The sequence below is a fragment of the Hordeum vulgare genome, chromosome 1H (assembly GCF_904849725.1).
Source record: "Hordeum vulgare subsp. vulgare chromosome 1H, MorexV3_pseudomolecules_assembly, whole genome shotgun sequence".
Classification (NCBI taxonomy): domain Eukaryota; kingdom Viridiplantae; phylum Streptophyta; class Magnoliopsida; order Poales; family Poaceae; genus Hordeum; species Hordeum vulgare.
Genome location: NC_058518.1, coordinates 509,147,377 through 509,219,465, shown reverse-complemented (window position 1 = coordinate 509,219,465; position 72,089 = coordinate 509,147,377). Strand labels below are relative to the sequence as shown.

Genomic DNA, 72,089 nt, shown 5'->3' with positions numbered 1-72,089 from the left:
ATCAATCAAAAACCCTCCAACGGTTTGAAATGTTGTCTCCACACAGATGTCTTTACTAGAAAAATCATGGAGTACTGAACTAGTGAATAAAAGAACTGCTTAGAGTAAGAACCTGGATGTCGCGTGCTTTGTATTCTTGGTGCAGGTCCTTGAGAGCTTGAAGAACGCTAGAGTCGATGTATGTAACAGTTGCATGCCAAACAAATTCCATCATTTAATCCATTCATCTAGGTAATCTGATGAGTACAATTGAGATTCTTTTTCAGACGGAAATGAAATAATTAGTTGTGGGCAGCAGTGTTGTCTGCGCCATATAAACATTGCAACAGAAAATAAAGGGCTTACGAGACATCTCGAGGATCACAAAGTACACTCTTCCAACATCAGGTCCCCGGTTTGAATTTGGAATTTTGAGCTCATACTCACGCAACCTGATAAATAATTTTGGTTAAACTGACATCAGACTAGCAAAGAATCTTCATGAAACAAAGAGCTTAAATAGTTGAAGAGATTAATCTATCCTTTATGTAACTTATGTTAGCAAAGTAGATTGGGGCATCAACACGGACAACAACAATCCCGTTGTATGTATATGCCTGAGGGTACTGCAATGTATTCCTGTACACAGTGGTGCCAGGCAAACGGCCCAAAACAGCTGCAGAGGGGCCATAAAACATATTAAATATATGCTACAGATCAGACTCTCAAACCAAGCAATAAAACCTTGCTTGTCATATCAAGCAAATAGTTCAGAATGTTGTCGAATGGAGAAGAGAATAGAAACAATAGAACCAGGAAGCAATCATCTGGCTTGGTCCTTGAATAACAAAGAGTGCCTTAAAGCAACGAGGAAGCAATGCCAGTTTAACATTTTCTCTGATTAGATTAATTGTATTTTACTTTCACCAGAATAAATGTAGTTGATTACCTTCCTACTAGCCCTTGATTCTGTCAAACCTCCCTCTTCCATTGGTACTACTACCAAAATTAGTGTACTAATTACCAAATAGTCAAGATTGGCGAATGAGTTTCAGACATATAATCCCAGTGAGTGAGCTAGTACATCACCACAAGTCATCATCCACCACCAAACCAATCACATGACCATAGATTTCAGTTGGTTGCACATCACTACACGGTCTAATTACTGCAGTAAAAAGATGGAGGGGGCGGCAAACCTTGTGCAGGTCGCGCGCCTACTTCTTGGAGGTCTGCGCCAGCGAGTCCCATTCCTTGCTGAGCTGAATCTGCGCCCACACCACCACACGCAAAGGCAAATCAACAGAAGCTTGGTCAGGCAACCATTAACAGGAGCGGAGCCGCGGACGAGAGCGGAAAGACAAGGGAAATGAAACGCGCTCACATTGTCCTCGAGCACAACACGGAGACTGGCGTTGGTCTCTTGGAGCGCGCGGTCGAGCAACACGACGCGGTCCCGCAGCTCAGCGTTCTCCTGGTCCCTGACGGCGGTCCAGCTGCTCGTAGGGGTCACGCGGTAGCACCGCCAGCACGCCGTCCAGCAGTGCGAACTCCGACGTCCCCTGCCCCATAATTCACAATCTTCGTGAGGGCAGAGTTGAGCACACGCTTCTCCTTCTTGACCTGAGAGGCTAGGCCAGAAATCTGACAGGAAAAGAGAAAACAATGTTGACACGAACTTTACATTACACAGGCAAAGTTCACGTTTATTAAGATAATAGTACAACTACTCAACACATAACCTGTACATAGTTGAAGAGAATAGTAGTCCAATGAAATGCAAACTACAGTTATATTTACTGACTTCTGATCGAAATTCAGATGCATGTGCTCTTGGAAGCTGATCAAGAATTTCCTTGAGACCTAAGAGGGAGAATTTTATCATATGCAAGATTCAAGGCAAGATATTTCCACACCAAATTTGAAGTTATTAAACAAAGCTGATGAAAAACAAATAGAAACAAAAATGATAATTGGGTTAAACAAGGAACTACATGCCTGAGTGTATTCCATCCTTTCTGGAATCTTTTTTTTGCTATTGCGGCTCGATCCTGGAACCCATATGCAATAATTTTAACCATGAGTAACATAGAAATTACAATTCCTAGGTTAAAAACAAATGTCTTGGTGTTATCTACACATAAAGAAAGTTACCATCACATTTTGGCTTTCATTTGACATAAGGTTGACTGTTTGCCGCATGTGATTCACTTCAGCCTGGATGCGAGAAAGTAGGGTCTACAATACAGAAAGTTGTGTTAGACAAACCACCTATTATTATTTTTTGTTTCTAGGGAAAATCAACCTGTTGTTCAAAACTGCAGGTACTATAAACTAACTTTATAAAACTGTGATCATCTATGTTCTAAAAACAGAAGGAACTGCATTATAACATGCTGATGCAGATTATAAAACATATTGCTCAACAGGTCAGAGTTAATCAAGAAGTAGTAAGATATGACAAGTTATAAGATGGTTGATGTAGCTTCCAAACATTAAGCTAGCAAAATAACTTGTCAATTCACAATGCAGACAGTTAGTTGGTAGAGTAAGTTTAAATTGAAGGCTGTGACAAAGGTACACATCAATTATAACAAGATACAGGCAAAGATGGAGATGTAAGTTTATTTGGAACATGTGAAACAGGGCAAAAACACTACCTAAACGAAGCATACAAGTGTTCTAGTAATTTTGAAAAGACACACCAATTTTGAAAAGACACTCAAAGGAAGTGAATAAATACAGTATTTGTTCATCTCCCAGTCATCCCCAACATCAACCATTGTAAGAACAAATATAGAAACAACTTTTCAAGGGTTCATTCATACATCATCAGCTTCCCAAATTATCAATTGTTTGAATGGCAGTAATACCAATGATGATATAGATGACAATCAATCAATTCAACGTAAGTTGGAGATCTGCCGAACACAGAGTTGACGGAGTTGGTCTCGCCGGTGAGCTACCCCTGCTCGACCCAGAGGTTCGACGAGACGAGCCTGAGGACGCGCATGTCGGCGGGGACCTTGTCCCCTACGTGGACCATGACGACGTCCCCCAGGACGAGGTCGCGCGCGGGGAGGGCGGGCGCCCACTCGGCGTCGCGGAGCACGGCGGCGTGGTCGGACTGGATCTGGCGCAGCGCCTCGAGCGCCTTCTCGGCGTTGGTCTCCTGCCAGACCCCGACGGCGGCGTTGACGACGAGGATGAGGAAGATGACGAGCGGCTCGACGAAGCCCGAGAGCGTGAGCGCGCCGGGACGAGGAGAGCGCGAGTGTGAACGAGACGGCGCCGGTGGCGAGATGGATGCGCACCAGCGTGTCCTCGAACTGCTGCACCACGAGCTGCAGCACCGAGTGCCCCGGGTGGTCGAGCAGCTCGTTGGGCCCGTGCGCGCGCCGCCGCGCCGCCGCCTCCGACGAGGACAGCCTGCGGTCCCTGTCCTCAAACGAGGTGGTGGGGATCGGGAGGGGGGCGGGGACGGGGAGGAGGTGGCGGCGGCGGCGAGGAGATGGGGACTAAGGAGGAAGGGTGGGATGGGGGGATCTGACCTAGGGTTTGGGTTGCTTTTTTTAGTTTTTTTTCTGTACTTAGATGGATGGATGGATGGATGTGGGATGAAGAGATGGATGGATGGATGGATGGGCGCCATGTCATCGATCCGTGGGAAGGGTTTTGATTGGTTCGGAAAATCAGTGATTTAAAATACTCCCTTCGTCCCAAAATAACTGTCTCAACTTTGTACAAGCTCTAGTACAAACTTGTACTAAGCTTGAGACACTTATTTTGGGACGGAGGGAGTAGTTTGCAAATACTAAAAATAGAGGAATCTATGTTTTGGGCACATAGATGATGTGGAAAAAATTCAACTTCGATGTGGCCATTAGCTATGTGAAGCACTCATCTCAACTCCTTTTGATAGCAGCTTCGATGATGCCAAGATTCCAAGAAGCAAAACACACACAGGCCAACCTCGTGCTCCATCCAAAAGACAGTGGCACGGGTGGCTGCGGCGTGGTGCACCAACTGTTTTCATCGTCGTCACCCGTCCGTTGGATCAACGCGAGGCGGCAGCCGGAGACCAGCACAATGCCCAGTCTCACCTGCAGCGGCGGACGAGCGTGTCACTGCTTTTGCGCTCATAAAACGGCAAGTGAAGAGAACTTTGGAGCGGTACAGATGAAATTTTTGATGCGGTCAAGCTTTATTCAGTTTGTTAGCAGGAAAGGAATACGATGATGGATTTGCAACCTGGAGGTAGAGCTGAAAGCATGTATATGTAGAGAGAGAGCGAGGAGGTACCAGGATGGAGTGGCAGTAGGTGGTTTTGAGGATCTCCTTGATGTCCTCCCGAGCGCTCTTGAGCTGCGCGGCATCCGACGCCGCCATGCATCGGACCACCCGCAGCCGCGGCACCACCCTGGCGGCGCCACCACGCGCTCTCCTCGCAGCCTTCCTTGCGCAGTTGAATAGAACCAAGTCATCGATCCAGGAGAGCTCTATTCCATCCAATAGGAAAGCTTTAAATAATTTGTGTTTCTTTAGACTATTACTTTTGTCAAAATAAACATGATCAAACTTAGTAATTTTTTTCACAAACTTTCCACGCCTTCTAGAGACTATAAACCAATACAACACCAAATTTCATAAACATGAGAGCTTGTTACATTTTCAAATAATATGAATGGTCGACATACCCGCCGTTTTGACCACATTTTGAAGTGGACGTGAAATATTCAAAAAAAATCAAAAAAATAGAAAACCTTCACATTGTGTCATTATATGTGACAAAGTTACTAGGTAAAATAATAACCTTGTAATATGGCAAATATTTTTTAAAAATGTTCTCGGAAATGAGCTATCATGTGTGAAGATTAATGGCTTTCAAGCCAAATGATCAATCTTATGGTCACATTCATGGCATAGTTTGTTTAAAAGATCTAATATTGTGCACAAGGGTGCATATTGAAATGGCAAACAATGTTACTTAAGGAAGTTTTCATTTTCCTTGCATGAAAAAATCATTTTCCATTTTTAAGTGCCCAAAATGAGTTTTTTTGTGAAGGACCTACCATATATTTGTAACAAAATTGTACCAAATCATTTTTCTAACATACTAGGACATATTTAATGTACAATTGACCAAATGGTTGGGTGTTAATGGATTTTATCGACCTCTCGTGAAAAAGACAAAGTTTTGTTGATAAGCTGAAAGCGGGTCAAATTTGAACTGCAGCTACATTATAGTTTGCTCTTTATTTTTCTTAAAAATCATTTTAGGTACACAATTATCTATTTAATCATAGAAACACCAAAATATTGTCAAGGTTCAACCACTAGGTAGGAACGGTCATACCCGATGTTTTGACCGCGTTTTGAAATGGCCATGAAAAATTCAAAACAAATTCAAGAAAATGGAAAACCATTGCATTGTGTCATTATATGTGACAACGTTACTAGGAAAAATAATAAACAAGTAATGCGACAATTATTTTAAATAAAGTGTTCCTAGAAATGGGCTATCATGTGTGAAGATTCATGGCTTTCAAGTCAAATGATCAATCTTATGACCACATTCATGACATAGTTTGTTGAAATGATATAATATTATGCACAAGGGTGCATATTGGAATGGCAAACAATGTTGATTAAGGAAGTTTTCATTTTCCTTGTATGAAAAATTCATTTTCGATTTTTCAAGTGACCAAAATGAGTTTTTTTGTGAAGGACCTACCATATATTTGTTTCAAAATTAGACCAAATTATTTTTATAAAATACTAGTCCATATTTAATGTACAATTGACAAAATGGTTAGGTGTTAAAATCTTTTATCCACCTCTCGTGAAAAAGACAAATTTATGTCGATTGAGCTGGAAGCGGGTTAAATTTGAACTGCAGCTGCATTATAGTTTGCTCTTTATTTTTCCCAAAAATCATTTATAGGTATATAAGTATCTATTTAATTAGAAATACATGGCGTGGTGCCTTGACGTCGAGGTTTGGATGGTGGTCGAGGGCCCAAACTTCAAAGCGCGTGAACTTGCATGCCAGCCGCATGGTCACCGCCTGACCGTTGTGTTGCCACGCGTTCTAGGTGGAATAGGCATGTCTGGTGGGTTGATCAATCCCTCGGTAGGTGTTAGCAATAAGAATACAATAGAAGAATCTCACGAGGAGACTGAACTAAGCTCAAACATAAATTAGCAGCCAAGTGTTTGATTAGCGGTGCGGGTAATTCACATAGACAATGGGACTAAATTCTGGCTGAGTATGATCATCTAATAAGGAGACTCTCTTGGCAAATTTTTAGCTCAAATGGATGAAACTAGGTGGCACTTGCTTTGCAAACTAACACATTGTGCAGAAATATGAATGTTGAAGATGGGATCAAATGAATGAATGGATTGAGCTGAAATTTGGTGTATGATGTTAATTTGGGTGTATGAAGGCACTGTATAAAAATTATAACATTTGGACATGCAAAAGTGACACTTCCTTTACAATGTGCCAATCTGGACAGAAAATGGTAATTGAAACTGGGTTCACATAGATGATTGGATTGAGCTGAAATTTGGAGGAGGATGATAATTTGGGCACATTAAGGTACTGTAAAAATTTCATAAAATTTGGATAAAGAAAAATTATACTTCCTTCACAATGCTCTCTACTGAACAGAATATTGGGAAAAATATTAAGGGAAACTGGCTGAATTAAATGAGTTAAAATTTGGTGGAGTGAGGTTATATGGTCAGTATCATCCCGTGGTAAATTTTCATCAACTATAAAGCAATATAAAGTCTAGTTGCTTCACAAAATGAAAATATTACCAAAAACAAAGATTGGATGATGAGCTCACGTGGATTGTTAGATGTGGTTAAAATTTTATGGAGAGCTATGTTTTGGGCACATAGATGATGTGGAAAAAATTCAACTCATCAGGATATTCTTATCTAGTACTTCCTTCACAAAGCTATTAGCTGAACACAAACTTTGGAAATTTGCTGAGAAAGATTTACTAGGCAAATCGTTACGAAAGTTTTCATGAGGCAATGATTTGGATAGGAAAGAGTGCCCAAACAATATGAGGGTAATCAAAGAAATAGAAATAGCACTTCCTACACAAAGTGCTATTCTGAACAGAATAGGAAAATGAATATTTTTGAATTATTTTTGAACTATGGAAGGGAGGGTTTTCACATATTTGAGAAATATATAGTCCAAAGTATTTATGAGAATTTTTCGAGAATTTTCGGAATGATAGAATAGTAGGTTGCTTCACAAACTAGGATCAGGTGGGATAGAATGGACCCACGAGTGACATGTCAACATAGTTAGAACATGTTACGACATTTTTACAATCGTCGTAAAAGTTATGACGATCTCATCTTATGCGGTTACGACGTTTTGACTCACATCGTCGTAATTTATATGTAGATTTGATCCCCTCAAACGGTTTACGATGATCTCGGATGAAATCGTCATAGATTTATGACGAATTCGTCAACGACATTTAAAAAAACATCACATATGAGCATATTTCTTGTAGTGCACATCACAAAATTTCAACAATTTGTGACTTCATTTGGTATATTTCGTGCATTTACTTATTTTTTTGAGCTAGTTGACCCTGAAATTGAAAAGAACTACAAATGAACTCTGAAAATGTTGAAAGTTGGCATGCTATCATCATTTCACCCACATAGCATGTGTTAAAAAGTTGAGAGGGCTACGACAAAAACTGGAAGCAGTTCGTGTACAAAACTAACAATCTCTCTCGAAGTAGCACGGTTTCGAACGAGAACTCATCTCTTACAAAGGGATTTCATTTTTTTGAACTTATTTGAACTCCATACTTTTTGTGTGTTCAAAATGCACCATTCAAAGGCACATCACAAAATTTCAACAATTTCTGACTTCATTTGCTATATTTCGTGCATTTACTAATTTTTTTCAGCTAGTTGACCCTGAAATTGAAAAGCACTACAAATGAACTCTGAAAATGTTGAAAGTTGGCATGCTATCATCATTTCACCCACATAGCATGTGTTAAAAAGTTGAGGGGGCTACGACAAAAACTGCATGCAGTTCGTGTACAAAACTAACAATCTCTCTCGAAGTAGGAGGGTTTCGAACGAGAACTCATCTCTTACAAAGGGATTTCATTTTTTTTGAACTTATTTGAACTCCATACATTTTGTGTGTTCAAAATGCACCATTCAAAGGCACATCACAAAATTTCAACAATTTCTGACTTCATTTGGTATATTTCGTGCATTTACTTTTTTTTTGAGCTAGTTGACCCTGAAATTGAAAAGCACTACAAATGAACTCTGAAAATGTTGAAAGTTGGCATGCTACCATCATTTCACCCACATAGTATCTGTTAAAAACTTGAGAGGGCTACGACAAAAACTGGATGCAGTTCGTGTACAAAACTAACAATCTCTCTCGAAGTAGCAGGGTTTCGAACGAGAACTTATCTCTTACAAAGGGATTTCATTTTTTTTGAACTTATTTGAACTCCATACTTTTTGTGTGCTCGAAATGCACCCTTCAAAGGCAAATCACAAAATTTCAACAATTTCTGACTTCATGTGGTATATTTCGTGCATTTACTTATTTTTTAAGCTAGTTGACCCTGAAATTGAAAAGCACTACAAATGAACTCTGAAAATGTTGAAAGTTGGCATGCTATCATAATTTGACCCACATAGCATGTGTTAAAAAGTTGAGAGGGCTACGACAAAAACTCGATGCAGTTCGTGTACAAAACTGACAATCTCTCTCGAAGTAGCACGGTTTCGAACGAGAACTCATCTCTTACAAAGGGATTTCATTTTTTTGAACTTATTTGAACTCCATACTTTTTGTGTGTTCAAAATGCACCATTCAAAGGCACATCACAAAATTTCAACAATTTCTGACTTCATTTGGTATATTTCGTGCATTTACTTTTTTTTTGAGCTAGTTGACCCTGAAATTGAAAAGCACTACAAATGAACTCTGAAAATGATGAAAGTTGGCATGCTATTATCATTTCACCCAAATAGCATGTGTTAAAAAGTTGAGAGGGCAACGACAAAAACTGGATGCAGTTCGTGTACAAAACAGACAATCTCTCTCGAAGTAGCACGGTTTCGAACGAGAACTCATCTCTTACAAAGGGATTTCATTTTTTTGAACTTATTTGAACTCCATACTTTTTGTGTGTTCAAAATGCACCATTCAAAGGCACATCACAAAATTTCAACAATTTCTGACTTCATTTGGTATATTTCGTGCATTTACTATTTTTTTTGAGCTAGTTGACCCTGAAATTGAAAAGCACTACAAATGAACTCTGAAAATGTTGACAGTTGGCATGCTATCATCATTTCACACACATAGCATGTGTTAAAAAGTTGAGGGGGCTACGACAAAAACTGGATGCAGTTCGTGTACAGAACTAACAATCTCTCTCGAAGTAGGAGGGTTTCGAACGAGAACTTATCTCTTACAAAGGGATTTCATTTTTTTTGAACTTATTTGAACTCCATACATTTTGTGTGTTCAAAATGCACCATTCAAAGGCACATCACAAAATTTCAACAATTTCTGACTTCATTTGGTATATTTCGTGCATTTACTTATTTTTTTTGAGCTAGTTGACCCTGAAATTGAAAAGCACTACAAATGAACTCTGAAAATGTTGAAAGTTGGCATGCTATCATCATTTCACCCACATAGCATGTGTTAAAAAGTTGAGAGGGCTACGACAAAAACTGGATGCAGTTCGTGTACAAAACTGACAATCTCTTTCGAAGTAGCACGGTTTCGAACGAGAACTCATCTCTTACAAAGGGATTTCATTTTTTTGAACTTATTTGAATTCCATACTTTTTGTGTGTTCAAAATGCACCATTCAAAGGCACATCACCAAATTTCAACAATTTCTGACTTAATTTGGTATATTTCGTGCATTTACTTATTGTTTTTGAGCTAGTTGACCCTGAAATTGAAAAGCACTACAAATGAACTCTGAAAATGTTGAAAGTTGTCATGGTATCATCATTTCACCCACATAGCATGTGTTAAAAAGTTGAGAGGGCTACGACAAATACTGGATGCAGTTCGTGTACAAAACTGACAATCTCTCTCGAAGTAGCACGGTTTCGACCGAGAACTCATCTCTTACAAAGGGATTTCATTTTTTTGAACTTATTTGAACTCCATACTTTTTGTGTGTTAACAATGCACCATTCCAAGGCACATCACAAAATTTCAACAATTTCTGACTTAATTTGGTATATTTCGTGCATTTACTTATTTTTTTTGAGCTAGTTGACCCTGAAATTGAAAAACACTACAAATGAACTCTGAAAATGTTGAAAGTTGGCATGCTATCTTCATTTCACCCACATAGCATGTGTTAAAAACTTGAGAGGGCTACGACAAAAACTGGATGCAGTTCGTGTACAAAACTAACAGGCTCTCTCGAAGTAGGAGGGTTTCGAACGAGAACTCATCTCTTATAAAGGGATTTCATTTTTTTGAACTTATTTGAACTCCATACTTTTTGTGTGCTCGAAATGCACCATTCAAAGGCACATCACAAAATTTCAACAATTTCTGACTTAATTTGGTATATTTCATGCATTTACTTATTTTTTTTGAGCTAGTTGACCCTGAAATTGAAAAGCACTACAAATGAAGTCTGAAAATGTTGAAAGTTGGCATGCTATCATCATTTCACCCACATAGCATGTGTTAAAAAGTTGAGAGGGCTACGACAAAAACTGGATGCAGTTCGTGTACAAAACAGACAATCTCTCTCGAAGTAGCACGGTTTCGAACGAGAACTCTTCTCTTACAAAGGGATTTCATTTTTCTGAACTTATTTGAACTCCATACTTTTTGTGTGTTCAAAATGCACCATTCAAAGGCACATCACAAAATTTCAACAATTTCTAACTTCATTTGGTATATTTCGTGCATTTACTTATTTTTTTGAGCTAGTTGACCCTGAAATTGAAAAGCACTACAAATGAATTCTGAAAATGTTGAAAGTTGGCATGCTATCATAATTTCACCCACATAGCATGTGTTAAAAAGTTGAGAGGGCTACGACAAAAACTGGATGCAGTTCGTGTACAAAACTAACAATCTCTCTCGAAGTAGCACGGTTTCGAACGAGAACTCATCTCTTACAAAGGGATTTCATTTTTTTGAACTTATTTGAACTCCATACTTTTTGTGTGTTCAAAATGCACCATTCAAAGGCACATCACAAAATTTCAACAATTTCTGACTTCATTTGGTATATTTCGTGCATTTACTATTTTTTTTTTTGAGCTAGTTGACCCTGAAATTGAAAAGCACTACAAATGAACTCTGAAAATGTTGAAAGTTGGCATGCTATCATCATTTCACCCACATAGCATGTGTTAAAAAGTTGAGGGGGCTACGACAAAAACTGGATGCAGTTCGTGTACAAAACTAACAATCTCTCTCGAAGTAGGAGGGTTTCGAACGAGAACTTATCTCTTACAAAGGGATTTCATTTTTTTGAACTTATTTGAACTCCATACTTTTTGTGTGTTCAAAATGCACCATTCAAAGGCACATCACAAAATTTCAACAATTTCTGACTTCATTTGGTATATTTCGTGCATTTACTATTTTTTTTGAGCTAGTTGACCCTGAAATTGAAAAGCACTACAAATGAACTCTGAAAATGTTGACAGTTGGCATGCTATCATCATTTCACACACATAGCATGTGTTAAAAAGTTGAGGGGGCTACGACAAAAACTGGATGCAGTTCGTGTACAGAACTAACAATCTCTCTCGAAGTAGGAGGGTTTCGAACGAGAACTTATCTCTTACAAAGGGATTTCATTTTTTTTGAACTTATTTGAACTCCATACATTTTGTGTGTTCAAAATGCACCATTCAAAGGCACATCACAAAATTTCAACAATTTCTGACTTCATTTGGTATATTTCGTGCATTTACTTATTTTTTTGAGCTAGTTGACCCTGAAATTGAAAAGCACTACAAATGAACTCTGAAAATGTTGAAAGTTGGCATGCTATCATCATTTCACCCACATAGCATGTGTTAAAAAGTTGAGAGGGCTACGACAAAAACTGGATGCAGTTCGTGTTCAAAACTGACAATCTCTTTCGAAGTAGCACGGTTTCGAACGAGAACTCATCTCTTACAAAGGGATTTCATTTTTTTGAACTTATTTGAACTCCATACTTTTTGTGTGTTCAAAATGCACCATTCAAAGGCACATCACCAAATTTCAACAATTTCTGACTTAATTTGGTATATTTCGTGCATTTACTTATTGTTTTTGAGCTAGTTGACCCTGAAATTGAAAAGCACTACAAATGAACTCTGAAAATGTTGAAAGTTGTCATGGTATAATCATTTCACCCACATAGCATGTGTTAAAAAGTTGAGAGGGCTACGACAAATACTGGATGCAGTTCGTGTACAAAACTGACAATCTCTCTCGAAGTAGCACGGTTTCGACCGAGAACTCATCTCTTACAAAGGGATTTCATTTTTTTGAACTTATTTGAACTCCATACTTTTTGTGTGTTAACAATGCACCATTCCAAGGCACATCACAAAATTTCAACAATTTCTGACTTAATTTGGTATATTTCGTGCATTTACTTATTTTTTTTGAGCTAGTTGACCCTGAAATTGAAAAACACTACAAATGAACTCTGAAAATGTTGAAAGTTGGCATGCTATCTTCATTTCACCCACATAGCATGTGTTAAAAACTTGAGAGGGCTACGACAAAAACTGGATGCAGTTCGTGTACAAAACTAACAGGCTCTCTCGAAGTAGGAGGGTTTCGAACGAGAACTCATCTCTTATAAAGGGATTTCATTTTTTTTGAACTTATTTGAACTCCATACTTTTTGTGTGCTCGAAATGCACCATTCAAAGGCACATCACAAAATTTCAACAATTTCTGACTTAATTTGGTATATTTCATGCATTTACTTATTTTTTTTGAGCTAGTTGACCCTGAAATTGAAAAGCACTACAAATGAAGTCTGAAAATGTTGAAAGTTGGCATGCTATCATCATTTCACCCACATAGCATGTGTTAAAAAGTTGAGAGGGCTACGACAAAAACTGGATGCAGTTCGTGTACAAAACAGACAATCTCTCTCGAAGTAGCACGGTTTCGAACGAGAACTCTTCTCTTACAAAGGGATTTCATTTTTCTGAACTTATTTGAACTCCATACTTTTTGTGTGTTCAAAATGCACCATTCAAAGGCACATCACAAAATTTCAACAATTTCTAACTTCATTTGGTATATTTCGTGCATTTACTTATTTTTTTGAGCTAGTTGACCCTGAAATTGAAAAGCACTACAAATGAATTCTGAAAATGTTGAAAGTTGGCATGCTATCATAATTTCACCCACATAGCATGTGTTAAAAAGTTGAGAGGGCTACGACAAAAACTGGATGCAGTTCGTGTACAAAACTAACAATCTCTCTCGAAGTAGCACGGTTTCGAACGAGAACTCATCTCTTACAAAGGGATTTCATTTTTTTGAACTTATTTGAACTCCATACTTTTTGTGTGTTCAAAATGCACCATTCAAAGGCACATCACAAAATTTCAACAATTTCTGACTTCATTTGGTATATTTCGTGCATTTACTATTTTTTTTTTGAGCTAGTTGACCCTGAAATTGAAAAGCACTACAAATGAACTCTGAAAATGTTGAAAGTTGGCATGCTATCATCATTTCACCCACATAGCATGTGTTAAAAAGTTGAGGGGGCTACGACAAAAACTGGATGCAGTTCGTGTACAAAACTAACAATCTCTCTCGAAGTAGGAGGGTTTCGAACGAGAACTCATCTCTTACAAAGGGATTTCATTTTTTTTTGAACTTATTTGAACTCCATACTTTTTGTGTGTTCAAAATGCACCATTCAAAGGCACATCACAAAATTTCAACAATTTCTGACTTCATTTGGTATATTTCGTGCATTTACTTATTTTTTTTTGAGCTAGTTGACCCTGAAATTGAAAAGCACTACAAATGAACTCTGAAAATGTTGAAAGTTGGCATGCTACCATAATTTCACCCACATAGCATGTGTTAAAAAGTTGAGAGGGCTACGACAAAAACTGGATGTAGTTCGTGTACAAAACTGACAAGCTCTCTCGAAGTAGGAGGGTTTCGAACGAGAACTCATCTCTTACAAAGGGATTTCATTTTTTAACTTATTTGAACTCCATACTTTTTGTGTGTTCAAAATGCACCATTCAAAGGCACATCACAAATGGATTTCTTCTTCTCTCATATATGGTGGACACTAGCTCACCTGATTTTTCAACCGTCGATGATGGTCGCTACTCCTACTTCCCCTAGTGCATAACCAATATCTAGCACAAGGAGAAGAAGGAGAAGCGACCCCCACAACAAAAGTGGTTTCGCGGCACGCCACGTGGTTCCGCTGCACGCCACGTGGAACTAATGGTCTTTCATTTTTAAATGATTGTTTTAATCAAAAACAGATCTGTTACAAAAGGGATTTCATTTTTTGAACTTATTTGAACTGAAGACTTTTTGTATATATATGTGGTCAAAATGCATGATACCATGAAATTAGAAAGGGCTAAACCATTCAAAAGTAGCAAATGAAGTTAGAAAGGGCTAAACCATTCAAATTTGGAAACTATAATGGCACAAACAGAAACTAGACATATATAAATTGGTCCAAGAAGTACATGATACTAGCCCAAACAGTACATAATAATAGCTACCATAGATATATATACAAGTGTTCGACGTTCAGAACACTACTCGTCTGAATCATCTAAATCAGAATGTCCACGTTCCTCGAGGTGACGCTGGCCATAGTTGACGACTCGAATCTTGCGGTACAACTCGTATGAAACGTATGCATCTTTTGCTGCATACTCAATGTTGATATCATCAAGTGGGCCCTTCTCCCAAAGTTTGTGCTGACACTTTGGGAAACTGGTCTTCATATCACCATATGACTCGTCGATCAAGGCAACTGCCATATGAGCCATCGAAGTCCTGTCATGTCGAAGCCTGAATATCGTTTGGAGATCAACGAGGCAACCAGCTGGTATCTCAATACCGAAGCTGTGCCTCATCTTCAGCTTGTCATTCCTTATGTCAACGGAAGCAAAAGTGATGCCGCTGCGAAGGAACTCCATGAGTTCTGGACAATGCTTGTCACTCCTGCAACAGAAACAAATTAAAATGGAACAAATGTTACATACTGCTGCAATAAGGAAACATGTTTCACTAGAACTAAAGAGAAACTTATCTTTAGGATTCAAATAGAACATATGCAATGGAACCTAGAGAGATCACTATAGCTATCCAATGGAACCTAGAGAGATCACTAGCTATATGCAATTTTCATGACTATGACATATCATATTGCTATCCAATGGAACCTAGAGAGATCACTAGCTATATTCAATTTTCATAACCTTGGATCAAAGAACACCGCATAAAATTGTGTCACTACAACTATGATTTCAATGGAACATATTGAACCAATCAGATTTTTCAGATTATGGAACACTATTCCAATCAGTTTGTGTTCCCTTCAACTAATCAAAATTGTTTCACTACAACTATTTGAAGCGAACCAACTATGATTCCAATGGAACATATTAAACACTAGTTCATTCTAATACGAATTTTCAGATTATGGAGCACTATTCCAATCAGATTGTGTTCCCCTTCAACTAATCAAAATTGTTTCACTACAACTATTTGAAGGGAACCAACTATGGTTCCAATGGAACATATTAAACACTAGTTGATTCTAATACGATTTTTCAGATTATGGAACACTATTCCAATTAGATTGTGCTCCCCTTCAAGTAATCAAAATTGTTTCACTACAACTATTTGAAGGGAGCCAACTATGATTCCAATGGAACATATTAAACACTAGTTGATTCTAATATGATTTTTCAGATTATGGAACACTATTCCAATTAGATTGTGCTCCCCTTCAACTAATCAAAATTGTTTCACTACAACTATTTGAAGGGAACCAACTATGATTGAAACAAATAAACTTACAATGTCATTATCTTGGATCAAAGAAAGCCTCAAAACTTACCTCACCCATTGGAAGATCAAGACATGGCCTGCAAAGCATATTTGGATGACGGCAACACCGCTTTGATCAGACGTGTACTCCAGATCAAGCCCGAAGAACTTCTCATGATCCTCTGCGTGGTCAAACCATCGTTCCTTCAACTGTTGAAGAAAAAACGGCACCTCCCTGCTCAGGTTCGTGTACACGACACGGAGCTTGGTCGTGCCATGCGCGACCACCTCATGAAAGCTAGTTGGCATGGTGGAAGAAGAGAAGGGAAGAAGAGAGGAGAAGAACAGAGAGGGCGACGCGAGAGAGAAGAAGAACAGAGAAATGGTGACTGTACGCTTCGGTTCGTGCTTTTCATCGCCCGAAAAGACGCGGGATGCAAACCGTTTGGGCCTTTAATCCCGGGTTGAGCCACCAACCGGGACTAAAGAGGTATACTTACGAGTACAAAAATAAGAATGGTGATCTACGCATAAATGGATGTGAACTAGTAATGATTAAGGAGTGATCCTGAACGCCTACTTACGAGTCAAACATAACCCCACCGTGTTCTCTCTCGGTTCAGAACTCATGAGTAGAGACAGTCACGGTTACGCACATGGTTTATGTATTTTATTTGAGTTTAATTCAAGTTTGCTATGACCGGGTGTTAAACAAATTTCCAAGTTGCCACATAACTGCAGGCACGAATTTTCAAAAGATTTAACCCTTAAGGGGTGCTTCAACTCATCCATCACAAACTAACCACAAGCTCTGTGGAGAACCTCAACCATGGAATAACCAGTAGTCTCCTCGAAATCCCGATGGAAAACCTCAACCTCGAGATAGCCCAAAGTATCCTCGGAATCCTAGTGCGCAAGACGTTCAAGAAAGGTTAAAAAATCCAGCAAGACCGCCCGACTTGTCGACAAACCCAATAGGAGCCGCGTATCTTGTTCTCAGAACATGGTAGATAAGCAATGCATACAGTGGCCTCATAGAACTCCCACGAGTTTATTACTAGCTAGGCGAAAGCTTATAGATAGAATTTTAGCAGTAGCGTGGTATAATCTAGTAGTGGTTGCCCCGGGTGGCCTCGCACAGTGCTCTATTTTGGACCAACACTCATGTAGAGCACTAGACGGGGGGTTGATTAAATATACACGGGATGATCAATGCCCTATGCAAATTTTTGTTAGTTGTTATTAAGAAAAAAATACCAATGTTGGGCCTTGGCGGAATAGTTTTTTTCCCTAAACGAAAATCAAGGGGGTCCCTATAACAACCCTAAGCATGTTAGTTGCATTCAATATGGAACATAACACCGATACACAAGTAACTAGGGCGATAAAGGTGGAACAAAACACCGAGCAAAATACCAAGCCTTCCACCCTTTACCAAGGATATATGTGCATAAAATTAAATAGCAATAATATTGTGATACCTCAAGACATCCATGTTGCCACATGGAAACAATCTGCACCTGCAACTAACAACGTTATAAGAAGGACTGAGCAAGCGGTAACATAACCAAACAATGGTTTGCTGGGATGTGAAGGGGATAGAGGCTTTTCATGGCAATGTTGGGAGGCTTTACATGCAAGTGGTAGGTAGCGAGACATAATGATAGAAGAGATACAATTAGCATGGCAATGATAGTAGTGGTATCCAAGAAAATGGTCATCTTGCGTGAGGTCTCTCTTGGAAGAAGAATGAATCCTTGAAGTACACGAACATGCATAGTCGAACGAATCCTCACACTCCAAATCGGTTTGGGACTCTATCGATAAGAAACAATCCAGAAACAACAATCAACACACGATAAATACCATAACATATACATGACATGATGCACAATCAAATATGATTAATGTCCGTACAACTATGCATGACATGGCAAAGCACAATAATCATCTTCTACACATTAAGTGAAGCTCAATATGCAACTAGTTGCATATTGACGAAGTTCCATATTTTAATTACTTAGTTCACTCTCGTTGATATACACGACAATATTAAATGTTATTAACATGGCAAGAGGTAAAGCATAATGAAACTATACTATCTATGCATTTTAATGAGGTCCAAAACAACTTATAGTATTTCCGAAATGACCCCATATGTTAATTTTGAAATTGGTCCAGGTCTGAACTGAACATATTTTATATTTATTAAACAGGTAAACAAAATACACCATGAGATTCTACTAGTCGTTCTAGGCGATTTACATATATAGATGATTTAAAATGGAGCTACGGTCTAAATGCATGCAAACAACACCCACAACCATTTTAAATCATGGATACAACAATATATTATGTAACTACATGAAATTTGAAGCAAGTTTCATATATGACATGTTCAAAACGGAGCAACGGTTCAACAACTACAACCAACACAAGTTCTAGCTATATTTGTCCAAAACAACAACATGACATTTTGCACAAAGCAAAACAACAAGTTACAGGAATCGAAAATGCACAAACAAGACATGGGGCAGTAATTTACATGATGCACAACAATTCATCTCACAGGAGCTAATTGAATAGAAGCATGGTTTACTAGGAAATGAGCTCACAACATGGCTACTTGAACACAGTTTTAGACTTAGTGAAAGTAAAAGTTTTTAACAAAGTAGTTTTATTATGAAGGCATATTGACAGCAAGAAGAACATATGCTACAGAGCATATAATGGCATGAAAATCTACAACATGGTAGTAGGCATGATGCACTAGAAATAACTCCAAAGGAACAGCATCAAACCATGCTCAGAATCATGGCTAGCATCTACCCAACATGGCAATCTAAACTTAGCAGTTTCTCCGACTTAGAAAAATTAGCATGGTGCAAGGAACAAGAGTTTTATCAGATTGCCATGTTTGATAGCAAAATTAACTAGGATTCAGAACCTATACTTGAAAACTAATGGCACAAACTAAAAGAAGATAACATGCTTGACAATTCCCTCCATTAGACTAATCACATAGGAGTTGTAGATTAAGGACAATTGACATGGAAACATAGCAAAAAAATATAGCAGATCCCAGAGATAGAATTATTTGGACCCTCAAACAGCAACATTTTTATGGCAGGTTCGTAAGATCAAAACTATAGCTAAATACGAAATTCATGGCATGGAAAACCTACTAACAACAATTAGACATGGCATACTCCAAATCTCTCCATTGTCACACATTCAAAAGAAGCATGGTTTGCTTAATTCGAACTTCGCAAAATGGAGCTTAACGTTAACATATTAGCAGTTTTAACATGATAGCACGTCTAGAGCAACATATTTACATGATAGAGATAATTTACATGGCAATCAGAGGCATAGAATCAAATTAGACATCACACAGAACAAATCTCATGAAGGTGCCACATGCAAAAGACCTACGGATTAGATGGAACCATCCTCGCAAGTTTGCAGGTTTTAACAGTTTTTGTTGATTACCATGATGAATCCTATTGCCCAAGGAATTGCTACTGTCATGTAGAGTGCATCGAGTAGAAGAATTTACAAGTTTAGATCACTGCAATCCGATGCACGGTTTATGAGATATGCATCACACAAAATGCAATGCTCCCGATAAAACATGCAGTTCCAGACTTAGCCGTTTCAGCACTGTTTGTCACATAGCATAATTATCGAACAGTTCACACGATAACCAAAAACGTTCGTTCACTATTCAGATTTAAACGATGAACGGGCGGGGCTTAACGGTTTGCTCACCTCGGGCCACATGAGTCGGTTGGACTGGAGATGGACCAGCGGAGGTGGGCCGAGGCGATGTCAAGTTGGGCCATCGAGGCTGGGGGCCACGCGTAGAGGAGGCCAGTGCCTTGTCTCTTTGATCCATCCCGAGTGGGACGAGCGAGTGGCGGCGCAGGGCAACGACAGCTGGCCGACGGCGGGGATGCGGCGGGGCGGAGCAAAGCGGCGACACGGATGCGGCGGCATGCTATGAATGCGGCGGTGCGGCGCGGTTGCGGCGAGGCTCGTGGTGGCTCGCTGGCGGCAGCGCAGCCATGCGCGCCTCGAGGCCGGCGAGTGCAGGGGCAAGGTGGATCCGTCTGGAGGGAGCTCTAACTCCGGCATTACTGGTAATGCCGATCTTCACTGTACTTTATGTGGTAGTATAAGTCGGTTGCCGTTGCAGTATCTTCATCGTCCGCACTTGCTTTAGTCCGAGTGTCAGGGCACGTCCGACTGATCGAAGGTGGTCCGAATGACTTTGAACATCCGAGTGAGAACCTGGTGCCCGACTGAGCCCGAGATTGTGCCGATAGCTTTGAGGACATTGATGTCCATGTGAAGCCTTGGGTTGGCCCTAAGATTTAGGTCGGTGGCCCTGGCCCTAATATACAACCCCATAAGTCGGTTCCATCTTTCTTGCCGGCATATTCGGAAAAAATTACTCACCAGTTTAAGCACCCGGTGGCTGCTCTCTCCAACACCTAAAGTTGTTGGGCGTCATCGACCCATGTGGCACAAGCGTGGATGGTCAAGCACCCATGGCGCCTGCTTAATAGGAATGACATATGCACCTTGTTTTTCAGAAGCCCATCCAAAACGAACCTCAAAATTAAACGTGCATGACTTGAAGCAATTTGAGGATGAGTGGCTGACTCAAAAGTTAATCCCGGATGAGCACGTATGAAAAAAAGTGTTTGAAAAAGATTAGTATTTTTCTACGAGGCCTGTCTAATTCCTAGATGACACACTACTAGTTTGGAAGATAGGTTTCCAATAATCAACCCTTTTCTGCACAAATCACTACCACCCAAGGGCAATGCGTTGCCAAATACTACCAGGTTGCATTACCTGTAAGGACGTGATTGATTGCAATTAGTACATCCGTCACAGTTTAAAAGACACGCACGTGTATCTAGGTCGTCAATTTAACTTATATAAAATCTATTGTTTAATATAAAAATTATATTATTAGAAAATAGAACATCTAAAGCTTTTGATGATATATTTTTTTATAATATATGCTTATCATTAAGTTGGTCAAATTGACGACCAAGATACACGTGCCACACTTATATACTGAGATGGAGAGAGTATGTCCGGAAACGTTTCCATTGGGTTGATGTGGACGCCGGTTATTTTCAGTGGGGGTGAACATGACATTTGGGCTTAATAGGAATGACATACTTCTCATAGCAATAAGATGCATCTTCTTTTTCGAAAGTCCATCCAAAAGGAACCTGAAAACTAAACGTGCATGGCATTGGTGCAGTCGGTCAGAGATTGGTGGATCAGCCGGTCCAACATCGACATGCCAAACCGAAAGGCACGGGCCTTCCTTACCATGTTTATATCTTGGGTCGTCTAGAATGAACGAAACGCTAGGGTCTTTCGCAACAAGTTCGCGTCGTCAACAACCTTGTTCAACAACATCAAGATAGAAGCTTGGCTTTGGGTCGTCGCTGGCGCAAAAAAATTAGGCCACATCATTCCGGAAGAGTAACATCTTTATACTTGGCATGTTTGTAACAAAATAATATCCCCTCTCTTATTCAATATATGCAGCAAATCTTTTGCCCGTCTTTAAAAAATAAATTAGACGTACATGACTTGAAGTAATTTGAGGATGACTGGTTGACTCACAAGTTAACCCTGGATGCACATCGTGTGGAAAAAAAGTGACCGAAAAAGACTAATATTTTCCTTGGAGGTGTGTCAAAATCCTAGATGGCTTTGGTTCGGGCCTGACCAGCCCATTAGTCCCGGTTCTTCACGAACCGGGACCCATGGGGGCATTAGTCCCGGTTCATGAGCCCAGGGGGCCGGCCGGGGCCTCGTGGGCATTGGTCCCGGTTCGTGTGGACCCATTTGTCCCGGTTCTAGGCACGAACCGGGACCAATGGGCCGCGCTCCTGGCCCACATCCATTGGTACCGGTTCATGCCTTGAACCGATTTTGAAGGGGGGCTTTAGCCCCGGTTTATGCCACGAACCGGGACAAATAATTTGCCTATAAATCCTTCATTATTTCTGAAACAAATAAAGTCTATCTATTCTAGATACAATTTTAATTTAAAATACGTGTATGTGAAAAAAAGACTTTCGGTTCATTTAGATTTCATATTTAAGCTCATATATACACATCCTATCTAGTAATTATTGTGTGTGCCTAGTAAACATGCCACGCAGGCAACCCAATTCCTATGACAATATCATTTGGTCGTAATTGACCAGAAATATTTTCACAAACACTCCTACACATTCTAATGACCATTTTGTGCAATGGGGTTCTGACCTTTTGACATGGATGGTCATAAAATTCTAGGGTTTGGACCCTCCCACACCATTTTGCAAATTTTGGTCATAGACCTATGACCAATTTAACCACGGTCATTATTTTTGGTCAAAAACAGACATATTTCTTGTAGTGCAATTGGGTGTTCTAGCTTACGTCCTATGCACATGAGGTGTTCGATGAAATGCCCGAGCCACACTAGTTAAGTTTTATCCTCTCGAAGCTCGACCTCGAAGCTCCATTTTTCCCGAGATTTGTCTAGATTTAGCGGTCCGTCACGCCCCGTCCCCGTTTTCACCGCTGGGGCACGTCCATGTGTACGTCTGCAATGTCATGTGCAGGCTCCTCCGCAGACAGTGAGGTAAGTCGATTTGGTTTTTCGGTTGACATTGGATTTGGGGATTTCTCATCTGGGGTTTCGCGGGATGGGCGTAATATGCGCCTTTTTGGCTCGTAGGTTGATGGTTGTGGGATTGTGCAGTTCCAATCCGAATTTTTCATTCCCAATCCAAGTTTCTACGGCCTTGAGGAGCGCTCGAATCACCGTTGTCCGGGGCATGGGCTAATTCCTGCTCGCCGTGTTTATTGGGGTGGAGCAAGCACGGGAAGAAGGTTTTTGGGTTGTCCACTCGATGTAATTCCTCAAAACATCATTTGGTACTCTGTTTTCATCGATTTATTGCAAAGTTATGAATTTCACCTAATTATGTGAACTCTGATTTAACAGCTTCCTGATGAGTGTGATTGGGTTGTTTGGATTGACCCCCCTCCCACTGAGCTAGTGGGGCAAGCTTTTGAGGAGCTTCATGTTGGCCGTGAACGTAGTTGGATCAAAGCTAGTAGGATGGAGAAGAAGGTTATGGATCCGAACAATGAAAACAAGAAAATGCAATTGAAGTTGCAGAAAAGGAATGAGCTCATGGAAACAATGGGTTTTCTCTTTGTTCTTGGCATCATCATTGGGGCTAGTTTAGTTTCTATTTGATCTAAGCAAACCAATTAAGTGGCAGTGTGTGTGTTATGTTTCTGCTAGTGTGTTGTACCCTAGATGTAATTCTATCATTTGTGCACTGTTGTGAACTTGAACAAATGTAATGTTGTGCCCTAGATGTAATGGATATCATGTGTTGTGTTAAAATTGTCACCACTTCCAACTTGGAACCTTTTCAGAGTTCATTTCAAATGCTTTTCAATTTTATGGTCTTATAGCTCAAAATAATCAGTAAATGCATGAAAAATAACAAATGATGTCAGAAAGGGTTGTAAATTGTTGATGTGGCTTTGAATGGTGCATTTTGAACACAGAAAAACTATGGAGTTCAAATAAGTTCAAAAAATGAAATCCCTTTGTAACAGACGAGTTTCCGTATGAAACCCTGATACTTCGAAAGAGATTGTCCGTTTTGTACACGAAGTGCATCCAATTTTTGCCGTAACCCTCTCAACTTTCTCGTACATGCTATGTGGGTGAAATGATGATACCATGCCAAATTGGAACCTTTCAGAGTTCATTTCAAATGCTTTTCAATTTCATGGTCTTATAGCTCAAAATAATCAGTAAATACATGAAAAATAACAAATGAAGTCAGAAAGGGTTGTAAATTGATGATGTGGCTTTTAATGGTGTATTTTGAACACAGAAAAACTATGGAGTTCAATAAGTTCAAAAAAATGAAATCCCTTTGTAACAGACGAGTTTCCGTATGAAACCTTGATATTTCGAAAGAGATTATCCGCTTTGTACACGAAGTGCATCCAGTTTTTTCCGTAACCCTCTCAACTTTCTCGCACATGCTATGTGGGTGAAATGATGATACCATGCCAACTTGGAACCTTTTCAGATTTCATTTCAAATGCTTTCCAATTTCATGGTCTTATAGCTCAAAATAATCAAGAAATGCATGAAAAATAACAAATGAAGTCAGAAAGGGATGTAAATTGATGATGTGGCTTTGAATGATGCATTTTGAACACAGAAAAACTATGGAGTTCAAATAAGTTCAAAAAAATGAAATCCCTTTGTAACAGACGAGTTTCTGAATGAAACCCTCATACTTCAAAAGAGGTTGTCCGTTTTGTACACGAAGTGCATACAGTTTTTGTCGTAACCCTCTCAACTTTCTCGCACATGCTATGTGGTGAAATGATGATACCATTCTAACTTGGAACCTTTTCAGAGTTCATTTCAAATGCTTTTCAATTTCATGGTCTTATAGCTCAAAATAATCAGTAAATGCATGAATTTTGTTACAAACTTTAATAGCAAAAAGAATTATCATAAAAGAAAATAAATAAGTAATTAGAATTTTGTTCAAAACATTAAAAGCAAAAAGAATTATCATAAAAGAAAATAAATAAGTAATTAGAATTTTGTTACAAACTTTAATAGCAAAAAGAATTATCGTCAAAGAAAACAAATAAGTAATTAGAAACAAAAAAGAAAGCAAAAAAACTAGGAAAAATTAAAATAAAGGAATCAACTAAAAAGCTTTTATAAAATTAAAAAGCTTTTATAAATAAGTCTTATTGAAACTAAAATTATATAGAATTTTGTTACAAGCTTTAATAGCAAAAAGAATTATCATAAAAGAAAATATATAAGTAATTAGAATTTTGTTCAAAACATTAAAAGCAAAAAAGAATTATCATAAAATAAAATAAATAAGTAATTAGAATTTTGTTACAAACTTTAATAGAAAAAAGAATTATCGTAAAAGAAAATAAATAAGTAATTAGAAACAAAAAGAAAGCAAAAAAACAGGAAAAAAATAAAAAAATGTGTCACCTACAAGGCCACCACTGCCTGCATACGACTAGAAACCCATTACTAGGGCCAGGATGCAGGCCCGTAGTAGGCCCAATAGGCCCACAAGCACAGAGAGTGATTTTAGGCCCGTAAGCCTGCAGTAGAGAGGAGCTCGAAGTGGTTGGTTCGGCATGGCTTATAAACCACTTCGAGCCCCTCTCGGCTAGCGAGGTGGGACTAAACATAGCACCGCACCGCGCAAGGCCTTTTGTCCCGGTTTGTGGCACCAAGCGGGACTAAAGGGAGGCATTGGTACCGGTTGGTGCCACCAACCGTGACCAAAGGCCTCTGCTTCCCGCCCTTTGGGCTGCTGAAAAGAGGCATTTGGTCCCGGTTTGTGCCATCAACCGGTACCAATGCATCTGCTTCCCGCCCGTCGGGCTGCTGAAAAGAGACCTTTGGTCCCGGTTGGTGCCACCAACCGGGACTAAAGGTGGGGCTATATAAGCGACAGTTTAGAAATTTTGATCTCTCCCCCTCTCTCCATTCGATCCCGACGCCGCTAGGCTGCCCCGACTCCGTCTCGCCGTCGCCGTGTCCGCCTCGTCGTCGCCGTCGTCGCCCCGACGCCGTCCCGCGCCGCCCCGACGCCATCGCCGCCCACCGCCCCGCGCCTCGTGCCCCGCGATGCCGCCAGCCCCTGCCCGTCGCCGCCCCGCCCCGGCCCGTGCCGCCCCTCACCGTCGACCGTCACCGCGCCGCGCCGCACCTCGCCGTCGCCGTCCCCGACACCGTTGCCGTGAGCAAAGATTTTTTTTCTGTTAAAAGATTTTTTTGGTGATATTATTGTTGAATATGCATGTTTGTATGTTCATATATATGCAAAGATCGAATATGTCAAAAGGTGAATATGCATGTTTGTATGTTCATATATACGCAAAGATCGAATATGTTCATATTATTGGTGATTTTTTTGGTGATATTATTGTTGAATATGCATTTTTTGGTGATATTATTGTTGAATATGATATTTTTTTGGTGATATTATTGTTGAAGTAGTTCCCGCATCGACGTCGACTTGTTGTTATATATAATCGTGACATACTTTACTTAACTATGTATGATGATGATTAATTAGTAGGACTTGTTGTTATATATGATGATGCATGATGCGAGCATGAAGAGTTATTATATATAGATGTTCAATTCTTTCGATATATATAGTGTGTCACGATTATATTGTTGTTTACACACATTTACCACATTAAAACAGGAAATGTCTAACGATGGATATTGCGAGTGTGAATATTGCGGCGACTCTCGAGGTATGTGCGACATGCCTCACCTACGAGACGATAGGTTCTTCAGCATGAAGCTTGACGAGAACGGCGATATGTACCTCCCTTGACATGTAAGAAGATATGTGTTGGAGAGGCTCGGTTTCGAAGACCGCGAGAGAATTGAGACGAGGAGCGCTAAGCTGAGGACTATACATGGTCACACATTTGTTATCCAAGTATTTAATTCAGTTTTTCAAACAGAATTTGGGTGCCCAAAGTGGGAAGATCTTTGCAAGGCATACGGATTTCAGAAGGGAATGGAAATCACCTTCGATCTTTGTCCTGAAGATAATATGCCAGACAACATCGACATTTGGGTGGTTGTCGATGATATGCTTCCCGTTTTACCTCCATGTGAGTTTCTCAACCATATTTGTCAAGTAATTTGCATTTATATTTAGAAATAGTTGGTGTAGTCAACCTGTTTTTCCTCTCGCAATTTACATGTCATGTGGTGTTCATCGTTTATTAAAACTTTGGCCATACGTTGCAGGTTTCTAGTTATTGGGTCATAGTTATAATTATATCATGTTACATGTTGTACAAACAACAACAACCCAAATTGTCCTTTGAATGATCGTAGCACATGTGGTCGTTTTGAATGGTTTATATAATGCACACATCTTGTGGACAATTACAAAATTTCTAAGTATTTTTAAAACATTAAATTATTACAAAATTTGGCTGGTTGTCGATGATATGCTTCATGTTTTACCTCCATGTGAAGTAATTTGCATTTATATTTAGAAATAGTTCGTGTTCATCTATATAATAAATTTGTTAAATTATAATTTACAGCTTATTTCGTTGCTTCGACTGAATTACGAAAATTAATTGACACGACACACTACACGTATGGATCACATCTAACTTGGGAGGAGAAGGACCATCTTCTCCACTTTCTTGTTGCTGGTGTTCTGGCTTCTATGGATACCTTCCCGTATCATTTTGGAATTGACCAAAATTATTTATTTTACATGCCACTAGTGCATAGGTTGAGTCCAGATGACATTCGCCGAAATGTCTTGGTAAGAGTTTCCTAATTAAGTACGCTCCACTATTGCATAAATGGTGTTGATTACATTGCTAACTAGGTTACTATTATGTTCTTCAACAGCAACTGCCACATGATGTAGCGCTTCCGCTAATGGACCGAGAAGGTCAAATGAGAATTAGAAGCCCGCTGAGGGCTGAGTTCTATGCTCCATACTTGATTAACTTCAAATCAAGAACAAAAAGACTTCAAATTGAAGCATGGAGAGAAACAAAGAAGGTTCGCAAGCCACAAGCTGGAGACCGTTGGATCTCTGTGATTCATCATGGAGCCATAGGTGTTATTCTATTTTGTGACATTATATCTAAGAGTGAGGACTAGGTCTTATGAGAGACAAGTTATTCTAGTTTATATTATTATTTGACATGATCGATTAATTAGGATGTTTTTCTGTTTTATTATGATGTTTTTCTGTTTTATTTTATGTGTATCATATGATAACTTGGTATATGATTAAGTTGATGATGAGTTGTTAGATGATCGATTAGAATACTATTGCCATTCGACGAAAATGATATGAAATGATATAGTGTAAAAAAGAAAGCACGACGGATGACCAAGCACGGAGATATATAAGAGAGGACACTTTTCTCTATTAGCTAGCTACTAACAACCTAAATTAACCCCTAAACCAGCCCCTTTAAAAAAAACCTCAGCTCCAGCCAGGTGCTGACGCGTGGATGCCTTTTGGTCCCGGTTGGTGTCATCAACCGGGACTAAAGGCCCCCTGCCTGGCCTGGCCGCAGCGGCCACGTGGAGGCCCATCTGTCCCGGTTCGTGTAAGAACCGAGACTAAAGGCGAAGGGCATTAGTAACGACCTTTTTGTCCCGGTTTCGAAACCGGGACAGAAAGTCCTTATAAACCGGGACAAAAGGCCCTTTTTCTACTAGTGATATACATACGTATGTAGTTCACTAGTGAAACCTCTACAAAGACTTATATTTAGGAACAGAAGGAGTAGTTTGTAGCCGGGTCGTCCTCCTTTTCTTCCTTGGCCCGTAGGTTTATCGATGTGTGTCGTAAGTGTAACCTGTAGCTTGAGGTTTTGTGCACTTAGGGCAACTCCAATGGGCTGACCCAAACAGACAGCGATTTCGTTCGCTTTTTATTCGTTTGGGTCGGCCAGGCAGACACAAACGTCCGCTTCCGTAAATGGATCGGCTCATGCGTCCAACGCTGATCGGACCCATTTTTTGCCGGTAAGAAAAAAACATTAAACATAATTAAAGATTAAAAGCCCGCCACGAAGGACGACGATAGTCCACGCGTCGCGTCCGCATTATATTAAATTATAAAAACCTAAAACTGCGTCCATGCAGCCCTAGGCAGCGGCGGCTTCGTCGCCGGGGCCGGTGAGGTCGACCACCATTGGCGCAGGGCCGGCCCAGGGGAATGCCAAGTTCCAGAGCGCAACTGCCTACGCCTCCGTCGACTACCCCGCCGGCGCGGGCTGTGGTGGTGGCGGTGGCAGCACAGCAGCGTGAGCACACTCCTCCTCCTCCGCCTCCCGTCACTCCTCCTCCTCCTCCTTCTCCAGCTCCATGAGCCGCAGGCCTTCGGCACGCTCGGCCTGCAGGTGCACCGACCTCCAGTGCTCGAGGTAGGCCTGCTCCTGCAGCGGGGTAGCGCCCAGCCAGATGGGCACGCACTGACGAACTCCTCGATGACGCCGGTCCACCGGTAGACCTGCCGTGGCAGCGCGGTCTCGGGCTCCGGTGGAGGTGGCAGGACGCAGTCGCCGGCGGCCGACAGTGCCACGGCCTCCACGAGCTGCCACTGATACGCCTCCTCCTCTTCGACGGCGCGCCGAGCTTCTTCCTCGCTGTCGCGGAGGACACCAGCGAGCGCCGCCTGGTAGGCGGCCTCAACCTCCTGGTCCTCGTCGCTGACGACATGCGGCGACGGCGGCGGAGGGCCTCCTGGCTGCACTTGGCGCACGCCACGGAGGCGCTGCTCCTCGTGCTCCCCGCGAACCACACCTCCGAGTTAGGGGAGTCGGTCGCGTATGTGGGGTCTCGCCGCTGCTCCGCCGTCAGCAGACGCCGCCGCTTCGTCACCTCCTCCAGATGTACCCAAGTCGACCGCGGACGGCCGGCACCGGAATCCTCTCCGGATCCAGGTGCTAGCCGTGCGGCAGCGTGACGTCGGGGGTAAGGGAGTGCGACGCAGTGCTCCCAGTGCCATCGCGCTTGGTGCACCGGGACGCTCACGCGCTGGCGAGGCCGGGAAGAAGACGATAGGGATGTGGCACGGGGGAAGAGCGAGGCCTTGCCCTTGTTTGAGAAGCCGTCGGCCATGGTGGGCTAGGGTTTCGGTCGCCGAGGAGGTGGCGAGGTGGGGACGGGGTGGGTTCTAGAAGCGGATGACGGAACCCACCGCACGCTCCGAATAAAAAAGGCCGGCCGCGGGCCGCCGATGCGTGGCCCGAGGATGGCAGCCGTCATAAATTAGGTTGACCGCGATGGTTGGGAGCAAACACCGAGGGGGCGCGCGTGTCCGCTTTGACGCATTTCAGTCCCAAATTTGGGCCGGAAATGGGTCGGCGCGGACGCGTTTTGGCAATGGATCGACGCGTTGTGCCAATTTTTTTGTCCGCGCTGACCCAAACGGACGACGGCGGACGAAATGGGTCGCCCATTGAAGTTGCTCTTAAAATCATTGCTTTTAAAATACTAAGCTAATCACATCTGTATCAACTGAAAAGAGCCAACCCACTTCATGGTGTATTTAAGCACACATCCATTACCGAGTGCATTCATGCCTACCTTGGCACTAAGATCCACTATTCTCTTCCAGTTTGCACATACTCCACAATATCCAAATAGTGATAATTCCCACCACCTTCTCCCCAAGCACGATCAGATCTATTCCACTGTTAGTAGGAGCCTCTCCTACAATCTTTATAAAACTCAAAGTAAACAAAAAAAATACCACAGATTCTCATCACAACAATGCCTTCGTCCAACCATACTAACTCATGTGGCACCACTGTAAACCGCACCAATAAATACCACTCAAAATTACTATCTCAAAGTGTGCTCTATACACTGACAAAAACCAACACACCGGTGCCATATATTCAATATGTCATAAACAAGACACAAAAATACAAGACCACTCCAGCGGATGAAAGTTTCACGGTTTCCTATTTCACAGTTGAGTGGACTATCCCGCAAAAAAAATATATAGTGAGTGGCCTAGTTTTGGACGGTTTCGGAGTTGAAGGGTGAAACTGTGCGCAGTCAATACTACTCCATCCGTTTCTAAATATAAGACCTTTTAGAGATTTCACTATATACTACATACGAATGTATGTAGTCATATTTTAGAGTGTAGGTTCACTCATTTTACTTCGTATGTAGTCTATAGTCAAATCTCTAAAAGATGTTATATTTCAGAACAGTGGAAGTAGTTGAGAGACCAGGAATAATATAGTTTTCTTCTATGTTAAAATGCAGGGGCCAATTATTTGTTCATCAATATGTGTTTTGAGTCTAAGTTTCGCGTGTGTAGCTAGCAGTTGGCATGTATAGCCACTAGTGTCACGGACATTCACAAGTTGGCTAGCGCAACAAGCCCACCATCATCTGTCCAATCCGCCCACACATCCATGACCACCAGGTGTGGATATTTCCATGAACGATATTCATACTGGCTAGTGCCATAGAAAACAATAAAAGTATCGCCAGTTGTTGGTTGGCCTCTAGCTTTAGTTTTTCCACACAAGTTGACAAAATTTTGACAATAGCATGTCGTACTAGTAAACAAGGTTGCATTCAACAATAGGGAGGGTTCAAGGACAAATTTGATTTTTTTAATGGGAAAACTTTGTTGCTTTATTATTCGTAAAGTCTAGCAATTTCAATATCGGACATACACTCTGATGGTACATGTAACCACGACGTGCATAATTTTATGCCACAACACACTTTAGGTAAGATATGTGTCGCTTAATATACCGTTCGCCCCTCCAATTAACTTCACCTAAAACCTTTCTCTAGACCCTAGCAAGTCCTTGATCTCCTTGACGAGTGGCCCGCAAACCGACGTGTTCATTTCCTCCTCCGTTAAGGATCTCACCGCAATTTAATCATTCATCTCCAGCGCCACCATAGACAAGCCATGTTCAAGCGATAACAAAATAGCCCTCCTGCATGGCAACAATTGAACCAACTCCAGATCAGAGACTGATGGGAAAAACTAACAAGATCCTACCACAAACTTGCCATGGTAATCTCGAAGGATCGCTCCACCTGTTCCAACCATGGAACTCTTCTAATTGCACCATCATCGTTCACCTTAATTCACCCCTCCTCCGTCGCATGCTAGTGCCCCCGAGGTTAGCTGGGGCGGCTTGTCCAGCCTTTTTGATGCTCAACACCACTCCTCCTGCAGCCCCCGAACCTGGTCAACGACCTACACATGATCCTCTATACCCTTGCCATCTCTTGCATTGTTTCGAGCAAGCCACACTTGATAGATGGCCATTATAACCATTGCTCTCTTCGTCTCGCTCATTTCAGTTAGATGGTCCAAAAACAAATTTCACATTCAGTATGCACTATGTTTTTATAAGATTGAATTATTTGGAGTTTTTAAAAGATGGAATTATTTGAATATTATTGGGCAAGCGAATATTATTTGACGTTTTTTCAAAGGTGCTTGCTGCTTCTGCTGGTATCATTAAGAATTATCATGATCTTGGACACCGACTGAAAAAATCAGAAAAACCTAGGTTACCATGTGTTCCATCCACATCAGCATAGATGAGAACTACATGCAACAGGAAATGAGACGACGTGATTGTGTCCGAATGAGCCCTACGAGGCAATTGGGCGCCCATGACAGATAGTTGCAACCCAACCAACGATTGCTATACAAGATAATTGCATAACTGAGAAGATATGCAAGATTACAAGTGGACAACTAGCTAGGCACACAGAACAGATGGTTGCAAGCGACGTTTTCAATACAAGACAAGAATGAGCTATTGGTGCAAGCACCCACAACCCACATGTAGTGATAGCTAGTGCATGGACCCGCGTCTAGTCTTTTCCACACGTGTTGACAAATGTATGGAGTTCTCTGTGCTTTTTTAATCCAGTGACAGTCCTCTACCTGGCAGGTAGCCCATGCATGGTTTTGTGCCTGTGAGTTTGGGACGCATGGAATTCTTCGGTATAAGGTAGGAGAAATGGCGGGTGTTGCTTGGCTTATTCATTGCTTTTGTGTGGGCGGGGTCCGGAGATGCTGCCATTAGTGAACATTTATCCGGCTGTCTCTTAAATTTAGGGGCAAGGGAGGGGTACCCAAGCATGGGTCTTCAGGTACAAGTTGTAGATGATGGACTCGACCAGTCCAAGTCCAAGTTAGGCGTATATGCATGCTGCTATTGGCATTGCATATATACCCCAATTTTGGTTGCAATATCGTACGTCTTGTTGTGGCTGCCGTCACTTGCCCAATGAAAAAAAAAATTGTAGCACCTCCATCTTACCATTGGTGTCGGCTATAAATTCCAGCCCGCCTGTGATCATTCCCAACTCATCAGCTCGATCATCGTCTCCTCAAGGCCCAAGCTAGCTAGCTCCACTATGCAGACCACCGAGCGCATGGCGCTCACCAGTCACCTCCTGGCCGTCCTCCTCGGCATCGCAGTGCCGCTGCTCTTCTCCCCCCGTGCAGGTAATTGTGGAGCCGATCACGGATCTAATTTCTTTTTCCTCACCCACACATAGCTTTGATCTTATATGATTTTGCTATCTAATGGTGTACTTGTATGTGCGTGTGCTGCTGTTGATTATATGCATTCTAACTATGCAGATGCCGCTTATTGTGTTTTGTATCCTCTTAATTAATGCTTTATTTTGATTTAACAAAATACATTCTTCATCTAAAAAAATAACAAAGACGTACGTTATCCAACAACTTAAATGGTTTTTTCTGAAACATATATAGGCCACGATTTATATTAATTGTGATGTTTCTTATGGTACGCGCACGTATACTGCAGAGGGTGGCGAGGTAGGCGTGTGCTATGGGAGGATGGCGGGTAACCTGCCTGACCCGACGTCTGTGGTTCAACTTATCAAGAGAAACGGCATCACGATGGTGAGGATCTACGACACCAACCCAACGGTGCTGGCCGCCCTGGCCAACACCGACATCAAGGTGACGGTGGAGCTGACCAACGAGGAGCTGCCGCTGGTGGCGGCGGACGAAAATGACTTCGCGTTCCGGTGGGTGCAGAGCAACGTGAAGGCCTACTATCCGGCCACGCTGATCAATGGCGTGACGATCGGGAACGAGGTCTTCAAAGAGGCTCCTCAGCTTAACTCTCAGCTAGTCCCGGCCATGAAGAAAGTGCATGCGGCGTTGGATCGCCTGGGCCTGGCGGACGCCGTGAAGGTGACCACGCCCATCGCATTCGACGCGCTCATGACGTCCTTCCCTCCCTCCAAGGGCGCGTTCCGGGACGACATCGCGCTGTCGGTGATGAGCCCCATGGTCGACTTCCTGAAACAGACCAGGTCGTACCTCATGGTGAATATATACCCGTACCTCGCGTACCTGAGTACCCCGGACATGTCTATCGACTATCTCTTGTTCCGCCCCAATGCCGGCGTGCATGACCGGAATAGCGGGCAAACGTACTACAGCCTCTTGGACGCCCAGCTTGACGCCGTGTACTATGCCATGGATAAGCTGCCGTCCTCCAGCCTGCGGGGGATGAGGAAGCTCACATCACTCGATGAAGATGTGCTGGTGACCTGTGGTGAGATTCACCACCCAAGCAAAGGCCACCGTGGCGTGGGAACCCTAGCCAACGCCCAAGCCTTCACCGATGGACTCTTGAGCAAAGTGCTTGGCGGCGGTAACTCGGACCCGCTCGCCACGAGTGCTGTCGGCACCCCGCACCGTCCCAACGCTGATCTCAGCGTCTACATCTTCGAACTATTCAACGAGAACAACAAGCCTGAAGACGAGCAGGACTTCGGCTTGTTCTACCCCAACGAGCAGCCCGTGTACCCGGTCGACTTCGTCCATGGCGGCGCCGGCACCGGTGAAAGCTACTGCGTGGCCAAGGCCACGGCCGGGGACGCAGCCTTGCAGGCTGCGCTGGACTACGCGTGCGGCCATGGGGCGGACTGCGGCGCCATCCAGCCAGGGAAGCCCTGTTACGAGCCCAACACCAAGCTCGCGCACGCGTCCTACGCCTTCAACGACTACTACCAGAAGAACGGCCGGGCCAGCAGCGCCTGCGACTTCGGCGGTGCCGGCACCATTGTCAACCAGGCACCATCAGGTGAGTCCTTGGCTTGGATACGACGACTATATATCCACCCTACAGCCTACACTGGCGTGGCGGCCAGCCATGACGATTCCATCTATATAGGCCGCTGCGACGCGAGCTCGAGCTGGTGCGTGGCGAACTCGGCGGTGGGTGCCGAGCGGCTGCAGAGGGCGCTGGACTACGCATGTGGCCACGGCGCGGACTGCACGGACATCCAACCTGGAGCACGGTGCTTCAATCCTGACACCAAGGTCGCGCATGCGTCCTTCGCGTTCAACGACTATTACCAGCGCCATGGTCGGGCCGCCGGAACGTGCGATTTCGCCGGTGCCGGTACCATTGTCCGGCAGGCACCAAGTAAGTTCTCTGATCTAGATTTCTGATTCTAGTTTTCAAGAATAGAAAATATACGCTTATGTTTGTTATAATGGTGATTTTATACGTGTTTGTTTGTTGCACTGTTTACAGAGATAGGCAACTGCGTGCTGCCGTCAAGGGCCTGAAATGAAGAAACTGTAGCCAAGGGGAAGCTAGCTTTAGTACCACGAGACTACAGATTATCCTCTGCTGCCAGCAAAGTCTAGTTTTCAAATGTAAAGCTAGATAAATAAATCCATGGTTTTCATCACGTGCTTATATATCTAGCTATTACCCCCTCTATCAACTAGTATATGTTAGATTGATCTCTTCTCCAATGGGCCCAACGACCCATTGGACCTTGACTCACGCCCTGATCGGGGGCGTCCAGCCCAAGTAAGGCTGGTGGGCCCCTGTCGCACGGTGCTATATGTAGAGGAGGTGGCGACCATGGCACGGGTTACGAGGTTCGCCGGCGCCACTGATTCCCCACTCCTAACCCTAATCCGATCCAGAGGGATGCACTGAAGCGATGGGAAGTCCACAGCCTCTGCAGCCACATCTCTCTCTCCTTCCCCACCGTCGTCACCACCTCACGACGGTCTCTGGAGGGAGCTCATCGAGTTCATCACAAGGTAATAATCTACTACATCATCCCGAACACATCTAGCCTAAGATCCACGGGATCTATCAATGGTATCAGAGCCACGAGGCTTTTTGATGTGTTTTCGGATGAAGAAGTACAAGTAAAGATTTCCCCCTCCCCGATATGAACCCGAGAAGGGCAAAGATCAAAGAAAAGAAAGCTTCACCGGAGTTCTCTCGGGCAAAGAAGCGATGCCGCAAGGTCGCGCCTGTTCCTCTCGATCCCCACACGCATCGGCATGCCGAGGTGTGGGGAAGAAGAACCTACCCCCTCGGGGGCTAAGTACGGATCAAGATCCAAAAGGAAAAACAAAGAAATAAATCGGATCCGATCCGAATAAGGCAACAAAAGGGGAGGAAGGGAACATGCAAACCAAGAAGCAAATCGGATCGGTTCTGAAAAGACAAAAAAGGGGAGGGACCATCGGCAGAAAGTATTAACGGGACAAGGGAGACCCCGCTCCTCCGCTTGACGGCGACGCGTTCACCGTCAAGGGTTCGTGCACACCGGCAAGAGGGAGAGGGAGGCCTCCCTGCCTCGACGAGGTCAACGGCGGGGCTACAGAGAGGCATCTTCGGTGGGGCATCGATGCCGCCGCGTGAGAGAAGCCCTCAGCCGCCGCGCTAGGAACGTCCAGGTGGGGCATGTAAGCCACCACGGGAGAGGAAATGGGCTCCGCCACCCGCAGGTTACCGCCGACGGCTGCTGTCCTACCCCGTCGCTCGAGGGCGGCGGGAGCAGCGCCACGGCTCCGACCGGAGCACGACAAGGCTCGGGGATAAGCAGCACAGGGGTTGCGGGAGCTTCGGCGGGGCATGAGAGCCACCGCTCGAAGGGAAGCGCCCGCAGTCGCTCTGCCACCCACGAGGAGCCCCTGCTCCGACGGCCTGAGGTACGCCGCGGGGATCCAGATCTGGCGAGAGGGAGAGCCGCCGCTCGAGAGAGGAAGAAGGACCGAGCGGCGCTGCAGAGGGAAAGAAAATGAAACACTAGGTTTCGGCTCGGTGACGAGAGGGATATTATCCAGCGATAATATATAGCGCCCGGCCGTCGGATTATATCCGATGGTCCACGGCAATGACCTAAGGCAGTTCGGGCCACCAGGCCGACTCGAGCAGATGGGCCACCCAAGGGCCGCACTGCCCCAGGCCGAGGCAGGCTGCCAGAAGGCGCTCGGGCCGAAAGGCGAAAGGCTACAGGCCGGCCCAAGCCGGCCACTTTCTTTTATTTTCAAGCAAGTTTGTTTTCTGTCTATTTTAGACAGATTCAAAAGTTGTTTCTAGGCATTTTTTCCTACGAAAATATGTTTAGAAAATGGCAAAGAAAAATGTTCAAAGTTTCTGTAATTTTATACAAAATTGCAATATTATTTTTCTGAAAAGGAAAATAGAAGTTTCTGAAAATAAAATAATTTTTCAAAATAGGCAAAGTTCATGAATTTTATAATGAATTAATAAAGTTCATGATTTTATTATTAATTATGACATAATATTTTTCTGTAATAGTAACATGATTTTTCTGAAAAGAAAAATAAAATGGTTCTGAAAATAAAAGAAAGATTTTCAGAAAAAGAAAAGTTCATGGATTTTATAAAAGGGATTATAAAGTTCATGAATTTTTTAATTTTAACAGAATATTTTTCTGTAAAGGTACATGAATTTTTATATTCACGTTTTTCCTCTGCAAAGTAAAAGGTTTAGTCCTCCAATTAAATTGAACCAACGGGAAAAATTAATTGGAAGAACAGTTATTAGCAAAGTTTTTCCCTTGTGGGTGAAATAAGATTCAAACAGTTTCCGCTATGACAATAGAATGATGTTTGTTTTAAAGTTAAATATGGCATTGTTATTTTCTGACCAACGTTGATGATAACAATACTATAATTGTATGAGTCATCTTATGTTTAAAGCTTAAATCTCTGATAAATTTTGTATCAAAGTGATCAATTTTTCGGAGCACAGATAGAGAAATGCATATTTCTATTTCTGCTGCAATATGGTTAATGATGATGATTATTTCTTAGCAAAGTTGTTCAATAAGAATACTATCATCACATTGTTCATGAGTTATATGCATTATTTCCATTTCTGTCCAACGGTGATATGGAATTAATGTAGAAGGATGATGTTTTATTCTAATGCTACCACCACGGTGATTTAGAATATTCCAGAAAGTTTAAAAAGGTTTAATGTGCATGATTTTAATCAGACCAACGTAGGGTTATTTTTATGCTCATTACCATTGTTTATTGGCTAAGTTTTCTCAGACTAAAAGTTATTCAAGCTTTCACTCATGAAAGCGAATGTTTTGGGTACTAGTGACCGAAAGATGGAAAAGAAAGGTCATAACTTGAGGGAATAAATTCTCTGTAAAGAATGGCTTCACAAGAAAAGAACTCTTGGATATTAATTCAAGAAAAGAAAAGAGATAGATCATTGAGAGTCTTGATTGACGAATGTCTTTCATGTACTCTCTATGATGAAGTCTCCTTTTTTTCAGTCAACATGATTGAAATGAAACAAGCCACATGCATGTTGAATTTGACCAACGTCGGATCAAACATGTGTCTCAAAGATAATTCAGATTTATTTCTGAATTTGATGCAGTCAAAAGAGCCAATTATGGCATTTATGTCCCTTAAAGGGAATTACCCGCATGCCGCATGGCGGGAAAAGTCTGGGAAGAATGCCTCCGTAACTGGGTAAAGTTGACATTGTATTATGTCAACAATCCGTGTATGGCGGGAGAAATTTTGGCAAAGGCGTTATCCTGTATGACAGGAGAAAGTTATGATGACTCATGTGCGGTTAATGTGTCCCACTATGGGAGAAAAGTATGTGTAGCTATTAAGCTTTCCTAGTATCGACCATACACCTTATGTGTAACGGTCATTATGCAATCACTAAATCCAGAAAGGATAAAAGTAACAGACGAACCTAAAGACAAGAATGATATGCAAGGGTGACTTGCAAAAGAGACAATGATAAAGAACTCTGTTGAGTTTCTGAAATGAAATGAGGAAAAAGTACTCCCATACTAGTTAACTTATAACTTCATTTTACATGAAGTGATAAGATGAATGAGCTAGATAATCGAAGTTTCCTCATTTCACAAGAGCTATGAATGGGTTTCAAAATTGTGGCAGAAAAGTTCTTGCCACATTTCGAGGGGGAGAAAGAGACATGAAATACATTGTAGTGTATTTCATGACTCCTTTGTACTTTAGATGATGTGATGCACATTATGCATCTAAAGTGATCCACTAATGAAGAATGTGATTGTCAAGGGGAGTACGACAGTTATCTGAATACCGTCATTATGATACCCCTAAAGAAAAGAAACAGTTGTATTTTCGGATCTTTTATAGTTCTGAAAGCAGACTAAGGAATACAACAGTGGTGCTTAAAGTGCCATAAAGAAGAAAGTTTAAAGATACGCTATTTCTTCAGTGAAGATGGAGTAATCTGGGGGAGGATGTTGTATGACCTATACAACACATGTTGTTAGCTCTACAAGGGATCTTGTGATACAGGTCCCTGTAAAACCTATTGCCTTTGGGAATGGGTGACTATAGAATTAATTACCTCTTGGCAATGACAGAGCAACGACAACCCCATATGAAAGAAGTGCCAGTACCTGAGATTTTGATGGTCTCTAGGAATGTGAAAATCAGATACCTGTGACTACTATAAAGTCTATGTTAGTGAAATTCCATCATTTGAATTTCACTAACATAGACTTTATGAAGGGTCTACAAGGCAAATGTGACTCCAAAGGAAATATGTAAAGGTGTAAAACATGACTTAAATCGGAAGATTTGTGCAAAGAAAATGAGAGGACAATTGCATTCATGCAAAGTTGTAGAATGGGAAATTCGTTTCCCAATTCCTGTGCATCTGGATGACGTCCTACTTGCTAGTGGTGATGTCAATTCTAGTGCAGGAGGAGAGAAGAAGTTCTTGTCCTTAGAGTTCAAAAGAATAAAAGGGGGTATTAGGAATGTCGCATGAAAATGCTAAGAAAGATTTCTAAAGTATGCATACGAGAAAACCTACGCCTGTTCTTATAGTCAAGGGTAATGGAATTGGAAACTATAGTGTTTCAAAAGTTAATAAGAAAAGATTGTAAACTAATATGGTACCATATGCTTCAGTTGTTGGAAGCACAAGATGTTACCCTGACACAGTTCACGTATATATCCGGGTTGTTTTGGCAATGTCCAGTCCATAGATAAATCAATGAAATGGAGTCAAAGATATCGGCCTCATGCTAAAAGAAATAAGTGCTCTCAAAAGATTATGAGTACAAAGGCACGACTTGTGAAATGTATTGTGAAATCCACAATTGTCGCTAACTTTCATACTCGGTGTTTTGTGTGGAAAATCTCCAAATGAGTAAAATGATTGTCATCAATGTGATGCAATGATATGTTATAGCTTGATATGAGGCTGAGGGACAGGCAACATGGTTAAGGCTACCTGTACCCGGAGTGGATAATGGTTGACAACGACGATTACCATTTTAAGTTCTTTCGCTCCTGTCACAACGAGTCAAGTGTTGATGCCAAACACACTGACAAAGAGTTACGTGTTGTGAAGGAGAAAGTCCGGAATTATGGAAAAAATGCTTGAAGCATAGAAGCAACAAACAAGTGTTTGTAGATCTGCTTATCAAAGGCTTACCGCCCAGTGTGTTCGGAGAACACACAGTCGACATGGGTTTTATGGTATAGTCTAATATTTCCGGACAATAAAGGGCCCAAGGTTAAAGTATTTGTCTCAAAATAGAGAGGTACATTGTGGTTGTCTGATTCCATCGGCAATTGAGCTGTGACGATGAAACATGCCCTATGTATTGATCTGTTACGAAACGAGTAAAGTTAAAAGTATATGATGAGATCAAGGGGGAGAATGTTAGATTGATCTCTTCCTCAATGGGCCCAACGGCCCATTGGACCTTGACTCACGCCCTGATCGGGGGCGTCCAGCCCAAGTAAGGCTGGTGGGCCCCTGTCGCGCAGTGCTATATATAGAGGAGGTGGGGACCATGGCACGTGTTACGAGGTTCGCCGTCGCCACTGGTTCCCCACTCCTAACCCTAATCTGATCCAGAGGGATGCACTGAAGCGATGGGAAGTCCACAGCCTCTGCAGCCACATCTCTCTCTCCTTCCCCACCGTCGTCATCACCTCACGACGGTCTCTGGAGGGAGCTTATCGAGTTCATCACAAGGTAATAATCTACTACATCATCCCGAACACATCTAGCCTAAGATCCACGGAATCTATCAGTATAAGAGTGCCTTCTTGTTTTTGAGAAAAGAATAAGTTGTGGAGATGCGACATGAAAAGAATAAGATTCACTCAAAACAAGCTTTCGCCCCTTTATAAGTAAAGCGAAAAAAGGACACACCGATACAAATTCTCACGATACAAGTTATTGAGGAAACCTTCAAAAGTTGATCAAAAAGAAAATTCACCAAACTAGTCGAAAACACTAACGCCGCCAACTAGTTGCCGAGAAGAAGCACAACAGACCTGCCAGCATGTGTGAGGAGGACCCGAAAGCGTATGCATGTGTGAGGAGATCTTGTGTTTCATGTTGCCGAGAAGTATACAGATCACATTGAAAGAAGTTTTGGTGGAAGCGTATGCACCTTTGGAGGGACGTGTTCATGTCAAATATTCAGGGAATTAGGTTACAGAATCGCAGGTTGTTGCGATAGACTTCGCCCCTACTCCAGTCTATACAAGATAAGGGAAAATCTATGCTAACAATCTGCCTAGTTTGTTTACAACGCACGCACACATAGACTCGTGACCAGGCCTGCTCGTGACACCATGTCACGTTACACAAAACTACAAGCCTATTCTTTAAAATCCTCCCTCAATCTTAACGTATCAAGTTCTAGATTGCGTTTGAAGGGTTGAAGCTGTTTTGCTTGCAATAGTTTGGTGAATCCACCAGCAACTTGGTCTTCTGTTGGAATGAACTGAATACCCAATAATTTTTTTTAACTTTTCTCGAACAAAGTGATAGTCAATTTCTATGTGCTTTGTTCTTACATGAAACACAAGATTTGTTGAGAGATATTTTGCTCCAAGATTGTCACACCATAAGCAAGATATATTTGACCTTCTAATTCCCAATTTATTGAGCAAAGTTTCTATCCACATTACCTCAGCAGTTGCATTTGCCAGAGACTAATATTCTACCTCGGTGCTAGAGCGTGACATAGTTGCGTGTTTCTTTGCATTCCAGGATAGAAGGTTATCCAAGGAAAACTGCAAAGCCTCCAGTAGACCTTCTGCTATCTAGACATCGAGCCCAATCTGCATCAGAAAATGCACTCGCTGTCGTGGAAGAAGGCTTACATATTATCAAACATGTTCCAACACTTCCTTGGATGTATCTTCATATCCTTTTACTTATGTCCAATGTAAAGAAGTAGGAGGATCCTTGTTAACAACAAACGATATGTCAGGTCTTGTCAATGTTAGATGTTGAAGTGCACCAGCTATACTTCTATATTTGGTCTCTTCTTCTGGGCCTAACAATTCTTCCTCATGTAGTGATAGTTTGATAGTGGTAGACATAGCAGTGCTAGATGGTTTACAATCCTTCATGCCTACATGTTTGATTATGTCTCTGACATATTTTTCTTGAGTCAACATAATACCACCATGAATATTTCTTACTTCAGTACCGAGGAAATAGTGTAATCCCTGTAGATCTTTAAGAGCAAATTCATTTTTCAGATTCCTGAGTAATGCTGATGTGGCTTCTTGTGCTGAATTGGCAACAATAATTATGTCATCAACATAAATTAACATAAATATGGTCACCTTCCCTTTCTTTAAGAAGAACAAGGAGGTGTCTCCTTTTGAAGCTTTGAAGCCAAGTTGTTGTGCCACTTGTTGCTGAACCAGGTGCCTGCTTGGAGTGCCACTTGCTTGGTCCGGCTCGGCGAGGGAGGTGGTGCAGCGTGTTGCCTGGCTCGCATCCAACGGGCTCGACAGGACACCTAACCATCTTTTATACTCGACAACTGCTAATCGGATGCCATGGAAATGAGGGAGAAAATGGTGAAATGAGGAGATGGGGATCGGAGGAGTGGTGCGATTCTTGCCGATATCTGGCCTCCTTTAATAGTGGTCGGGTACGAAGAGCTTCCCTCTGTTTAATGCTAGCCAACTCGTGAACGGAAGTGTGGTCGGAGTAGGTTTCGTGGTACATGCACGGGTTTAATGGAGGCATTTGAATTTAGCGAGGAGGTGTGTTCTCCCGGGTGCAGCAAGCGGTGCCGCTTTAGTGTCGATGCGAGTGAGAGGTCACGTCCGCTCTGGGCCGACTTCAATGTGGAGCGCCCACTCTATAGCAGCATGAATGCGGGCAGCTGACGCTAGGCGGGAAGCGTTCGGTTCGAGGGAGGAGGGTTTGGGGTGGCCAGGATGATCAGAAGCGGGCGTGGCTGTCCGGACGCCGGTAAAGCCCCGACACGCTTGTCTCTGACTTGTGGGACTAAGTGTGTACGGACCGTCCTGCGGACCGTTGCAGGACCGTATTCGATGGTTTACTATGTTCGGACTGTGCAGTCCGAACGGTTATGGGCTGTTTGAGGGTCGTTCGAGGGTCATCGTTGGAGATGCCCTTAGGCGCCAAGCATTTAGGCTCGCTTGGAACAAACAAGGAAACATATGAGTTTGTATAAAATTAAATGTGGATTTTTACTTTGGTGTCATTTGAAATAATATTTTTTTATTCTACATTCTTTTGATTATTATGAGATGGACTATTCCATAAGAATTTTGAAGGAAACCAAATATGAGGTCTTACCCCTGAAAGTACAGAGGTGAACATGGTTCCATGTACACCCACGTGAATAGTAGATTCGAAAAGGAAACTAGAAAAGAAAAATCAGAAATTCTAAAAATTTGGGATATCAAACTTGCTCAACATTCTACTCGCGTATGAAATTTCATGACTGAATTACTCCAGAGCATTTTGTACTGAAGAAAATAAAATTCGGCCATACAACTGCTTCAAACGGTGTTATCAAATATTGCCTAGATTTTACCTTTTTTTTTTTTTGCCCAGAATGCTATGAGTGTCATTTTTGTGAAACTTTACATGCGAGTAGAATTGTCGACCATGTATTCTACAATCTTTCTTTAGATTTTTCTGATTTTTTGAGTTTTTTACTTTATTATTAATAATAGGTGCACGTGGAATGTCCCTAAAATTCATGTCCACTTCTCATACTCCCTCCATTTTTATATACAAGGCCACAATCAAAATTATAATTTACATACTATATATAAGGCCACTAACACTAATGGATGCAATATTAATGGTCTTTGCCTCGTAATACTAGCAAAGGAGGACATTAATTATTTCTTGCATGCATGCAGGAGTGAGATCATTGGCTTGATATACATGAGAGAGAAAAATACACATTAATTTACACGGTAAACAAGGAGAAAAGTTGTCTTACAACATTGACTTAAAAGACATTAACTTTTGCATTGGTACCTGTAATGTGGGTTTGTGGCCTTGTATATAAAAATGAAGGGAGTACTTTTCTTTCTACTTGTGTATACAATTTCTATGTTTTCCTCGCGACATCCAAGAGATAGTTCTGCAGTGTTTTGTGATCGTAATTTCTTAAAGAATCCATGATGAATGCTATTAACCAGGTCGGTGGATGAAACTTAGCTACGGGTTGCGCAACCCTCATTGGAGATCATAAAGATCGACCTCCCCGGTGGGCAACGCGGTGAGGAAGCAGTTGTGAAGCTAGATCACGAACTTGAAACAGATATCATGTAAGAGGATTAGAGGGTGGAGAATTGGCGGTGCATGTTGTATAGTGCGTCAAGGGCGATATATATTGGTACAAGATTTGAAAGGCAAGAAGCCTACTAGAGATAAGATGAAAACAATTTGTATATAATCCCGCACAATCACTAATTACCAAATATATCTGTAACAAAAACTTCTCACAGAGTCGACACCTTTTATTTGTCAACACAAGAACATGTTAATTGTGCTAACTTGACGCGTTGCCCAAGTTGCCGCTAGCCTTCTTGGCATAGAACGCCGGCTTAGATGGGGCGGAGAGAGACACCGTATCGCTTCCAAGCATCATGACCACAGCCGACATAAGAGGCCTATCAGCCGGATTTTCTTGAACACACAAAAGCCCTATATGGATGCATCTTAGCACGCCGTTCTCTGAGAAGCTGGTGTTCATGCACGGATCCATCATGTCCAACACCGTTCTGGCCATCCAACGCTCCCATATCTGCACCACTTTTTAGTAACCATGAGCTTAAAAGTCTAAGTGCAGATTTGCACCCGGTTTTTCTCAAATTAACCGGATAACTCATTTCTTAATAGTGAAATGGATAAATATTATCCTCGTTAGAAAAAAATTGCGGCTTACTAAGTGGCTAACATGTTGTTCTCTAGTTACAATGGTGATTAGATATTCGGTATTCAAAAAAAAATGGTGATTAGATATTCAAGCAGCAAGCACATACCGCATTCAGAAGATCTGGGGATTCCTCAGAATTACTGTACTCATTGTTCTTCCTTCCCGTCACAATCTCAAGAACCATGACGCCGAAGCTGAATGAATCAGATTTCACGGAATAGTTCCCACGCATCACGTACTCTGGGGCCATATATCCACTGTAAGAACATGATGAGGTACGTCATATTTAATCACTTACCACTAGATGATTAAGCAACATACCACTTGGATTAGCCTGATATAAGTGTTATGGTACTTACTATGTGCCGACGACACGGTTCGTTATTCCATGGGTCTGGTCTTGCCCAAAAATTCTCGCAATTCCAAAATCCGATATCTTCGGATTCATATCTTTGTCAAGCAAGATGTTGCTAGCTTTGAGATCACGGTGGACCACTCTGAGCTGGGAGTCTTCATGGAGGTATTGCAGTCCTCGAGCAATTCCATTAATGATCTTGTACCTCATTTCCCAATCCAGTTCTACATGTTTCTCTGCATCTGCTTTTTATTAGGATATAGAATATATTAATATCTAATATGTAGAGATATGGAGACCATAATTGACTTGAGCATGCTTCAATTATAAGTACCGAAAAGGACACACGCAATAATAAAAGTACCGAAAAGGAAGAGGTCGAGGCTTCGGTTAGGAACGAACTCGTAGACAAGCAGCCTCTCTTGTTGCTCCAAGCAGACGCCAAGAAGTGTTACAAGGTTCTTGTGCCTAAGCTTTGCAACCAAGGAGAGTTCATTTTTGAGCTCCTCTACTCCTTGGGTTGAGCTCTTCGATAGTCTCTTCACTGCTATTTCGTCTCCGTCTGGAAGAATACCCTAAAAGATCGAACCAAAGTTAAGCTCAATTAACAAAATCTTACTATGGTTGGCAATTTCAGTAGAGATATTCCTGTTTAGCACCTTGTACACCGCACCAAATCCGCCATCACCAAGCTTGTTGCTATCTGCAAAATCCCCGGTCGCAACCCGCAAGGTTGAAATGTCAATCAACATTGAGTCTACACCATCATCGTCCTCCTCGTCGGCGAAATAACTGGGATCTGTTAAAGGGCCGATAACAATGTCACAAGGAGTACATAACCTATGTCGATCGTTTTGGGTCCTGTCAAAGCTTTCCCGTGGTAAATTGGTGAATTTTGCACATACCTGACTGTTTTGCTTTTGCTAGTGGCCGCTTCCTTCTCCAGAAAAAGAAGCAAGCCACAAGGTTTATGGCAGCTAGAGTAGGCAGCAGAATAATAAGAACCATGCCAGGGACACTGTATTTTCTCCCTGTGAATTGAGCAATGTACAACAAAAATGTCAGCTCAAATGGAAAATGTGTTAGAAAGAGGATTCTTTTTCTTCATATTTCCCTCTAAATTTGGATTGCTATCTCATTTGGTTTGCAAATTGGAACCATTTTTACCCTAGGCCCTCTAACTTGACAGTATTTTCCACGTGGCCCCTTTTGTTAGACGGTAGGTACAGAAAAGTTTTTAGCCTACTATAAAAATACATCTAGTTAATCTGAAACCCCCCCCCCCCCCCCCCTCTCAAAAGTACACCCAAATAAATACGGTTTTATCACGGTATCTTTCAGCGGTGTTTTTGGCTTCATGGCCAAAATTTGCCGAATTGTTTTTCAGTTTTTAATGTGAATCTCCATAGAAGGCTGATGGATCTGTTGCCAAAATTTGGCACCAACATTAGCAATCCCAAAATTTGGCGAAGTTTGACACTGGTTTGTTGTCAATCACTATGGCAACTCGTTGGCAAGGCAAATGTTAGCACGGTGAAGATTAAAACTCACCTCCTGTGGAGGCCGGCGGCGGCGGCGCCGTTGTCAAAACCGTGGTTACGGCAACAGGTGCAGGTGCAGGCGCAGGCGCTAGTGCTTCGTTGCCCGGTGGTGATGGTGCTGGCAGCCGCACCATGACAGGTCCATCAAAGAAGGAATAGGTCTGGTACCGGAAGCTGCACCTGACCTGAAAAGCTCGGGCCCCTGTGCTGTCCACGAACCACTTCGGCAACAGCACCATCATCTTGTCGAGGCACCGCCGGCACTGCAGCGCGGTCAGGTCCGGCGTGCACTGCGCCCAGCTGTAGATCTTGGGGAATTCCCGGTCGAAGTCGGCCTCCCCGGAGGCGTACCGGCGGGTGGAGTTGTACGCGGCGTAGTTCACGGTGGCGTTCACGAGCCGGGCGACGAGGCGGTTGAACTGGCCCTTCTCCGACGTGACATTCGTGAAGTCCCAGTACCTATACGTCAGCGCCGCCACCGGCGCGGGGTCGCTGGAGGCGTTGGAGTAGTGGAGCGTGCACGAGTCGTAGTACATGGTGGCCACCTGGCTGTAGTCGCACACGTTGGGCAGGTCGCGGAAGGCCTGCGCGAGGCAGCTGAGGCAGGACGTGGCGTTGGCGTCGCCGCGGCAGAGCGCGAGGGCCCAGACCTTGTCCGGGGCGGCGCCGGCCTCGGCGGTGGCGAAGAGGTCCGGGGACGCCGAGGCGTTCCCCGGGAGCGAGGCGGCGAGGAGGTTGATGTTGGCCAGGTACTTGCTGGTGCCGGCTGCGAATTTGCCGTCGCCGCAAACCTGCCACGGGTATCCCGCGGTGCCGGGCGCGAGCATGGCGGCGGCGACGGCGGCGACGGCGGCGACGGCCGCGGACAGGACGAGCCGGTGATGCATCATCGTCCCTGGCCTTGTGGTGGGCATGGTACGGTGGAACGAGCAAGATGTTGGAACGTTCGTACGTTTTGCACACGGGGGGTTAAAGTTAAACTTGCTGGTGCCTGGTGTGCCTAATGCATAGTGAACGTCCTTGTCGACGACCATCTGGCAAAGCAAGTCCTTGTCCATTTTCTGCAACTGGTAGTTCACGTCCCGATCGCCCATGACTGACGTACACGGAGTAGCAAACTTCCGTTTCATTCAACTTTCTCCATTTCGTTGAATGTGGTCGCAAAAGGTGGCTTGGACTCAACATGGAAAGCCATGGAATGGAATGATGCTTCAAGCGGACCAATCTTGTGCGCAATCCTGGTGCCCTCATGGTCATGGATACCACACAGCCAAAATCGCGGCTGTGCGGGCGGCCGGTCATGATCAACTTTAACACCATTGGATTGCGACTTGATGCGCACCCACTCGTGGAGAAAAAATGACAAATGATGCGTCGCCCTCGCCGCCGGCGCCGGAACCAAAAACGAGCCGGTCCACCTCCACCAGTCTCCCCCCACGCACTTCCATGGCGATGTCAGCCGGCTATGCTGCTCTAGCCATCAGTGGCGGATCTAGGGATGGACAGGGTGGTCCATGGACCATCCTCAGATTTTCACATAGGCTATATATATCACAGAAAAATAATTAAAATGATATTTTTTTATGAAAAATTACACCGTTAGACCATCCTATAATGTTGAGCTCGATATGCCACTGCTAGCCAGTACCGAGCAGTCGCTAAGGCCGTCGTCGAGTGTTCCTGGCCTCGATAGCTTCTCCAGGAGTTGCATCACCGTGTCGCCAAGGCCACGGTCGTCTTCTATGACAATGTTTCTGCTGTGTATCTTTCCGCCAACCCAGTTCATCAACGTCGGACTAACCATCAACAATTGATGCTCCTTTTTTATTTCTACTTTTGCGGTGTCCAGGGACGGAGCCAACATTCATGCATAGAGGGGGCAAGTTTGCTCATGGAAGGGGCAACGTTCATATAAAATGAATTTTTTTGCCTACAACAATCACAACATAGTAGAAGAATCAATTTGTTAGGGGGTCTAGTCCCCCCTCATCCCCCCCTAAATTCGTCCCTGACGGTGTCAAACACCGCGAATAGCTCAAGTATCATCTTCTCTATCCCTTATATGTTATAGTTCATCACGAAGCTCTAGTAGCTTGGTGGCAGTGATTTTGAAGAACCATCACTATCTCATCTGGAAGATTAACTCCCACTCGATTCAAGCGATTGTAGCACTCAGACAATCTGAGCACATGCTCAACGATTGAGTTTTTCTCCCTTACTTTGTAGACAACGATTGAGTTTCTCTCAACAAGGGCACAAACATGAAATCCTAATTTCATCTCTTGGAACATCTCATATGTTCCGTTACGTTCAAAACATCTTCGGCGCCTCAATTCTAAGCCGTTAAGCATTACGCACTGAACTATTACGTAGTCATCAAAAACGTGTATGTCAGATGTTCGCAACATCCACAGACGACGCTCGAGGTTCAGCACACCGAGCGGTGCATTAAGGACATAAGTCTTCTGCGCAGCAATAAGGACAATCCTCAGTTTACGGACCCAGTCCGCATAATTGCTACTATCAACTTTCAACTAAATTTTCTCTAGGAACATATCTAAAATAGTAAAGCTACAGTGCAAGCTACAACATAATTTGCAAAGACCTTTTGACTATGTTCATGATAATAAGTTCAATTAATCATATTACTTAAGAACTCTCACTCAAATAGACATCCCTCTAGTCATTCGAGTGGCGCATGATCCAAATCCACTAACTCAAGTCCGATCATCACGTGAGTTGAGATTAGTTTCAATGGTGAACATCTCCATGTTGATCATATTAACTATATGATTCATGCTCGACCTTTCGGTCTCTTGTGTTCCGAGGCCATGTCTGTACATGATATGCTCGTCAAGTTTAACCCGAGTATTCCGCGTGTGCAACTGTTTTCCACCCGTTGTATATCAATGTTGAGTCTATCACACCCGATCATCACATGGTGTCTCGAAACGATGAACTGTCGCAACGGTGCACAATCGGGGAGAACACAATTTTATCTTAAAATTTTAGTGAAGGATCACCTTATAATGCTACCGTCCTCTAAGCAAAATAAGGTGCATAAAAAGATTAACATCACATGCAAATCAAAAGTGACATGATATGGCCATAAACTTGTGCTTCTTGATCTCCATCACCAAAGCACCGGCAATGATCTCTCTCGTCACCGACGCCGCACCATGATCTCCATCATCGTGCTGCCATCGAGGTTGTCGCGCTATCTATGTTGTTAATACTAAAGCTACTGCCCAGCGATATAGCAAGAGCATCTGCAAGCGCAAAATAAATTTAAAGACAACCCTATGGCTCCTGCCGGTCAGGGCCGGCCCTAAGGGGGGCGGGAGGGGCGGCCGCCCCTGGCCCCCGAAAACAAGGGGCCTCCGCTCACGTATGTGCGAGCAGCAGGGGCGAGCACTTTTAGATCGGCAACTGTTTGTTCAAGTCACCATTAAATCTCTAGAAGCTGTGTTTCAGGGAGAAGGCTGAACCGTCATCCTTTAGCATACTGGACTTGGGCCTTTTTGTTCCTTTGGCATGTATCGATGTATATATGATGGTAGGCCTGTTCTAAATAAATGAAGAAAAACGGCGGGCTGTTGCGGCACCGATTCAGCAAAATTTGCGTATCCCTAAAAAAAGCCTGACTTTGCCTAAGAAAAGCAGAATTACCGATCAGTTGATCCCAATTTTTCGATATTCAAGAATAGCGGACATGACGACACTATCTATACTGGTCTACCCTAGTTTATCAGTACTAATTTATACCATATTTTAGGTGCTCTTTAGAGAGCACACATTAAACGGTAAATTATGCTGAAAAATCATATATTTTGAGAAGTTGATTTGAGTTTATAAATTGATGGCCAAGTGTTGTATATTTTAAATAACACAATGCATCCATAATTTACAGATAAACATTCCAATGCAACAATAGTTCAAATATGAATATTACAATCGAAACATAAAGTTCCGAAATAAAAAGTTCAAACTTGAATTCAATTTATTTGGACACATGTTCTAATTATCCATATGCAACGTCCACAAATGCTCATCATCTTTTCTAGCACCTTCTTGTCTTACCAAAGTGATGGTTTTTGTATACTCATAGCGAGTGACTGTCAGGGGGTAATCAATGACATCAAAAACTGCACAGAGGGAGTCTACACCAGCGTCTCGAGGGAGATCAAGGATACCTCAGATAGTTTTGAATCTTGCACCTTCATCTCCGAAGGTAGAACTACCAATATTGAGGCACATAGCCTTGCTAAGCATGCTTTTGGTTTGGACTTTGGACGCCATGTGTGGCTGTTAAATCCTCCAAACATTACTTGTATCCCTATGAACATCTATGAGTTTTAAATAAAGTATGTGTAGATTCAAAAAAAAGTAATCAAAGGGGAATCAAACAAACACCAAGAAAATATCCAAGAACGGGTCGGGCAAACGAGATTACGACGATCATTCCCAACGCCAATCTCTCCCTAATAATAAAGCAAATACGGTTTCTGGTCGTCCCTCATTTAAATTACCCCCATAGTTGGCTAAAATTACCCACCAATGCCACTCGTAAGTGAAAAAAAGGTTCGTTTTTCATATTTAAGAAGTCGGCGCCGTTCTTTGTTGTTATATCGTCCGATACATTAGCAGTACAAGAACCGACGAGTAGCGCAATGGCTAATGCTTCAAACATCCACACTTGAGACCAGGGTTCGATCCCAGGTCGGGGCACCCTTGTTTTGTATTTTTTTTCTTTTTTTTCCTTCTCTAAATTAATTCAGATTTTAAAAGAACAAAGTATCAAAAATTTATGAGTATAAAAAATGTACGAAAAAGCAAAAACTGATTGTGTATTTGAAAAATATATTCAAAAAGTCATAAAATATTAATGAGTTTGAAAATATTCATTTCTTTTTCTCCTCTAAATAAATTCCAGATTTCAAAAGAACAAAGTATCAAAAAATTATGAGTATAAAAAATGTAGGAAAAACCAAAAACTGTTTGTTTATTCGAAAAATATATTCAAAAAGTCATAAAATATTCATGAGTTCGAAAATTGCTCACATATTATAAAACAAATCATGATTTCAAATAAATTGTAATGAAATACTAAATGATCATGATTTTTGTATAAAATTATCCAGTAATCAAAACATATTCATGAATTTGAATAGCTTGTCCATCATCTTTTAGAAAATCTTCATAAAAATTAATACACATCCATAAATCATGATTTTTTCTTTTTTTTTTCTTTTTTTTCTTCTCTAAATTAATTCCAGATTTTAAAAGAACAAAGTATCAAAAATTTATGAGTATAAAAAATGTAAGAAAAAGCAAAAACTGTTTGTGTATTTGAAAAATATATTCAAAAAGTCATAAAATATTAATGAGTTTGAAAATATTCATTTCTTTTTCTTCTCTAAATAAATTTCAGATTTCAAAAGAACAAAGTATCAAAAAATTATGAGTATAAAAAATGTAGGAAAAAGCAAAAACTGTTTGTTTATTCGAAAAATATATTCAAAAAGTCATAAAATATTCATGAGTTCGAAAATTGCTCACATATTATAAAACAAATCACGATTTCAAATAAATTGTAATGGAATACTAAATGATCATGATTTTTGTATAAAATTATCCAGTAATCAAAACATATTCATGAATTTGAATAGCTTGTCCATCATCTTTTAGAAAATCTTCATAAAAATTAATACACATCCATAAATAATGAACAAAACGAATTGTCGCTTACATAAAGGTTTTATTAGGAGATCTGTAAAGGTCATTTTATGATTTTATTTAGACCTTTGCATATCAAAAAGTTGTGAGTTTGAAAAAAAAGTAGGAAAATGATAAACCATTTGTGAATTCAGAAAAATATTCGGAAAACCATAAAAAGTTCATGAGTTCAGAAATTGCTCACACATTGTAAAAAATCACAATTTCAAATAATTTTTCATGAAGTAAGAAATGTTCAAAAATTTAAAAATGATCAGGTATTCAAAGCATATTCAGGAATTTGAAAAACATCTCCATCTATTTTTAGAAAATGTTCGCAAAAATTAAAACACATCCATAAATAATGAACAAAACTAAATGTCGCTTACATACAGGTTTTATTACGAGATCTCTGGAGGTCGTTTTATGATTTTTTTAGTCCCTCGCGTTAGGCAAAAATAGGTTTTCATTTTGTACAACGCTGAGCCCAACCAAATTGACACAACTTTTTGTGGGTTAGTTTTGTACACAATTAAGTCGAGGCACATCATTCTTCAGTATAGCTCAGGCAGGGTCCGTAAATGCAGTTTGCTCAGCCACAAAATATTATGTTGTGACGCCTTAAGAAATCAAGTCGCGATGAGGATCAAATTTTTTGTTTATGAAATCATACTTTTTTATATCTACCACACATGCATAATCTAATAGTTTTTTCCGTTGCAACGCACGGGCATATTTGCTAGTTAAAAAAAACAGAAGGACGGCATTGATCGTCCGGGTATTGGCGGTTTTGCAAAAAAGTCCTTCTATTTTCGGCTATTCAACCCGTGGTCCTTTTATGAGATAAATAACGTTTCTTTTTACGTGAACCCCCTCGCAATCACCCTCGTCAGTCCGTCCGTAGTAGTACCCCGTCCCGCATGCATCTTTGGTCTTGCTGAGAGACTCAGAGCCAGAGCGCGCCGGCGTCCTTGAGTATGGGCACGAGCTCGCCGGAGATGTGGACGGCCATGAGCCGGTCGAGCCCGCCGAGGAGCCGCCCGCCCACGAACACCGCGGGCAGAGCGACGACGGCCTCGTCCCCGGTGACCGCGGCGGCGAGCTCGGCCTCGTCGGCGACCTCGTGCACGGCGGGGTTCACTCCGAGCCCCTGCAGCAGCCGCTTCACCACGTGGCTGAGGCAGCACCCGCGCCTCCCCACCACCAGCACCGGGCTCTCCGCGACCGCCTGCCTCACCGCCTCCCTGCCGTCGCCCCTCGCCGGTGCGCTCTCCTGGCCGCCCGCGCCCTCGGCCTCGGCCTGCTCGGACCGCCGCGGCCACGCCGGCAGCCGGCCCACTCTGTACGGGATCGCTGCCCTGCTCTGTTGTAGAGAAAGCCACAGGCTTGTCGCCCGGAGCCCCATACACAGTCGTCATCCACCAGAGAGAGAGAGGCTCCACCACCACGTGACAGGATCTCCGTCACCGTTGTAGGCCGGGCCGAGGGAGGTGGGTTGCGGCTGGACGAGGCGCTTACCCTCGCAGTCAAAGCGACCCGCGAGTGGAGGAAGCGGCGCGGGATCGGCCGGACCTGGGGCCTGGTGGAGGTTGTGGACCTCTGGTGGCCGGTTCTGGAACATGAGGTGGATTGAGAAGAAGGGAGAGAGCATCGAGTGGATGGAGAAGAGGAATAATGGCGATGTGTTGTGGATAAGGGGCACGTAGTGGGCGGTGGGCAGGGGGTGTTGGACCAGAAGCTGCTGGATAGTGGACACCAACGGAGCTACGCATTAGCCTGAAATGTGCACGAGACAGTTCTGCTCTGGTTAGGACCTCCGTGTGAATGAATTAATATTGCATCGCGTCAGTGACATGCATTGGTTTGTTTTTTCAACAACTTATTACAAATAATCCAATTTCTTTAGAATTAGTGCAAGGAGTATGGTTCTCTTCCGTTGCAACACACGGGTTCTATTTATATACTCATTAGGATATTATGTTCATGAGGAATTAATTTGAATGCATATAATTTTATGATCCCGTTACAACGCACGGGTCCTTGTGCTAGTGATCTCTAAAAGATGATCCAATACTGCTGTCGAGATTTCACATGAATCAGAACATGGCTGATCGATCTGTGCATTAACCCAAGAAACTATTCTGGCGCCTTGAACTGGCGGAGGAAACCGTAACGAGCGATCTTCTCCGACGGTGGGCGTCGGTCATGGTCTTCACCTGCCGGTGCGCCTTGTTGACGATGCCCTCCGCCTTGCTCCGGCGCCGCTCCAGCTTGCTCTTCATGCGGGAGCACTTGAGCTCCAGCAGCAGCTTCCTCACCAGGCTCCGCCTCTCGCCCTGGTGGGCCACGATGAGCCCCTGCAGCCGGAGGTGCCGGTCCTCGACGTCGTCCAGCGCCGCCTCGGCCTCCCGGAGCTCCGCGGCCAGGCCGCCCAGCAGCCGACGGTCGGCGTCGTGGAGGAGAACGGCCTCCGTGGCCAGCATCTTGCCGAGCTTCACCAGCCTCTTGGATGCGGTTTCGTCGAGGAAGGGGCGGCCGATGAGCCTGGAGATCACGGCCAGCACGTCCGCGGTGGTCTCCTTGCCGCCGGCACCGTCGTTAGTCGCCACCGGCGCCTTCTTCGTCGTCGACGTCTTCGCCATGGCGGCCGGCGATTGCTTCCCTGCACGCTCACGCTCTCCGGTGAAGCAGTAGCCATAGATGCGTCTGGCTCCGCCTCTTCCCAGCAGCCGACGGTGAAGCAGTACAGATTAGATGCACCACCCAGGAAGAAGATTGGTCTCTCTTTTTTTTAACCCGGTAGACTCCTAAACGATCATATAAACGCACATATACACCTATCTATATGAACACATATACGCATACTCTGTCCTTATGAACACATTTAAAATACTGAACCGACATATTATCATGATATTTATAAAGTCACCTCAACGCCTCTTCGTCGATGAAACGTCCCTTTCCATTGAATATGCATCGTCAAAATTTTTAAGAAAAAATTAATGCAAGCACCAAGATTTTTCAAGTACAATTCAGTTACTCTAATCTCATTATACCAAATACATACATGTATAGATACGATCTTTGTTTATACCAAACACATACAGGTACAGGTACAGGTACGATCTTTGTTACAACAACAACAACAACAACAACCAAGCCTTTCAGTCCCAAACAAGTTGGGGTAGGCTAGAGTTGAAACCCATAAGATCTCGAAGCCAAGTCATGGCTTTGCAACGTGGATAGCTAACTTCCACGCACCCTGTCCATGGCTAAGTCTTTGTCGATATTCCAAACCTTCAGGTCTCTCTTAACGGACTCCTCCCATGTCAAGTTTGATCTACCACGGCCCCTCTTAACATTCTCAGCACGCTTTATCCGTCCGCTATGTACCGTCGCTTCCGGTGGCCTCCGTTGAATATGTCCAAACCATATGAGACGATGCTGGACCAGCTTCTCTTTAATCGGTGCTACCCCAAGTCTCTCTCGTATATCGTCATTCCGTACCCGATCCTTTCTTGTGTGGCCACATATCCATTTCAACATGCGCATCTCTGCTACACCTAACTGTTGGATATGTCATCTCTCGGTTGTCCAACACTCTGTGCCATACAACATCGCAGGTCGGATAGCTGTCCTATAAAACCTGCCTTTTAGCTTTTGTGGCACTCTCTTGTCACAAAGTGCGCCAGAAGCTTGGCGCCACTTCATCCACCCAGCCTTGATTCGGTGGCCCGCGTCTTCATCGATATCGCCATCCTTCTGCAACATGGACCCCAAATATCGAAACGTGTCTCTCTCCGGTACCACCTGCCCATCAAGGCTAACCTCTCCATCCTCGTGCCTAGTAGCACTAAAACTGCACCTCATGTATTCTGTTTTAGTTCTACTAAGCCTAAAACCTTTCGATTCTAGAGTCCGCCTCCATAACTCTAACTTTCTATTAACCCCTGTTCGGCTATCATCGACTAGCACCGCATCATACGCAAAGAGCATACACCATGGGATATCTCCTTGTATATCCCTTGTGACCTCATCCATCACCAAATCAAAAAAGATAAGGGCTCAAAGCTGACCCTTGATGTAGCCCTATTCTAATCGAAAAGTCATCGGTGTCGCCATCACTTGTTCGAACACTTGTCACAACATTATCATACATATCCTTGATGAGGGTAATGTACTTTATTGGGACTTTGTGTTTCTCCAAGGCCCACCACATGACATTCCGAGGTATCTTATCATAGGCCTTCTCCAAATCAATGAACACCATATGAAGGTCCTTCTTTTGCTCCCTGTATCTCTCCATCAGCTGTCGTACCAAGAAGATGGCTTCCATGGTAGACCTCCCAGGCATGAAACCAAATTGGTTTTTGGTCACGCTTGTCAACCTTCTTAAGTGGTGTTCAATGACTCTCTCCCGTAGCTTCATAGTATGGCTCATCAGCTTGATTCCGCGGTAATTAGTACAACTTTGAACATCCCCCTTGTTCTTAAAGATTGATACTAAAATACTCCGCCTCCATTCTTCGGGCATCTTGTTTGACCGAAAAATGAGGTTGAAAAGCTTAGTTAGCCATACTATCGCTATGTCTCCAAGGCCTCTCCACACCTCGATGGGGATACCATCAGGACCCATCGCCTTGCCTACTTTCATCCTTTTTAACGCCTCCTTAACCTCACGCTCCTGGATACGTCGCACAAAAGCACATGCTGGTATCATCAAAGGAGTCGTCTAGTTCAATGGTAGAGCTGTCAACCTCTCCATTGTAAAGGTTGTCAAAGTACTCCCGCCATCTACGCTTGATCGCCTCATCCTTCACAAGAAGCTGATCATCTCCGTCCTTGATGCATTTAACTTCGCCGACATCCCTCGTCTTCCTCTCCCTAATCTTGGCCATCTTATAGATGTCCCTTTCACCTTCCTTAGTGTTTAAACGTTGGTAGAGGTCCTCATACGCCCGACCTCTCGCTTCACTCACTGCCCGCTTTGCAGCCTTCTTCACCACCTTATACTTCTCCATGTTAGCTGCACTCCTGTCCAGATATAGGCATCTGAAACAGTCCTTCTTCTCCCTAATAATCTTCTGGACCTCATCGTTCCACCACCAGGTGTCCTTAGCTTCCCTTCTACTTCCCTTGGTCACCCTAAACTCCTCTACAGTGACCTTCCGCAAGAAGGTCGCCATACTCGTCCACATCAAGTTTGCATCGCCTCCTTCCTCCCAAGGGCCCTCCTTAATGACCCTCTCCCTGAAAGCCTGGGATGCCTCCCCTTGAGCTTCCACCACTTCGTTCTAGCTACTTTGACGCGCTTATCCCGTTGAACACGAATCCTAAAACGGAAGTCAGCAACCACAAGCTTATGTTGAGGGACAACACTCTCTTCACGTATCGCTTTACAATCAATGCAAGCGTGTCTGTCTTTTCTTCTAAAGAGGACAAAATCAATCTGGGTAGAGTGTGGACCACTACTGAACGTCACTAGATGGGATTCTCTCTTCCTAAAGAGGGTGTTAGCTACAACCATGTCATAGGCTAGAGCGAAGCTCAGGACATCTTCTCCTTCTTGGTTCCTGATGCCATAGCCAAAGCCCCCATGCACCTTTCAAAACCTGTGTTAGATGTACCCACATGGACATTGAGGTCTCCTCCTATGAAGAGCTTCTCACCAATAGGTACCCTCCTAACCAAGTCCTCCAGGCCTTCCCAGAACTCCCTCTTGGTGCTCTCATTGTGGCCTACTTGCGGGGCATACGCGCTGATAACATTGAGGACTAAGTCCCCAACTACCAGCTTGACAAGGATCATCCGGTCCCCTTGCCTCTTAACGTCCACAACTCCATCCCTAAGGCTCTTGTTGACCAAGATGCCTACTCCATTCTTGTTTGAAGTTGTCCCGTGTACCACAACTTGAAGCATGTATCCTCCACCTCCTTCGCCTTTTGTCCCTTCCATTTGGTCTCTCGGACACATAGGACATCAGCACGCCTCCTCACCGCCGTATCAACTAGCTCTCGTAACTTACCCGTCAGGGACCCTACGTTCCAGCTACCTAAGCGTATCCTCCTAGGCTCGGCTAACTTCCTTACCCTCCGCACTCGTCGAGTCAAATGCAAAGACCCTTGCTCATTTTTCACTACACCGGGGCGTCACTAAGGATGCGGCGACCCGACCCTTGCTCATTTATCACCGTATCCAGATCAAGATACGGCGCGCCACCAAGGGGGTGACGGCCCGGCCCTTGCCCATTTGACATCACACCCGGGTTTCGATGTGGCACCGGGTTTCGATGTGGCGCGTCGTTAAGAGGGTTACGCCCCCAACGAGTTTCCTTTGGGTTTATCTCCATAAGAGTGGCTGGGTTTTTCACGTTGGCTCGCCACGCCTATCACAACCCTCCTCCTTTACCCGGGCTTGGGACCGGCTATGCTGAGACAACATAGACAGAGTTAGGTACGATCTTTGTTAAAAGAAAAGAAAAAGGTACAGGTACAATCTTTGTTAAAAGAAAAAAGGAAGGTACAGGTATGATTCGGCTTCAGGTCAGCTGACGATCGGCATTGGCGTCTGTTTTCATTCCTTCTGAATGAGATTTCCTAGAATATTCAGCAACGACGCTTCAACAAACATCAAGCTTTTAAACACGCATAATATCAGCATTGTTGCTTGCTGCTAACAACCAGGAACCGATCAACTCGTCCATCCATTCATTCATTCATCATCATGCGGGGTTGTGTATAAGTTGGGTGTGACCAAAAGGCGAATTTACAAACGCTAGCAGTGTGCCCGCAGCTATCCTGCGCCACAACGAAAACGGAACCAAAAAAAAAGGCTGTACCAATATCTCCCTCGCTCTCTTTGCAACCAGCATTATGTATATGGAAACCCTAGTGGCGAAAAAAAAGTGTCAAGCACAAAACCGGCGTACTGTATGGCATGACCATCCTATCCATGCTACTAGTTGCTAACTACTCGTATTCACACTGCCCAGCGCCGCCACCATCTAAACCGGCATGCCAAGAACCAGTGGCACTCTTATTTACAGCGAAACGGATCGACACGAAAAATAACACCGTCCGAAAGGATCAGTCCAGGGCGGAGAACTCATGCTTGTCTTCGTGCCACTTCCTCACTGTACCGTCCAGCTCTGGGAACGCGGCTAGGACGAGGAGCTCCACGAGTTCGAACGCTAGCTGCTTTAAACAAACCGGGGACTGCACGGAAAACAAATCGTTAGATATCAGTGGAGAATCACACAGTTGTTAATTCTAATGTTACGTTTATCCTAGAGTAAAGTTTACAGCGTAAGCATATGACTAGTATGGTCTTCCGAACAAACTAATATTAAACAGGTAAATTCAAAATACTGGAACTATGTGCACGCTGAATGCGGAAATGAGGCGAAGATGAGTGAATCTATAATCTTAAGTGTGTCTATATACATTCGTATGTAGTCCATAGTGGAACCTCTAAAAAGACTTATATTTAGGAAGGGGGGGAGTAATGGTGATGTTTCAAGAGGGTTCCCTTGGAGACAACTAGGAGCTTTCATGCTAGCTAATACAAATGCCAATGTGCAAACTTTTGATGAAATGGCAGATTTTCATTCAATATGAACTGAATCCACCAATAATGTTTTACCTGAAGAAAGAAGTACATATCCTGTGCACATCTTTCGTACTCCTTTCGACCAACCAGACTCACTAGCGCTGATGGTGCTTTATCTGTGCACATCAAACAGTAAAAAAACTGAAAGCAAATAGAAGAGCTGAAAAACTAGATAGAAATCAGAGGCGACGAGTCTGATAGCAGAGGATCATTACGCCTCTAGAAATGCATCAGCAAACCAACGGGAAAGGAAGTACAAAGTTCACCTATTATCAGTTCACGAACAAAGTCTGCACGATGAGCATCTTCTAATCGTTGTTCTTCAATCAGATAGTTTGTCTTGCTATCATTCTGGGAACTAGGAGAAGGAGCAGCTGGTTTTCTGTTGGGATGCTTTGTCATGAAAATTCCATCTGGCCAGAGTATCTGTACATTGAGAAAATAGCCTAAATTAGGGAAGCGGTCATGACTTACGACTTGACAGGAGAATAGGTCTAACTGGCTAATTGCATTAAACAGATCCCTTTGCAAATTATTGGTTGTTCGCACTTGGCACCTGCTTCGCTAAAGATGTCATATGAGACTTACTTGTTCAACACGCTTAACTGCAAAAGCAATTATCCTCCCCTTCCTAAGTAACTGGATTTTCTCAACAAGCCAGTCATCAAATGTGTCTCCCATTCCCAATTGCAGTATTTGCTTCGCTACCCAAAATGCTTGACGCCTACAAAAACAAAAGGTCAAGGTCAAACGGGTTCAATAAAAAAAAGTGCAAATCCAAAGGTCAATATTACAGCTCCTAAATATTAGAATCCATAATCATGGGTGTAGAATCAACTCACCTGATCCAGCCTCCATCTTGGAGCTGAAAAACCACATCGACAAGATGAAATATGGGGGCACTAAGATTTGGGGCCATCCACTGCATTAAAGTAGGTATGAAGTTGTCGGTCAGGCAGCTATCACATACAGTGCGAATAAAGCAAGACAAAAGAAATATAGCTCGAGAAGACATACAGAACTGATGGTAAGGATGTGCAGCAACAATCAGAACTTACTTCATTAGGAGTCACTGAGTATCCATCAGATTCAAAAAATTGAGGTGTATAATCAGTTTGAGCTGACGGCTTTTTCTTATCATTTCCTGAATTTATCAAAAACGAGTGATCGTTCTGTTCAGGATCACTTCCTGAGTGGTCTTCATAAATATTGGCACTTGTGTTGCTAACACTAGTTCCTGAATTCTGTTCCTTATTTCCTTTCCTCAATCTCAAACCATCATGAACAGCAGTGAAGTCCTTATCCTTCTGATCATTATCATTTTGGCATTCACTTAAAGATTGTCTCGGAGAGGCAAAATTTCCATTCAAAACTTTGGCAGAATTCAACGGTTTTGCACCCCTCTCATTCGATCTTACATCTAAATTGACTGCATGACATCAGGATGTGGCTTAAAATTGTGCATAAAGAATTAGAAAGAGCAACCGGCTACTCAACAAAAAGGAGATTGCTCACCTGAGAGTGCCTGGATAACTGATAGAGAATCTGTGAAAATGTATGTCTGCAATGAGAAAAAATCACACAGTTATATACATAAAGTTTGGAAAATGTCGGGCATGAATCATGATATGATTTAGAATAAACTAACCTGTGAATCAACACTTAGAAAATCCCAGACTTCAATACAGCTTGAAACAGTGGGAATCTGAAGAAGATTCTGTAGAATTAACAGGCAGAGTTATTATATATTCAGAATTTATCATGAGCAGATAACAGAGCAGACTATGGAAAGCAAACATGACAAAAGATAAAATGTCTATTTTAAGGCTTACAGACCACATAGCAATCATAGAACTGAAAAAAAAAAAGTTGACTGATGTTATAAGCCAGTAAAGTAACATAGGTCACACGTAATGAGCATTCATGCTTGCAGAGATTATTTGCATCATTTTAGCCTCTAGTCAAGCTGATACTGAACCATGTCTTGAACTAAGTACATTCCAAGAAGTTATTTCTAATTAGACATCTCAATGCCAATACCCAAACTTATGGAGCAAGTGAAAAATAACTTAGGCATATCTTCAGATAGCACAAGAAATGCACCTTCAAATATATGTCAAGCAAATTGCATCTCTCTCGAACAACAGAAACCTCTAACCCTGATGAGAGGAAATGCTTCGGAGGCAAGTGAAGACTGTACTGAGGATATTCTTTCAGACGCCGATGCAGCTCTTCAAAATGACGAAACCTGATTAAAGTACATAGCAAACCAGAGGGGGATTTAGAATGCAATTAACGTACTTGAATAATCATCATAGGCTAGGCAGCGTCTTTTTGGTCTTTGTTTCAAGGTATTGGCATCATATTTGTTGTGGGCTTGTAGCTGACATAATCAAGTGACAAAATATAGCATAATCACCTCCTCTTGATGGACCAACTATTACCGTTGGCATCAGTTACGGAAACAGAATACACAGCAAACATGCCAGAACCACTTTTTACGATGCTGGCTCCTACCACCTGAATAAGGAAATCTAATAAGGATATGCACGACCAGTAGTCACAAGCATCAAAGAATATTCAACAGAAAGTTTGTTACCTCACATCTTAACTTCAAATACGAGTCTTCCAACACATTGGTGCTAGATGAATAGGAAGAGTCACTTGATGCCAACGACAATGATGAGGCATTTGCACCACTAAGCATCCTAGTCATACTTTCCACCTCAGTATCATCATATAGTCCATCCGTCCTTGAATCATTCGCTGATGTATTTAGTATGCCAAAATCACCACCCGCCAAAAAAGATCTATCTGCCTCTTGCCACAATGGAACCTTTTGAACATTTGACCTTGACCTTTTCCTTCCTGACGAATTCCTCACCATTTTCAACTTGCTCACATGACTTCTATTTGTCCTTGATTTATGGAAACCAGACATTTCAAGTGGATGATGTATATGAGATGATGTCCCATTTCCTTTACTTTTACTGTCCCAAACTCTGGTTACAGGAGAGTCCAAGCCAGTTACATTGTTATTTTCGTCCTCCTCGGTGCAATATGAACTCTCACTGTCCAATGCAGAATCTTCTTGGCTGGCATGACCTGCCATTTCTCCAGCTAAACTTTTTGGCAGGTGGTTAGTGCCATTTGAATATGCTGGAGTAGCTGAGTGTTTTATCAAATGATGATTCTCAGAATTAGACAAGGCTGTTTGCCTTTGTGGAACAGGAGGAGGATGACGAATTGAAGTGCTGAAGGGAACTGACTCCTGCACTGAAGAATGGGTGACCAAAGAAGATCTAACAGGTGCTTTAGCAACATGATTTGCATTTTCTGATTTGTAATTCTTCCCTTTGGTCCACATATTCTCAAGGTGCTCAGGTGCCACGACTCGAATTTTTCGGTGGGAGCTGACATCCAATATTTGTGCTGACTCTCCTTCATAACTCTCTGCAGTTATCTTGCTACAAGCTTGGGGAGAAATACCAGTATCCGGATAGATGTGAGAATTGGACGGTAAACTGCCTGACTCAAGTGGATGTGAATCATTGATCATACGAGAATTAAGGGGTTTTGGTTTGATACTAGATGTACTTTTAGTTTTGCTTAGTTGCGTATCTGAAGCAGTTTTGGACTGGCCCTGACTGAATCTAACAAGTTCAACCCCAGGACTTGAGTGGTCTGCTAGTGCAGAAAGTTCATCCACAGATGGCATAGGAGGCTCCCTTTGCTTCACCAATGTAGCATCCTCCAAGGATCCTTCAACTCCTTTATCTGCCTTGTTGGCGCGAGAAAGAACCAAAGATTCAATCCTTTCATTAATAAACCTGCAAATTTTACATCTCAATATGATGGCACTACAAAATACCATGTGCAGTAGACCATATACGGTATGTTACTACCTTGGATTTGCCAAGTTTATGACAGGCCTCAAAACTGTGCATGCAAGAAGTTCTCGTGCAGTAGAATGGAAGAACGAGCATTGTAGATTCTCAGGCTTGACTGTGATTGAGAGCAAACCATCAGCAAGACTTTGCAAGACCTGGAAATAAAAATAAACATATAGTATGCATCAGATAATCAGATAAACTTTGATCCTTGCACAGATACAGAGACATGTTGCCAAGATGCTCAACTCACCAATAATCATATGCAACTGCTAAATGAGCGCATGAACTATGAGGTAGTGTGTGTTGTCAAAGTTTTAAATACACCAGGAACAAAAAATATGTGAATGCCATATCTCACAAAGAGTTTATGCAGGAAGTATTTAACATTCAGATATGCATGTTTAAATATGTGTTGACCTAGCAGGCTGGCAATAGCAGCACCAAATTATCCTCCATAAGTAATGCATGAAACTTATGATGCACAGAAAAGCGAGAAGATGTGCCGGGGAAAGGAGCCAAGGTACTTATAAAACATAATCTAATTCCAGTTCAAAACCCAAGTGTTCATCAAGGTGCCAACCTTATCTTGGATATTTTGCGGCTAAGCAGCTTACTATAAGCAATAACTTAAAGCTTCAACATCAACAAAGTCTTACCTTGTATTCAGCAGTGGCTGAAAATAAAGCCGGATGCAACTTGCTTTGAGCTATAAGGGCGAGTTTCAGTTCAGCATCACGACGCTCCGTCGGGAGTCTAACAAACTTCTCTTTTCCAATCTTAGCTTCACAGGAATGATAAAGCTCCAAATTATTGCATATGAGATCAACCAGGTCCCTGCATAAGGTAGATAAAGTCTTCGTAAGACACCCAACGTTCTGAAAAGATAAAGATACAACTGTTTGTGCATTTCATGAGATAAAAGAAGCTTTCTAACCTGGTTAGCAGAGTGATGATGTTAATGTTTCTTGCTCGTTTAGAAATTTCTCCAAGGACGGAATTAACTATGCTGATGAGTTCCTCCGGTCCATCCTTATCAGGTGTTATACGGGAGTACCAAAGATCTGTTACCCACTCTGTGACAAGATGCCTTGTGAACTGTTCAAATGCTGCTTCAACTGGAGGCGAATTCACCTTGCTCCTCCAACCAGTACTTCCACTCTTCTTGTCAGGGGAGGGTTTGCTTAGTTCAATACTTTTTGTTTTGGCAAGTGGGCGACTGGTACCATGGTCTGTGGCAGTTGTGCTCTTTCTACGGAAGTCGTAGTCAAGTGATAGGTAGCGAAACAGAACTATCAAAGATATGGCGAATGGGAAGTTAATCCAAACTGAAGAGCTTGTCACTGCAATGGAGAAAATCAGGCATTCAGCACAGCCATGAGGGAGCAATAATATTTAAACAGAGTTAAAAAAATTGTGTGACTGCAATATAAATCTGCCTTGATATGTACAGCCTTTCGTTTTTGGCAACTTTCAGAAAGACTTCATTAAATTGCTAGTCATATTTCAATTTAACATGGAACCTACATGTCTAGCTCGTATGTTCCTAGTCTTTAGACTACACCGTGTATTCCATGGTATAATCCGGCTACAACTATCGGCAAATATACTCTAACTTATACAATTTCATCGCAAGCTTGAATCATCCTGAGGTAGCAGTAAAAATTACGATGCCCCGAAGAATTCACCAATCATGTACTAGAATGGAAAGCAAACAGACTACTCGGAGCTAAGTCCAGTCTACAAATTCCCAATGCAACATCTAGAACTCACTACAGATTCCAGCCATCTTGAAATAGCAGTAAAATTTCCGACGACGGCCCAGAGAACTCACACCAATCATCTAGAATGGAAGCAAGCAAGCTAAGTCGAGCCTACCGATTCCCAATGCAACAAATCACAGCACCAATTGAACAAACCGATACTGCTACTCCGCGGATGCGCCTGAAATGATGCCTCCCCAAATCAGCGCCCGCGCATCAGGGGCAACAGGCATAAAACCTAGCCGCGGCACCGACGACGACGACCGACCGACCAACCGAAATCAAGGGCGCGCGCCCCGACGTGAGGCCGAGACCGCCGGTGGGGGCGTAGGTAGCCTAGGGTTTGGGGGGTGGGGGAGGGGGCTCACGGGACATGAGGAAGGCGAGCCCGAAGGCGAAGACGAGGAGCAGCACGGCCCGCTTCTTCCCCTCCTCCGCCAGGTCGCGCACCGTGTGCGCCGCCCTCGGCGCGCCGCCCGGCGTCGCCATCCTCCCGCGCGGCGGCGGGTGGGGACGAGGCGGCCGGAAAGGGGACGGCAGTTGTGGCTTTTTCCGGGCGACTGGAATTTCTCTTTTGTTTTCTGTTGCGGTATTCTTGTTTGCGCCAGGTCACTGTAACGTGGGCCCCGCTCGATGTGAGTTGGACCAGTTGGCAAGGAAATTATATACTCCAGCTTTATTTATTATACTCCTACTAGTAACTAATTAATTACAAATTGGCTTCTTATCTTTAAAAAAGAGCTCTTTTACGGTACCCTGGGTGAAATATCAGCCGTCAAATCTTACTTAACGAACGGTGACGAGTGAGTTATACTGCCCCAGTTCGAGAGATGGAATCGTGAACTCTATAGCCTGCACTGTGCGGCTCGAGTCCTCCAGTATAGACGTGGCGAGGGCATTTTGGGAAGAAAAAAAAACAGCCGCCCGCGAGGCCATTCCACCCCATCCTGTCCCTCCCAGTTCGTTCCCCACCACGCTCACACTCGATAGGGTTCCGGCTGTCGCCGTTGTGTGTTGCCCTTCCGCCCCCTACTCATCGTAGCCGCCGACACCTCCCCCTCCTGCTCCCGCTCCTCGTCGTCGTCGCCACACTGCGGAGAGCGGCGCCAGCCGCGGGCGTCGCGGAGTCGTGCGCTCACTAGGGTTTTGGCCACCACCGGCGTGTGTTGCCCTCCCTCCGCCGCACAGATAGGGACCCATGGCTCCTTCGCCTCGTCGCCGCTGGCACCTACCCCTCCTACTCCCGCTCCTCCTCCTCGTCGCCGCGCTGCGGGGAGCGGCGCCGCGGAGTCCTTCCGAAAAGAGAAAGAGTGCATGGTGGACACTCGTCGTAGTTCCGCGGACGGCAGCGGACAGGGAAAGGGCGGCGGGAAGCGCGCGCCGTCGTCGCCGCTGCAGCACCCGTCCTCCGCCTCTCCCAACAAGCGCTCCAAGGTGACCCTGGCCGGGCTGGGCCCCCTGTCCAACAAGCGCTCCGAGGTGACCCTGGCCGGGGTGACCCCAGGAGAAGCCGCCCGTCGCCGCGGCGGCGGAGGCGGAGCAGGGGCCGAGGACCTCGAGGTCAAGGCCTGCTAAGGCGGCGGGGAAGACGCTCGCGCCATCGACCGCGCGGAAAGCGCTGCCTGCGGCGGCGAGGACGGGGTCGCAAGCGAGGCAGTCGCCGCACTAGGGGCCGTGGGCGAGGCTGCTGTCACACTACTTGCAGTGATTCATTTCACCACCATCCCATCGGACCAGCGACTGCTTGGATCGTGGCCGGGACTTGCAGTGATTACATTTCAAACAGTAACTGGAAGTTCAGTACACTTTAGAGGACTACATGTTGTTATCACAGTTTGCAGGGAGTTGCCTGGATATTCCTGGGGCTGGGGGAGTTCAGAAACAGTTTCAGGAAGAGATGATGGATTGTGCAGTAGTATTTGATTGTGATGCGTACCTGTCAAATGGTTTGCGGCCAGTCAGGAGCTCTAACATGACGACTCTGAAGCTATATACATCGCTCTTTAGTGAGTATTGGCACATGGCTGCCTCAGGTGCCCTATATCCTGAGTTTTCTTCTGATTCCTGGAATTGATGCTACGCAAGTAAGTAATTGTTGATATAAATGTTTGCTCCTAAATTATGATCATTAGCATTTGCATTGTGAAATGTGCAGAACACCAAACTCAGTATCATCTCACTTGTTTGATCCGATACTATCTAGCCTTGCATCCAACAAACAAGAAGTAATAGTTATACGATCCTAGCTAACTTTATTATGTTACTTGAACAACAACTCATGCTTGATTCACTAAAATTATCCTTGATTAAATTGACGTCGTGCTATTTGAATATTTAACTTTGGATATAATAGCATAAATAAAATAGTAATATGCAGCATTTTCGGCTGCAAAATGACAAATAATTCCAGCATTTTCCTTTGATGATGTTAATCTTAAATTATGTGATATTCCTGCAGGTTGTCAGGAAGACTGAGGATATTGTGCATGACATTACCTGGAATTCCTGGTTTGGAATAAAATCTCCATATCCAGAATCTGAAAGGTGGGGGTTCAGCTCACTATCCAGTAAAACATTTGATGACTTAAAATTCTTGTGGACCATAGATGGCGAACATGTTTCATGTAGGTACCTGCAGAATTCACATGATTGTTTCTGATATGAATTTTATTTCTAGATTAACACGAAGGATTAACGCTGGTGTCTACTGCTCGGCCTTGAAACCGACGTCTACTGCTCGTCCACTACGTAGGCTGGTCGTTTTTGGCAGAGGAGGCCACGATGGCTGGCCGCCCTGCCTACCCTGTAGGATTCCAGTCGACGCCAACATTCATGGCGTCTTGATTTCCATGTAAGTAGCTTCTCCCTAATCCATGCTGGTAAAGTCCCAGAGAACTGATTATTGTTTAAGTCGTGTACATTTCTGCAGCAGCAAAGGAAATGCACCCGAGAGGTTGTTGTTTCTTAAGCTTAGATTAGTGATACTAAGACCTGCCATGCTTGTGCTGGACTCGTTGACTAGGCAATCACTAATTGACCCATTAAGTTTAGAAGTGTTTAAATCTTGGTGCTCCAAAGTCTAATGGTAGTGGGCCAACTGAATTGTTCTGACTGAATTATTATTATCACCCTGTGTTACTTCTACTGGATTTTTTAATTACACACGCACTCTCCTGATGGTGGGCCATGACCAACACACCGGACACACACACTCTCCAACACATGGAACTTCGTCGTTGCGAATTCAGGGTTCTGAAACTGAACCTGAACGTGCATTTCTTCAATCCGAGGCTAGACAAACAGTTGTATTGTAACCTCAGTAATGGAAGCACCAGCTTTCTGCAGGAACATGTCACACAACTCACAAGTACACAACTTGCAGCCTACCGGGCAGAACAACATGCCATAGTTACACAAGGCAGAAAAAAATGTTAAATTATGCTACACCTAATCTGTTGTTCTGCCTCTTGAGTCTTTTCCTCTTCCTTTTTTACATTGTGAAGGAACAGCTACAATCGTTTCGGAAATTGGATTCATACGGATAATTCTCGTTTGCATGGACCTAACTTCTGGGCTACAAAACAAGTGTCCTGGGAAGTGGCTGTAATTACATGCTGATGCTGATGCGTGGTCGTGGCTTGCCGTTGTCCCTTGTCTCTTATCAGGTTGATGGCAATAGCTGCAGCGAAGAAGATGTAGCACAGAGTCATGCAGTTCGCTGGAAGCGTGTTGAAGCCATCCACACCCAATATCGCCATGTTTCGGTACACAATGGCATACGATGCTGGGTATTCGGTGCCGCTTGTACCGATGTTATGTATATCGAATCTGATTAGTTATTATGGACGAACAATGCATATTAGAGCCAATGTAAATTCAGTAAAAGCAAGTAGATTATAAGTACAATGAAATTTGTCACATGCTCATGCAATCAAATGGCAGAGCAACAACTAGTCCAGTAATCACAAGTAATTGACATAACTTATTTAAAAAGGTTGCAACTTATTAACTAGTACTCCTTCCGTTTCATCATGTACTGCATATATATTTTCTTAAAAGTCATACCTGTTAAGCATACTAAATGTGTTGTCACACAATGCAACCAAAAAAAGTTCCAGGAGATGCATCACTTGTGCTAAACATTTTTTTCTTTCCAAATCTCGGCTTCCACCTCTTGTTGGATGTCTTGGATGGAGCTCCTTTCGATTTTATTTTATTTTGGATTCCAGACATTTCCTCGACATGCTTGGTTTGACCCTGAAAAATATGCTGGAAGAGGGCCCAGTGATGCCGCCTCATTTTTCCCACTGTCTTCCTCGCCTTCAGCTATAATACCCTTGAGAAAAGCCATCACCTTCTGTGACATCTCCGTGCTGTTTGAAGCTTTTAATAAATACATACTACAAATGTTGCGGAGTTCATGGTATCGATCCATCCGCTCAGACCAATCGTGCATATTACCATTCCTCTCTGAGTCAAATGCGGACTTGCCGACCATCGTCCATCTTGTCGAGACACAACACCTAGGAATGTTGACTAAGCCAAGGTATTTTAGAACAGAAAAAGTGTGTGCACACGGGATCTCCTCCGAGTACATCTTCAGACAACGGCAATTCACACTCTGACGCAACGGGCCTGCCATGTCAAACCTCACATCATACGTCACATGCATACTCTCTTTGCGAGCGACTGTATACAGAACAACATCGTCATTCTTAGTCACTTCTGCTACTTCCCATTTTGACAATTGCTCGATTTGTTGTTTTACCTTCTTGAACATCACTGGAGTATAAATGAGAACAACACTTTTCTCAAGCGGTTCAGCTGCTAATTCAGTAAATGGTATTGTGTCCGAAGCTGTAGCATCCAACTCAGCCTCATTCTTGCGGATACGCGATAAACAGTTATCCGAGTGCTCTAGCAAATCAACAAGTGACATTCTCCTATCCAGATTCTTATGAAGCCTACAGTTTAGGCTTTCGCTACGCTGATTGCTCTGCATGCCAAGGAAATATCTACCTTTCGTATAGGCCCTAGACCACTTCTTCCTCAGCTCGTACATCCTCATAATCCAAGCATCTTTTTCAGAGATATCATAATCCACCATAAACTCAACCCAACGTTTCTCAAACTCATCGACATCCCAGATGTGATAAACAAATTCCCTAAAGTCCTTGAGCTTTTGCTTCCGTAGGTTTCGTATCATGTTTTGCTCGATGTGCCAACTGCACAACCGATGATCTGTGTTTGGCAAAACCGCCGCTATTGCCTTCGCCATCGCATGGTCACCATCGGTGATTACTGATCTAGGATGTTTCTGCTTCGTTGACTCCAAAAATGCTTCAAGCAACCACACAAAAGATGCCTCGGTCTCATCCGAGACAATACCGAAGCCAAACACGGTTGTGCTGCGATGGTGATTCACTCCTATGAAGGGGACAAATGGCAGGTTGTGTATTTGTTTACACAGTAAGTGCTATCAAAGATCACGATGCCACCAAAGGCATCATAGTCAATCCGAGACTGTGCGTCTGCCCAAAAGATGTTCAGCAGATGCCCTTCACTATCAGTGGTGTACTTGGAAAAAATTCGCCATCCGTGTCTTTTCGGGCTGCCATATAACGGAGTACAAATTCGGCATCACGACCTTCTATCCTTTCCTTCTTGTACTTGGCAACAAAATTATACAGGTCCCGAGAAATAAAGCCTACCTTGCTGTAACCACCACTATCCTTCTCCATTACTTCCATTATTTGATGTGTCCGAAGGCCACCAATTTCATACTCAATGACATCAGCCTTTTGCACATCACTCAGTCCGCGATGTGATCTTATGAAAGCTGTCTGGTCAGGCTTAGCGAGTGGATGGTTATGTTCGTCCACAAAATCTTTTACAAACCATTCACCATTATCCATACGAAGCTCGATCTCCATCCGGCGCCACATCTACAACGTGACAGCGGCCTAGGAGTTCGCACTCGT

At 43.2% G+C, this 72,089-nt stretch overlaps 4 protein-coding genes across 5 annotated transcripts; 1 reads left to right on the top strand and 3 right to left on the bottom strand.

The window, feature by feature from the left end:
• Positions 1-33,051: 33,051 nt before the first annotated feature.
• On the top strand, positions 33,052-35,434 carry LOC123452019 (glucan endo-1,3-beta-glucosidase 13-like). The gene is made up of 4 exons (XM_045128594.1): positions 33,052-33,189; positions 33,518-34,810; positions 34,901-35,155; positions 35,267-35,434. Exons 1-4 carry the CDS (start codon positions 33,099-33,101, stop codon positions 35,299-35,301), a joined length of 1,674 nt encoding a protein of 557 aa, XP_044984529.1. The 5' UTR covers positions 33,052-33,098; the 3' UTR covers positions 35,302-35,434.
• Positions 35,435-44,690: 9,256 nt separating this feature from the next.
• On the bottom strand, positions 44,691-48,078 carry LOC123452009 (cysteine-rich receptor-like protein kinase 6). The gene is made up of 7 exons (XM_045128583.1): positions 47,143-48,078; positions 46,497-46,622; positions 46,251-46,390; positions 45,956-46,166; positions 45,596-45,833; positions 45,343-45,493; positions 44,691-45,104 (listed from the first exon to the last, which is right to left on the bottom strand). Exons 1-7 carry the CDS (start codon positions 48,044-48,046, stop codon positions 44,850-44,852), a joined length of 2,025 nt encoding a protein of 674 aa, XP_044984518.1. The 5' UTR covers positions 48,047-48,078; the 3' UTR covers positions 44,691-44,849.
• Positions 48,079-53,614: 5,536 nt separating this feature from the next.
• On the bottom strand, positions 53,615-54,252 carry LOC123402754 (monothiol glutaredoxin-S9-like). Its single transcript, XM_045096710.1, has one exon. It carries the CDS (start codon positions 54,250-54,252, stop codon positions 53,794-53,796), a length of 459 nt encoding a protein of 152 aa, XP_044952645.1. The 3' UTR covers positions 53,615-53,793.
• A 5,278-nt stretch (positions 54,253-59,530) lies between these two features.
• On the bottom strand, positions 59,531-66,664 carry LOC123451968. 2 transcript variants are annotated; one of them, XM_045128542.1, is made up of 15 exons: positions 66,477-66,664; positions 65,283-65,688; positions 65,005-65,182; positions 64,361-64,500; positions 63,055-64,285; positions 62,875-62,975; positions 62,559-62,703; positions 62,104-62,172; positions 61,971-62,016; positions 61,514-61,884; positions 61,298-61,377; positions 61,044-61,179; positions 60,722-60,881; positions 60,489-60,571; positions 59,531-60,061 (listed from the first exon to the last, which is right to left on the bottom strand). In XM_045128542.1, exons 1-15 carry the CDS (start codon positions 66,595-66,597, stop codon positions 59,933-59,935), a joined length of 3,396 nt encoding a protein of 1,131 aa, XP_044984477.1. In that variant the 5' UTR covers positions 66,598-66,664; the 3' UTR covers positions 59,531-59,932. The 2 variants fall into 2 exon arrangements, with proteins under 2 accessions (XP_044984477.1, XP_044984483.1); XM_045128548.1 differs by having other exon boundaries at positions 61,514-61,875; positions 66,477-66,604.
• Between the last annotated feature and the right edge of the window lie 5,425 nt (positions 66,665-72,089).

Bases quoted from the DNA above. Each gene is read 5' to 3' on its own strand.
- LOC123452019 (XM_045128594.1), top strand. From the start codon at position 33,099: ATGCAGACCACCGAGCGCATGGCGCTCACCAGTCACCTCCTGGCCGTC. The intron at 33,190-33,517 runs GTAATTGTGGAG...CGTATACTGCAG, and splicing joins GCTCTTCTCCCCCCGTGCAG to AGGGTGGCGAGGTAGGCGTG. The intron at 35,156-35,266 runs GTAAGTTCTCTG...CACTGTTTACAG, and splicing joins CATTGTCCGGCAGGCACCAA to AGATAGGCAACTGCGTGCTG.
- LOC123452009 (XM_045128583.1), bottom strand. From the start codon at position 48,046: ATGCCCACCACAAGGCCAGGGACGATGATGCATCACCGGCTCGTCCTG. The intron at 45,834-45,955 runs GTACTTTTATTA...AATAAAAAGCAG, and splicing joins CCTCGACCTCTTCCTTTTCG to ATGCAGAGAAACATGTAGAA. The intron at 45,494-45,595 runs GTAAGTACCATA...ATGTTCTTACAG, and splicing joins AACCGTGTCGTCGGCACATA to TGGATATATGGCCCCAGAGT.
- LOC123402754 (XM_045096710.1), bottom strand. From the start codon at position 54,252: ATGGGGCTCCGGGCGACAAGCCTGTGGCTTTCTCTACAACAGAGCAGG.
- LOC123451968 (XM_045128542.1), bottom strand. From the start codon at position 66,597: ATGGCGACGCCGGGCGGCGCGCCGAGGGCGGCGCACACGGTGCGCGAC. The intron at 65,689-66,476 runs GTGAGCCCCCTC...TCTCCATTGCAG, and splicing joins GCTCGCCTTCCTCATGTCCC to TGACAAGCTCTTCAGTTTGG. The intron at 65,183-65,282 runs GTTAGAAAGCTT...TACCTTATGCAG, and splicing joins ATCATCACTCTGCTAACCAG to GGACCTGGTTGATCTCATAT.